This window comes from Lytechinus pictus, chromosome 2 (assembly GCF_037042905.1).
Source record: "Lytechinus pictus isolate F3 Inbred chromosome 2, Lp3.0, whole genome shotgun sequence".
Classification (NCBI taxonomy): domain Eukaryota; kingdom Metazoa; phylum Echinodermata; class Echinoidea; order Temnopleuroida; family Toxopneustidae; genus Lytechinus; species Lytechinus pictus.
Window position 1 is genome coordinate 51,116,121 of NC_087246.1, and position 72,089 is coordinate 51,188,209.

Below are 72,089 nucleotides of genomic sequence, written 5' to 3' on the forward strand. Positions count from 1 at the left end.
TTGTTTTTTATTGTTTGAATTATACATATTTATTTAATTTTTTACAAATTTTACAATATGGACCAACTTGACTGAACCATATAGTATTAAACAATGCTAATTCCATTATGTTAAGGGAGGAATTATTGTTGTTTCACTTGACCTATGAGGAGAAAATAAGAATATTTCATATTTCATATAATAAAATACAAAAGAAATAGTGAGTGGATGATGTCATCAGTCTCCTCATTTGCATACCGACCAGGATGTGCATATAACTGTTTTGTGAAATTAAGCGAAAATAATACAAATAATTACATGATAAATTAATTCAATTTAAATAAAAGCATGAACAAAATTCAACATTGAATAAATAATATACATATTCAATAAGTGATTCAAATATAAATTAATATGCATGTCAAATTTAAATCAATATAATCAATATAATTAAATATAATTAAATCAATATAATCATATATGAGAAGAATGGAGGGGTCCACTGAAAAGCAAAGCTTGTAAAATGTGTACCCCTCAAAAAGTTAGGATAGAAAGAATATTGAAATATACATAAAGGAGTACATGAAGATAACGAAAGGGGCAAAAAAAATCTTGTATAACGGGATTGTGAAATTCAGAGACAAAAGACAATTCAATTCAATTCAATTCAATTCAATTTATTTTCATTCTTCAACATAATACAAATAATTACATGATAAATCAATTCAATTCAAATAAAAGCATGAACAAAATTCAACATTGAATAAATAATATACATATTCAATGATTCAAATATATTTAAATCAATATAATCAATATAATTAAATATAATTAAATCAATATAATACAATAACACGACACAACACAACACAGGTAATGAGGGTGGACAATAGTACGATGACAACTGCCTAGAATATAGAAAGAAAAATAGAGATAGGGAGAGGGATGCATGCTATTTTTATTTTACATCCGATTTTGATGAAATTTTCAGCGTTATGTTTGTTGGATTTTTCTCTTTATATTCAAATAAACTTTTTGTTGGGGTGGACTTGTCCTTTAATTACCTACATGCATGCACAAGTGTAAAACTGCAATATGCCCCAAACTTGCTACTGAATCAATAAAGGTAAAAGGTATATCACCTAGAGGCAGCGATCCTGGGGAGGGCGGGGGCACACTGCCCCCCCCCCCCTTGAAGCACTGAAAACATGTTCATGCAAGAAACTATGCCCCTCACGGACGTGTACTGTGCCCCCTTTCACCTGAGGAGGACCCGTTTAGGTGTTACTAAGTCTAAGTGCCCTTTCTCGTATATAGGCCTAATAGTGCCAATATTTACACACAAAAAAATGCCCTCTCGAATGTTTTCTGTGCCCCTTTCTCCCCACTTTCAACTTCGCTCCGCCGCCCCTGATATTATACCTCTTTAATTCCTCATATTACGTATGCTATTTTGTTATTTATAGACTCTTGAGTTATTGTTGTAGCTACTGTAGATGGTATAAGTTTAGTTTACTATATTTCATTGTAAAGCGCATTGTAATTATTGCAATTATTATGCGCTTAATAAATCTAACATTATCATCATTATTATATTTACATATTGTTTCGTTTCTAAAAGAGGGCACTGAGCCCGAGGTGACTACCACAAATAAATCTTGAAATAGTGATATACCTCATGATGTTTTCTCTCTGTAATGGTGTGAGGCCAAATGGAGGAGAGATGTATTTCACATATGTCCGAGTATTATACCCCTATACATGACGTCATCGTTAGGATAAGTTAGTTTTTACTTTCATAACATTAACCCCGCCTGGTGGATCGAGACTAGGCGGCTACCCTCTGATCGAGGTCAAAGGTCATTCACGTGTATATTATAGCGCTATATTATAGATAACGGAAATGTAATTTTACCATCCGGCTTTACCGGCACCAGCTGAGATGAGCGCCTACTTGGCCACATTTATCTGTTTATAAGGCAATTTCTGTTTGAAAACATCGATCGATATACACTATCAGTATCATGGCATCTACAAGGATACTTTTCTTCATGCTCATCTGGTTTGCCTTGCTGTACTTTGGAGGAATGTATCTTTTCACGAAAGGTTTTCTTTTAACTCGAATAGAGATTGCTGAAAAGAGCGAGAGCGTGTGTGGTAACTCCGCCAGAGCTCCAGGCGCGGGACATGGCAGTGGTCCGGGTGAAGCCGCTGCGGATTCGTGCACCCATGTTCGATTCAAAAGAGCTGTAGTATTGCTTATTGATGCTTTGAGATACGACTTTACACTGTTTAACACGAGCCTCCCATCATCAGAAGCTGCTCCTTTTCAAAATAAAATGCCAGTAATTCATGAAACGGTTACAAACTTTCCCGAACAGTCCATCTTGTTCAAGTCGCTAGCTGATCCTCCTACCACAACTTTACAGAGACTGAAAGGTATCACAACTGGTAGTCTTCCAACATTTGTAGATGCCGGACAAAATTTTGCTAGCTTTGAAATATCAGAGGACAACATCGTTGACCAACTTGTGCAAGCAGGAAAGAGAGTCACATTCATGGGTGACGATACATGGATGACGCTCTTCAACAAGAAATTTAATAAAGCATTTCCCTTTCCTTCTTTCAATGTTAAGGATTTGCACTCTGTGGATGAAGGAATTCTGACTAAACTGCTACCTGAAATTAGGAAGAAAGACTGGGATGTGGTGATCGCTCACTTCCTCGGCGTGGATCACTGTGGTCATTCTCTTGGTCCGTACCACCCTTCGATGGGGAAGAAATTGACCCAGATGAACTCTGTGATTAAGTAAGATTATTGTTTAAGGCACTTGGACTGGATCCATATTATCTAAAGTTTGACTCATTGCATTTTGATTCTTAGACTAAATAATGGTATTTTCACAGTAATCTTTACTTCTTTAGGTCTACTGAAATTTCTCAAAATTGTAAGTCTTTTAAATAATGTCAGGGTTGATAAAGATTTTCCAAATAGTTATTTCTGTATACATGTAGTCATTCCATAACAGCTTATTAAAGGGATGGTCCGGGCTGAAAGTATTTTTAGCTTAATAAATACAGTAGAATTCACTGAGCAAAATGCCGAAAATTTCATCAAAATCGGATTTTAACAAATTATAACAAAGTTATTGAATTTTAAAGTTTAGCAATAATTTGTGAAAACAGTCATCATGAATATTCATTAGGTGGGCTGATGATGTCACATCCCCACTTGTTGTTTTGTATTTTATTATATAAAATTAGGTTTACCGGTATTCAAATTTTTTCCTCCAAGAACTAGAAAAATTGGATTGACACATGATTTAGTGCATTAGATATTCATTGCTGCAACTTATTTTATTATAAGGGAGACATATTATTCACACAAGTATGAAATAATGAAAAAAATATGATATTATGTAATAACATAAGAAAACGGAAAGTGGAGATGTGACATCATCAGCCCACCTAATGAATATTCATGACGACTGTTTTCACAAAATATTGCTAAACTTTAAACTTCAATAACTTTATTATTTGTTATCCGATTTCGATGAAATTTTTGGCACTTTGCTCAGTGAATTCTACTCTATGTATTAAGATATAAATATTTTCAGCCCGGACCATCCCTTTAAATCAATCACACATGTTATGATGTTTCAATTACACAAAAATTACTCCAAATGTAACTGAAGATATATACATACATGTACTTTTGTTCTGGGGGAAAAACCCCAAAGAATTGGATGATTCTCCCATTTCCAACAATTGGTATATATTGTTGGATTGATTCAAATCCCTTATAAAAGAGAAATTTTTAGTGTAATTGTCAATACTTGTAGCCCTTAACTTACAATGTAAATTAAGACAATTGGTACTTTTGTCATAATACTCCACTCAGATGAGGTACAATTCTTGCAGACTGATCAATGAATTGAAGTGCCTGCCCCTTATTTAACACCCATGCTAAATTGCAGAGTATCAGAATCGTTTCTTATGTACAGAAAATGAAAGCCAATTATCAGGCCTTAAATTTCAATACTTTTGAGGCAAGGCCTTGTACCTTATATTATAGTCATATTACATATATAATCATTATCCCTAAAGACCTCGACCACAAGTTCCCTTTCCGTAAGTCCTCCACCAGCATTGGATGTTACCGTATTCAGTGCTGACAAGAGTGGTGATATTATTCTTTTAAGTTTAAGGTTTTGGAAGTAATGGTTACCGTTGTGAGGCCCTTTTTCTATCTGGCAAATTTCTGTGAATACAGTACATATATGAAAAAATGAAAACAAAAAAAAACCCTGACATAACCAAGGCCAATGGGAGGGATTGCAAGGTCAGTCAATGAGGCGCCCACTGCCATGGTCTCCAATGGCCAGGGATTGATGAAAGCCCTGCTTTATTATTACTGATAATCAAAAGTATTTTTGTCATTGTATTTGATAACAGATCTGTAATGCAGAGCTTGGAAGATGACACCATCTTGTTTGTTCTTGGTGATCACGGAATGACAAAATCAGGAGATCATGGGGGAGACACTCCAGAGGAACGCTCTTCTGCAATTTTCATGTACAGTCCAAGGAAGATCTTTGCTAAGAGGGATATCATGGCCAAGGTAGGTTGTCTTTCTGTGACTGCTTTTTGTATTCGTAATCGTAAGAAAAAAAAAAACCAGGTAGCTGTTTGAAAATGCAGTTAATGTAATCTTTAAGCTGAGTGCAACACAGTCTAACATTCATTTTCCTGATCTTTGTATTGAAACCATTTCCCTGAAAGCATTCTCCTGATTATCAACTTAAGGAAGAGTGGATCATCAGCCCCTTCTTCAGACATGAAATAAATAAATAAATACATACTGTACATGAATAACGTATATCAGGGAGTAGTTTTAGAATGCAATGCAAGGTGATTGTTCACTTTTAGGATGAGACATCAGATGTATAATGAGAAACTGTACCCAATTTCATTTCATTGTCAATTACTCAACGATACTGTAGCTCTACTAAAATTCAACCTTCACTGTCATGTGGTCTGTTTAACAGGTGGTCACTAATGTAGATTAAACTCTATTGGTTAAATTTATTTCTGTTTACAGAGGATACCTGATGTTGTCTCTCAGATTGACTTTGTACCAACCCTCTCCCTTCTGCTGGGTGTCTCGATCCCATTCTCAAATCTTGGAGCAATCATTTCTCCTCTTTTCTCAATTGGTCCACCATCAGTACAAACTACTAAAGCACCCAGCTCTCCAGACAATCAACAGTATATAAAACATAGATTATTTGCATCTAGAATCAATGCCAAACAGGTAGGTTGATCAAAAGATTCATATTGGAAGATTATCAGTTATGCATGCAGGCACCTTTAAGACCTCAACTAATACTCCTTTTGCTTGGAATAGCTCAAGGAGAACAGTAAAATTCATGGGGTATTGCAGATGCAAACATGTTCTCCAGGTGATGCTCTGAATAGATGACTTGTCAGTCTTGAAATATAATTATCTGTAAAACTTGAATGGAATCATATATTTAACTCTTGACATAGTAAAGGTGAATGCCACTTGTAACGATTTAAAAATGAGTTCGTACAGAATCCAGTAAAATGACCACCCAAGTGTATGTATGTATGAATTGAAAATATGCATTATATGTCAAAGGATTCTGGAAGAATCTTTCTCATGAATCAAGTGTTTACTGCAACTGATTTTACTTATCTTAAAACAGGACAAAATTATCAAAGAGACCTTTGAAAGTCATTTTCTTGCAACTCTGAAGTGGATGCTTTTTCTCTTCAAAATCCTAATTGCTGCAAAGAGATATTAGGAATGTCTTTGCTTAATATTCTTGCTTTTTTTCTAGATTCATCATTACATTACAACCTACAACAAAGTAGCTGGGGATTTCCCTGCGGAAGTTTATTCCCAGCTAGAAACTCTTTATCAGAAAACAGAAGATCAGATGGACCTCTTGGAAGCTCTCATGGCTGCAGAATCTATGTCGGCAGTCACAGAGGAGTCTCTACTTGACTTGGAAGAACACTTCCTGGAGTACATCCTCGGTGTCAGGGAGATGTGTCGTAGTGTATGGGCCAAGTTTGAGATGGTCTTTGTCTATCAAGGACTTGGTCTTATGATACTGACCATCATGATGGGTGTGTCGATCGTCACCTTGCAACATTATACTGAACCAGAAAAGATGGATGATCTTCTGCAGAGTCTGATCAAGCAGCTAGTCACCTGGACAGTGTGTGTTAGTGTTTCTGGCTTTCTGCTCTCACAGAGTACCATCTTGTCAACAGCCACTTGTCTGATCTTCATCCCAGGTTTCACATCGATTCTCATCATGATGCTTCAACTGTTTTTAGAAGTGTCCAATATCAGTGTGTCCAGGTTATTGGGGTCTTTAACATTTACATCTGTATTTAAAGCCTTATTAGTAATATCACCAATAGTTTTGCACAGTGCTTTCCTTACATCTAATAGTCATGTTATCAATGAGGGACGAGCAATAGTGTTCTTTGTACAATCAATATTAACATTTTACGTGTTAGTGTTTTCACTTCAAAACTACAAGTCATTTTATTCAGAAAAAGAACATGGATATATGAAGAGTAACTTCAGATTAAAAAAGTTTATATCAAGTCCAGCTATGCGTATGATCATGCTTGGACTGGCAGCGTTAGTGTGTGTAAGATGTAGTAGTTTGTTTGTCTCCTGCCGGGAAGAGCAGTATTGGTGCTCTCCCTCAGATTTCCTTCCACCATTATCTCTCATACCATCGGAACAGTCCAGTTTACGGAGCTACCGATTCTTACTTTCTATTGGCTCTGTTGCGGCTATTCCATCTGCCCTCATCTACCACCTGTCGCAGCAAGGTAACTTGAGTAACCTGTCAGGACAGGTGTACTCCATCCGCTATGCAATCCCTCTAGCCAGTGTCTGCATCTGTATGTTCTGGGGACAACAGGCACTTCCTGAGAAGCTGCGAGAACAGTCTCCAGAATGGCAACAGGTAGTATTTCCTCAGGTCGCATACGTTATGATCGCAGTAGCTGTCATCCTGCAGTGGGGATTTCCTCTAAACCTTCTCCTTGTGAGGAGACCATCCAAATCTACACAAGGAATCCTTTCCCAGAGTGATGTCTCAGTGCACTCAGATGAAGATACAGTTTCTGAATTCGGTGATACTGCTAATAAAGGAGTCTCAGAACGTTCTAAATCTTCAAGGACTGCTGAAGACTCTGACACTGAGGAGCAACCCCCATTGGTGTATGGACTTGGAACAGTCTTCAGTGCCACGTATTTGCATATTCTTGTCTCAATGGTTCTCCTTTTATCTCTCCTGAATGCGGATGGCATAGCCAGCTCTATACTCCTTATGGTGGTTGAGATGGTTCTTTTCTTGGAGATTTATGCTGCTACAAGGAGAAAGCAATTGACTGCACTAAGAGCAATGCCAGAATTGTATAAAATGGGTGAGTAAATCTCATGCACATTTAAATGATAGAGTTTTGTTCAGTCCTTCATATTGAAACAAATATAAAACAAGGAACTCTGGTGCCTTTATCATTAGTTTGCCCCGAATAGAGAAACAAACAATGAATTATATTATGTACTGTTATACAAATGCAGATAAATTTACATATAGAGAACAAACAGTTTAGTTTTGTTTTGGGGCTCAGATAAGATTGACATTTGCTTTTTGACTTGGTGTAGCTGATCCACTTTGGTTTATTTTAACTACAAATGTGTCTCAGGTAAAGTTCAAAATGTGGTTTGCTGTGTTATAGATGAAGTGTGAACACCAAACAGACATTTTAATATGCACATAATTCAGAAAGTAATTAATGAAAAAAATACATACTAACATGTGGATAAATATTTCTTGCAAATCAACACAAAGTTGAGTTAATTTATAATGAAAACTACTATTTGAAGTATAGTTGATTCCAGTTTTCATTTTCAATCTTCCTATATTTTCCCAATTTGACTAGGATTCTATGTAGTCCCATGGTATGTTATAGGTGTCTGGTCCCTCATTGCATCACAATACTTCTTTGCTACTGGACACCAAGCTACATTCACCGCTATCAAGTTTGAATCAGCTTACGTCGGATTTAACAGTGACTTTCCTCGCTACCTCTACTTCATTCCAGCTACATTAGTCAGTCTCAATACATTTGGCTCACAGGTATGATTAATGTTCTACTCCTTTAAACAAATCCCCTAGAATATAAATTACACTGAATGTTGAATTGTAGGAAGGCAGAAAGAACTATTATTTAATCCAAACTTCATTTGGTCCTTACTTGGGCCTCTTTCCAGTGTTGTTGATTGAATTCATTCTTTGTTCCAGTTGAATAAATATCTAAGATTGATTTAAATAAAATCTTATGATTTGCATAAGAGTACCTTTAATATCCCAGAAATGCCTAAATGTGTGTCAGATCCCCCCCCCCCCCCCCCCCCCCCCCCCGCTCCTGGAAAAAAAATCCACAATGATGAGGAAAAATTGTGTAAATGCATAAAGCCAACTGCAGTTTACCAATAATTTTATTGGAAATTGTAGAGGAAAAGAAAGAAACAAAGAATCTTAAGTTAACTAGAACCGTGCTCAAGATCAAGCCCATAACCTTTCCATGCCAAGTTGGATTGGTTTAAATTTATTGTGGCATGTGTTCAAATGATCTGATCTGAAAATTCTATATATGTATGTTTCTTGTGAAAGATTTTCTTTGCTGCCATGCTTCCTCTGATTCTCATATGGCCGTTCACACGTGGTCTCTGGGTGACAGGGAATAAAGTCGTCACTGAGGATGAACAACAGGGAGAGCTCAATCTTCATACTAACTCAGATCAAGCTATGAGGGCGCTGTTTCAGATATCTACCATGTTCCTGATCTTCCAGGCTTGTGATGTGAGTATTCCCCCTTCCCCAGTAAGACATAATTGTACCTAACTTGATTGAACTCACTGAAGAATTATTTGACAGATCAACTTTAAATTTGGTCCTAGTACTCATATAGAAATGTAAATGATCTGAGTAGTTAGGGAGGCATCAAAGGTCACAGGTCATTATTTATGTAACAGAAATATCTCATTCTCACATAAATTTAAAGAACTATTTGAGTGTTCAACTTCAAACTTGGTTCATGTATTTATGGGAGTGCCAATGATCTTAGCTTTTTTTTTTTGGGGGGGGGGGATCATGAGGTCAGTGTACGCATTACTTAGAATATATTATTCTCGCAATTACTGAAGTACTGTTTAATCGATCAACTCAAGTTTGAATAATAGAGGCCATTGTATACATTAAAAATATCCCTTTCTAACTTTGATTGATTGAGGTATCAATTTCAAACTACTCAAAACAGCAGTGTCGTCCTGGAGTCTGGACAAACAACATATTTGCAATTTTTCTTTTTAGGACGATATGCTGTCCCGGTTGCGTGTTTTTTTTTTCCGTACCGCTAACGCGTCATATTCTCTAATTTAATGCCAAAGTGCGACTTGAGCAGAGGCCGTTATCTGTCTACAAATGCCTCAGCTATCTCCATCTCGCGTGTGTGCTATACAAAAGTACCTTAGCTAGCTACATGTAGGCCTATCTTCGAGTTCAACTACGTCATAGATACATTCCTCTCTATTCCTGAGTTGATATTGAAATTAGTATAACACTGCCCTTAAAGGGGAAGTTCAGTATATGGGGTAGAGGGTGCTTCAGGTTGATAACTACTTCGGGAGGGAGGATGAAAACTACCATGGGTATTGAAGCAGAACTATCATCTATTAAGAAATATGCCTTTGGTTTGAAGAAAATCTGTTCAGAAATGGCTGGAATATGAAGAAAAAACTACTGTAATTAACAGTTGGGTATACCCGACAATAATTACAATATGAAAATAACCATTATTTACATGCTATGCGCTGATTGGCCTATTTTGGGGTAATGCATATGTTTGAATTATGTTAATTTGTCATTAGCGATCAAGAACTTATGGACTAGCTATCATCCTTATTTTGGGAGAATTTTTTTTAACCGATTATAATTATAATCGATTGTTAATTAATTTAATCAAATTCATCTCTAATAGCGTAAAGAAGCAATCTATTTTTTTATGGTTTCTGAAATTGCTAAATAATATTCCACTCCATAAAAATGCAATGTTAGCATGATGGTTGAAAAATCAAAACCACTATGATCTACCCCTTTAAATTATGAGATCTGAGACAATACATAGAGCAGATTATTTACTATGGGTAGTTTAGTTTTTGTTTCTAAGTATATATATAGAATAAATCTGCACGAATTTGGAGATTGGGAAGGGCTTTTTGCAAACTACCACTACAATACACCCCAATTTATCCTCATTATCAGGTCCTTCGGAGAGGACCTTAAGCCGTCGGTCCCCTGGTTGCTTGCCACAGACATTCGTGCTTTCTTAGCAGTCAGGTAAAAACCTCGATATAAATATAATTATTATACATGTGTACTCGTGTCAATATAATGACTGCAATCACTAACAAGTGGAATGCCTCTGGCGGTCTCACCTGCATCACGCGATTCAATATAGCAGCAGTGCTGACTTTGAAAACTACTATAAAATAATTATTCACAAAAAACACCATTCATATAATGATACAATACTACGTTCATTGACATTTGACATTGATCATGTGACCTAAAACTTGTCAGTGATAAGATGGTAATTCAACAAATACCCCCAACATGGCCAAAGTTCATTGACCTTTGACGTTGGTCATGTGACCTGAAATTCGCACAGGATTTTCAGTGATACTTGATTACTCTTATGTCCAAGTTTTATGAACTAGACCAATAAATTTTCAAAGTTATGATGGTAATTCAACAAATACCCCAAACTTGGCCAAAGTTCATTGACCTTTGACCTTGATCATGTGACCTGAAACTCGCACAGGATGTTCAGTGATACTTGATTACTCTTATGTCCAAGTTTCATGAATCAGATCCATAAACTTTCGAAGTTATGATGGTAATTCAACGCCTACCCCCAATTTGGCCAAAGTTCGTTGACCTTACATGACCTTTGACCTTGGTCATGTGACGTGAAACTCAAGCAGGATGTTCAGTAATACTTGATTAACCTTATGATTGATCAAGTTTCATAAACTAGGTCCATATATTTTCTAAGTTATGATGACATTTCAAAAACTTAACCTTAGGTTAAGATTTTTTTGATTGAGGCAAAGTCCACGCGCATGCGTATTGCACAATTCTACTTCCGTGGTATTGCACTTTTTTGCGTACCGAAAGCAATAATGGCCTCTGCTCAAGACGCTCTGCTGCATGAAATTAGAGAATCTGACGCGTTAGCGGTACGGTAAAAAAACACGCGTCCCGGTTCACCAGTTTTCAATAAAGACCTCTAATCTGACACAATTGCAATTTTTTGTCAGCTGAGAATCTTAGGATGATCTGCTATCCTGTTTCACCATATTGGACAATGACCTCTTATCTTTTCATTGTGATTTGATGGGCATTTTCAATAAATTCTCAATGTTCCAGAAAGAGTTTGTGTAGTAGTTGCAATAAACTCGCTATTGAATGGACAGAAAACTTTAACCATATTGAGTATTTCCTGTACAACCTAATGGATTACAGAATTCGATAGTCAACAGGTTGATCTGTAATAAAGCCCACCCACAATTTTTTGTTCTATATACACAGGTTTCCAGACATACATAATTATACTCACAATACTTACACTCTTGGCATTTCATTTCTCATTTCTCATTTTTGTTGCACCTAGCTTGTAGGTACAATGGTGGCAGCAGCCGTCCTTCGTCGTCATCTGATGGCTTGGAATGTCTTTGCTCCAAGGTTTATCTTCCAGGGCGTGGCCTTTGGTGTAACCGTTCCATCCGTTCTCATCACATTCCTCTTCTTCGCCTACATGCAGCGGTGTCTGGCCACATGGATCAGCAGAATCCAGTCTTGAATGATGCCAAAGCCCCCTTTTCTAAATTTGTTCTCAAGCATTTCACTAGCTCTTAATTGCAGCGCAGTAGAATATATGCACATAGTTTCTGCGCTATATAAATCAGTATAGATTAAAGAGACAGAGTTATCTACCTTTGTTCTGTTGTGCATGAACTACATCTATCTTTTAAAATAACTAGATCCAATATATTGCTATACACACGCGTGGCCAAATTATTTCCAAACACCCCTAAACAAGTTTTTCTCTGTGTGCAAAATAACCCCCTAAACAAGTGTTTCGCAGGCTTTATTGACACATTTTGGCCCCTAAACAAGTTGTCGCCAGAATATGACCCCGGGAAAAAAGCTTAGGGAAAAAAAACATACCCTAAACACGTTTGGCTAGTCTTAAAAAAAGCTTTGGAAAAAAACATACCCTAAATACGTTTGATCCTGCGATTGACCATTGACCAGTCTTTCAAAACTACCCCCTTTTTTTTTAAATTGGAGTTTTTGATACCCTTAATGAGTAAACGCGCGGCCCTCGTCCAAAACTGAAAAAACACCCCTTTCAACACGTTTTTGTTGGTCACGCGCAATATATATTTGACTGCCCCCCCCCCCCCCCCGGGACCATGCTGTGATCATGATTATTGTATTGATGAACATGAATTGAATGATCGTCATGTTCATAATGATATTGCTCTTGGTGCTATTGGTGATGTTGATCATCGTTATACTACAACATAGGGTCATTCCATCTGGATTCACCCAGTGGTTGCACCCGACCGTCTCAGAATTTGTTGTAATTTGGTACATATAAAATTCACCATGGCCCAGGTACAAAACAAAAAAATAAGTCCAATTGGTCCGTCGGTTCTCGCACTACGGCCCGCCCTTTTCTCCTTGTTTTGACAAAAATGGGCGTGACCTTCAACTTTCAATGGCCACTGCGTCGTAATGTGTCGACCAATTTTCATGAAACAGGTACCATTTATTAGGAAATTCAGAGAGGAATCCAAAACATGCATCAAATAATGTATTGGAGCGATTTATAAGGTCATGACCTTTGACCTTTACTTTGACCTTGAGTTTGACCCCCGGACAAATAATTTTTTAACTTGATTTTCGTGTATGTTAATAATTTGTATGATATTGACAAAATATGTTAAAACCAATGATGATATTTTATGTCTTCACCTTTTAAAACTCTTCCAAAGATACCATGAAATTTCACTCTAGTCCCACATACTAATATTCATGTTAGTAAAAGTGTTTACCAGTTACATGATTTCTTCCAATCTTAACTTACAGTATGCATGCACATGAAAAGAAATTAAGCTCATCAGTTCACAAATGAAACATTAAACATTTATGCTCATGAATAGGTATCTGTTTAGGCATTTTGATGTTCAGCAATATATATCATATATATATATATATTCTTGTTAGTAAAGTGTTTACTTTTATCATCAAATTGTTGAGTATATGCCTATTTACTAACAAGAATATATATATATATATGTACATATATGACATATATTGCTGAACATCAAATTGCCTAAACAGATACCTATTCATGAGCATAAATGTTTAATGTTTCATTTGTGAACTGATGAGCTTAATTTCTTTTCATGTGCATGCATACTGTAACTTAAGATTGGAAGAAATCATGTAAATGGTTAACACTTTACTAACATGAATATCAGTATGTAGGACTAGAGTGAAATTTTATGGTATCTTTGGAAGAGTTTTAAAAGGTGAAGAAATAAAATATCATCATTGATTTTAACATATTTTGTCAATATCATACTAATAATTAACATACATGAAAATCAAGTTAAAAAATTATTTGTCCGGGGGTCAAACTCAAGGTCAAAGTAAAGGTCAAAGGTCACGACCTTATAAATTGCTCCAAAACATTATTTGATGCATGTTTTGGATTCCCCTCTGAATTTCCTAATAAATGGTACCTGTTTCATGAAAATTGGTCAACACGTTACGACGCAGTGGCCATTGAAAGTTGAGCGTCACGCCCATTTTTGTCAAAACAAGGAGAAAAGGGCGGGCCGTAGCGCGAGAACCGACGGACCAATTGGACTAATTTTTTTTGTTTTGTGCGTGGGCCATGGTGAATTTTATGTGTACCAATTTACAACGAATTCCGAGAGGGTCGGGTGCAAAATTGCACATTCATTGGGTGAATTGGCATGGAATGACCCCATAATAGATGTTAGAGATCAGAATCATTTTGATCATTGATATCATGATTATGATCACTTTCAATTCACCCATTTCTTAATATTTTGTTTCATATTCAGATCATTATGTATTACATTATTGCATTGGAGATGATCATGATGATATGAATTGATCACCTAATTGTTCAGGACAAATTAATCTTGCAGTGTTCACAATTATATTTTTCCAAGTAACATGATTTGATGGAAGTATGAGACAGATTACTTAAGACAAAATATCGCTACCATGAAAAGGGGATATCACTTTTCTCTAGTAAAAGAGTGATATTGGACAGTAATCAGAAATTTATCTTTTAAAACTTGCCATTAGAACTGATGATTTCAATCATAAAGAGGATATGTACCTGCCTACTTGGTATGTATTACATTGTCGTAATGCATGTTCAGTTTTAAACATTAAAAAGAAATGATTTATTCTTTTATTAGCCATGATGATTGGATAACAAAATATATTTTTGTTTGTAATATTTGTGGTTGTTTTTGTCATTGAAATAGAAAGAGGTGTGTGACAGAAAATTGTAGTTATTGTGGTTGTAGTTGTAGAAAAATAGCCTTATGACCTCCCAGAAAAAAAAAGTTGTTTGGAATCAACAATTTGAAAATCAAACAAGAATGAAAAAAAGAGGAAAATTTCATCAAAATTCAAATGAGAGAGTTATTTTAAAGTTTCACTTATTTTTCACAAAACATTTCCACGAAATGATAATAAATAATAGTTGAGATTTATATAGTGCATACTTATTTTTCACAAATAATGATAAATAATAATTAAGAATTGAATAGGGCTTTACAACAACACTGATATGCAAATGAGAGACTCTATATCACTACATCTATTTCTTTTGTTTTTTATTGTTTAAATTGAACAATGTTTCAATTTTTCAGATTTGACAGTTAGAACCATCTTGATTTACCCATGAAATTTTGTAACAATGTATTCCACATTTTCAGGGAGGATTAACACTTTGTTTCACATGGCAATGAGGAGGATATTAAAATAACTTGTTTTTCATCTATGTATAAAGTGATTTTTTTTAACTTCTTATTTTCTTATTTTACTCTTGATTGTGATGAAATTTTCAATGTTATGTTTGCTTAATTTTTCTTTTTATTCAAATCAACTTTTTGTTGGGTGGACTTGCACTTCAACAGGTAAAAAAAGGTCTCATGGCGTGGTTTATACCTTTCTCTCGAAGCAAAAGTGTTAAGATCTAACAAGATAACAAATTAGATCTTTCAATTTAGATGAATATACATTGTCTAAGAGCAGCGAACAGCATAAGATGTCACCTTGATTTTAAAAGTCTGAAGGTGAAAAAACCCATATAGGAAACTGGAACTAAATTTTTACTAAAAATAAAACAAAACCAATAACTCTGAATCTCGAGAAGAGCGTCTTCCCAATTCATCTAATGCCAATTCGTCCAATAGCCAACTCGTCTACTATCATTTGGTCTACCATCAGTTCGTCCACTTACCATATGGTCTACTTTCATTTAGTCTGATGCCATGTCGTCTAATAACCAGTTGGTCCAATAGCCATTTAGTACATATACCATTTGGTCTAATTGGACTAAGTGTTAAATTTTGCAAAATGAATGAAAATGAAATGGATATTAGACCAACTGGTTATGAGACGAAATGGTCATAGATGAAATGGCGATTAGACAAAGTGATGATTGGACCAAACGGTTGTTGGACGAAATGTTGATGGACGGAATGGCATTAGACTAAATGAAAGTAGACCATGTGGTGAGTGGACGAGTTGGCAGTAGACGAATTGACAATTTACCCTCTCAACTACATGACAGCACTGAAATTATGTAAGGAATGAAACTTACAGATAAATAACTAGAGTTTACTCTAAAATGCCATCATACTTGAAATGTATTGAAGGGGAAGAAAGTCGAATCGGGCATAGGAAGAGCCAATAGTCTGGATTCCAATGTGATAGAACAGAGGCAGGGGAGCGTAGGGGCAACTGCCCAGTATGTTTTTGTTTTAAGTAAAGGAGAAAAAGGGGAAGGAAGAAGAGTATTAAAAGGAGAGATATAGGCCATATTACTTTATAATACCTCCATACTTAAGTGTTTAAAAATAACATCAACTTTTAGTCACCTTGCCTCCCCCCAAAAAAAATAAAATAAAATAATGATAATAAAGATGATAATTTTTTTATGTCTTGGTATTGACCTCTGATAAAGGAATAATAATGAGTGAGAGAAATAGAGATAGGAGATTGGAAAGAGTTGAATATACAATTGGAAGAAAGGAGACGTATGAAATAGAGATGGCTTACTATATACCACTCCTCTTCATCCCTCTATCCGATGACCGGGGTAATGATATATCTGTAAACCTCTTAACAGAAACGCTTTTCTGTTGTCATCTTGGTCGCGATCGTCTACTCATTGTTTGGAATTTGTGATCGCAAATAATTATAAGTCACTCTATTTTCAGACAGCGTCGCTTTTAAATAAAATAAAAAATGATTCCAGCTTCTTTGGGAGAGTGAATGAATAATTGGCATGTAGACCTGGCGATTCTATTTCTGTACATTTCTCAAAAGGATCCTATGATATTATGCACCACTGAATAAAGGTTTGATGGCCCTGGCCCCCACCAATCATGATCACCAAGGAAAAAAAAGAGAAAACGAAAGAAATAGGAAGAGGTGATATATAACTTTCTGAATATGCCAAAATCTATCACAAAATTTGATATTGTACTAAAAAAAAAGGCCAGAATTTTTGCTCCCTCGTCGCTTATAATTTTTTCTTGCCCCAGGCATACGTCGTGTTTGGACCCCTCCAAAATTGTTTGCGCATTTTTATACGCCACTCTGGTTTGTGATATCGAGAGAAGAAGTTGATAAAAGATTCCTCCCATCTGAAAAGATCAATCTCTTAGCGCAATAACAATTTGGTATCATCCTGGACCCTAGGTATCAGGATCCAGTCGCTTATTCAAATGAAATGAAATCTTCAATTCCTTATAAAACAAAAACACTTTTCGGTTTCCCCCCGAAAAAAAATTAATGGCTCCGTTTTGGACATCGGTATATTCTGTTGTACCGGGACTTCGTTAGAAATGGACACCTACTTGAATGAACATATCGCCCTTTTGATCGAACCAAGAAGGTTAAAAAAAACCTTCTTGATCAAATTGACTACTCGCGCCTTAAATAAAGTGATTTGGTTAAAATTTGCCTGCTTGTTTATCTTTGTAAGTAATTGAATTGAATTTATTTCCGTAAAAAAAAAACAAATAACAATACGTATAAAATGATACAAGTGAAATTAATAAATGAAAACGGGAGGATGGCCCTACTCAGCAGCATCAATCATGGTGCTGCTGGTCTACCGAGGGGTCCTCATTATATTTTTTGGGGGCGGTCCTTCCAATTTTATTTGTTGGAATAAATTAATTGATGAATTGAATTGAAAATCGTTTGAAAATGAGATTATATCAGAAGTTATTTCAATATTTACAACTTGTTTAGGGGCCAAAATATGTAAATGGAGCCCACGAAAAACTTGTTTAGGGGGTGTTTGGAAATAATTTGGTCACGCATGTGTACAGCAATACATTGAGTTGGTTTCACCGAGAAAGTGAAAACTTGGAAATGATTTAACTTCGTTCTCCTTTTTTAAAGTGATTTCCCCTTTATCTATTTAACGGTTGAACTTGGACTACTGTTTTAAATTGAAAGCTTCCTCGTCTAATATCATAAAGAAAATATTCAAACAGAAATATGTTTTACTTTGTTCCCTGTTCTTTCTCCTCCTCTTCCTTAATTCTTTACCTTTCTCTTCTTTTCTGTATCTCCTATTCAGTCGGAAAGTATATAGTATATAGTTGCCATGTTTTTTTTAATTGTCCCCCTTTGTTTTTTCCTCTTAATTGTTTTGTAATGTACTCTGTTCAGATAAGATTTTTTTATGTATTATGCATTTATTGTCTATGTCACGGTGCACTTATCACAAGCTGTGATTTATATACCTCCAAAGTTGTTTTGTTCAAGTTCTTAAAAATATATTAATGGTTGTATCGTTGGAAATAAATGTACTTTCATGCATTCATAGGCCGCATCTTCCCCTCAGTAACACAGCCCTCAGTGGCGCAAGGGGCACAACATGGCACAAGTCCCCTTTATGGGAATCTTAAAAAAATGCGAGTGAACGCACAGTTTTGCCTATATTGAAAATGAGAATCTATAATATTGCGACAGATTTTGACATAATATTCAGCAAATCATATTTCATCCCTTTTCTTTCTTAATTCCCCCTTCTAATTCTTTCATTTCTAGACTCTGTTTCGGAACTTTGCACGCCAGTCCCAGTATAATTACAAATTAGAATAAGAGTAGGCCTATACTCAGGGGCGGATCCAGCTCCCGCCAATAGGGGGGGGGGGCGAAAAAATTGTTCACCCATATCTTCCCCGATCGGCCGCTTAAAGTTGATGCTTTTTTGTTTCTTTGAAGAGATTGTCTCAGTAGCGTGAGCCAAAAATTTTGAGGGGGTTTGATATGGCATATATCGCGTAAAATTAATAAGTTGTGAGCGAGAGAGGAAAAATTGTGACATTTTAATTGCAAAAATCATATGCCTATATATACCGTACTAGTATTTCACACTTATCCCTTTCCTTTTTTCCCCATTTTCTTGGTCGTGAAAAATTGGGGGGGGGGATGCCGATGTCCTAACATTCATTTCTTAGCTTTATTCTTACAAAAAACATTTTTAAAAAATGTAGAGCCCTATTTGAATAGTGCGAAGCACAAGCTGAATTTTTTTGAAATTTTATGTATTTTGTCCTGAAAATTGAATATTCTGGAAAATGTTTGTTTTTTCAATATGGGATCTGGCTTGATCGAAAAGGAACCTGTTAAGGACGATTTGCAGTTAGCTATTAAGACGACATGTTTCAACTTTTAGATAATGCGAGCGCAAAGCACGTGCTGAATTTTTTTTCCATTCCGACCTAAAAAATTGATATTCTAAGCACTTTTTAAAATAAACGGTCTAGTTATAAAACTAAACTATAAATTGATGCAAGCGCGAGCGGAAATAAATTGAGATTTCAGACCTAAAAAACGGGACACTCTATTCATTTTTCGTAAAAGGAGTTCCTACATTAATAATGCGAGCGCAAACTGGATAATTTTAGCACGTTTTCAATAAAGATCAAGCTGCATATCTCAATAAACTGTGTGCGCGTGTTTTCGAGTTAGAAAGAATATGAGCATTCTGATTACATTTAATATCATGAAATCAATAATGCGAGCGCGAGCGGAAAATATTTGATAGTCCGGTATGAAAAGGGTGAATTTAAGCACAATTTTAAAGTACTGTGTAGGGAAATTGTGAAGTGTATGTGGATAGCACTTAATAAATGATGCGAGTGCGAAGCGCGAGCCATATTTTTATTTTTATTTTGACCTATATAGGACCTGGACATTCTAGGCCTAGTTAAAATTAGGAATTCATGATAATTTTATTACCATATTTATTTCACTCACTCATTATAGGGTTATTACATGTAATAACCCTAATGAGTGAGTGAAATTTGTTGACATTTGAGGCCTGACAATTGGATATTTTAATTACATTTGTAATCATGAATAGGATTTATGAGTTAATATATTTTAACTATTAATGCGAGCGAAAATCGCGAGACGAAATTTTTGATAAACTGTCATAAAAGGGGGATTTTAAGTAGTTTGTTTTAGAATTAGTATATAAAAAATTTGTATGGAATAAACAAAGATAATATGTAGGCCTACTTGGCAAATCAAATAATGCGAGCGTACAGCGCAACAAGCTGCAAATGATATTCACACCATAAAACGGACATTTTACAATTTGTAAATCAAACAAAATATTGAAAGCTCGATGTCGAGCTGAAATATATTTTGTATATTGACTTCAAACTTGATATTTCAAGCTACATATCAGCCTATTGAGCAAAATATGTATTTCATCGAACAGGCTATGCGAGCGCGAAGCGCCGGAGCGAAAATTCAATAAAGTAACATGAAATATATATTTTTAAATCATTTTCCAAGTCTTCCCTGACCTTATTTTATTCACTCGTCTCCCTCCTCTTATTTTGCTCTTCTTTTTCCTCCTTTCTTTCCCCTTCTTTTTCTTTTTTTTTTTCTTTCTTTCGTTCCCCCTCATTTTTTTGCTCCGCCAATAGGGGGGGGGGTCCGGGCCCCTCGCCCCCCCCCCTGGATCCGCCTATGTACACTGAATATAATACTGAGTGAGTGAACCCCGAACCCCGGAGTGATCCGAACTGGTGATCGCGAGAGCGACCCAACTCTCCATTCAAGGTACTCCTTCACCTGTCAGAAACCTGGCAGTTGCATGGCAACTGTACGCCTCCCCGTGTGATACATTTTGCCAATCAACACTATTTAAAGATTTTATTTGTATATCTATTTTAGATGTTTATTTACATCAAACTATCAACAAAAATATTTTACATTATGAATCATAAATATAATTGGACTATACATACAACATTTTAAAGTCACAATAGGTTGATTAAATTTTTCATCAAATCAAGATTATTGATATTGTTTATCAATACTAGTACCGGTAATTGATTGCCTAGCTAGCTATACAGCTATAGGTATAGTCTACTATACTCAGCGCGCGCTACAGCGATATATAGCCGGTACGTGTTTTCAAGGAGGTCGATGGCGGCTTGCCGGGGGAGAATTGGAAGCACTCATCCTCGAAGTCTTAAAATTGATTGGGTGAGTATGGTCATTGATACAAATACATTCTTGGATACGAAACCATTGTCTGTCCCTTAACAATCGATTTTGTTTGTAGAATTTAGTTTAATATCGAATGAAACACAAAGGGGGTAACGGGTCTCTCTCATCTGGTTTCATTCAAAGTGCTGGTAACTCGAGTCCTTGCACTAATTCATTGGAATATATTTGGTCTGTCTACCAGTGCGCGGCCCACACGCACACAACAGTCAACATGTTAAAGTCAAAGAGTTATTTTTTAAGTCGTAACATTGAACTTGCTGGGAGGATATGTTGATTTGGATGTGGAATTGAATTGTGGCACCTATTTCAGATATTGTTGAAGACCAAGTTATAAAATGATGAGCCACCACCATGGATCAAATTATCGGTAGAAGCATCCGACTTTATCAATTGATGTGTTCATTTTTATTCAAAGCAGCACTCTTACAAGTTGATGCAGAGCCTGGCACATTTGATAATACACCGGTTGAAATTTTGGATGTGGAATGTTAGGGCAATTACCGTAACTCAACTGATGGATGCCTAGACAATTTAATTTCAATGCCCTGGGACTGCTTGGAAATATTTTATTCCTAAAATCTTGCCTTTCGTCTTGGTTCCGGGTTTAATCTTTGTTTTTGTTTTTTGTCATGCACGGTGGTGGTTGTTGTCCTTGAGGATCTTTGGTTCACTGTATTTGTAAAAAAAAAGTATCGAGATGTTCTCGTAAGTATTTTTTCACCAAACCTTGTTCTTTTCAGGAATATGAAAACATTTTATTATTAGATTTGGGTTCAAGATTCTAACAGTGAATTTGAAGGAAAACAGTAGTGTTTGCATTTTATTTTTGTTAAGATAATTGACATGATGCAGACTATCTTCTTGTTTATCCCTTATTGATGAGGATGTAATCACTGAGATGCATCACTTATATTTAAGTTGTTATAGTATAGATGTGATGTGTAGTAGCATAAGAAATTATTACCCTATTTGTTGGCTGTTGCATGAGGAACACTTTTTCCCTTAATATGTAATATTATAACAATATTTCATGTTAGCATTGTTTCAGGACTTTTCATTTTAATGAAAATTTTTTCAGTTATGTTGTAAAAAATTATTACAGGGTCAGGATGTTGAATTTTAAAATTTATCTGCACCTGATGCTATTTTTTTCTGTGAATTCTGATTTATGTTCTCTTTAATTACACTCTTAGACTATTTTTTTTTCCTGTTTGAAAGTTCAGAGGTCGTTCGTTTATACTGTGAAATAATTTGAAAGCACTCACATTCATTAATTTAGGAAAATTATTATGTCATTGAGATTTATAACAAAACTTAACCCCCACTTTTGTGGACTTCTCTCATGTCTTGTGTGGAAATTAAGAGTGATATAATTACTTGTTTTGAAAACTTGTTTCCATTTGACAATGCAACATTACAATCAAAATGTTCTTTCAATATCGACCTACAAATAAGTAATAGAGCTCTAATAATCATTTAAAGAATGGAAGTTCTTGCATTCCTAAATTTTTTTTGCGATATTATGTGCTAAAAGGGGAAGTTCACCCCGATGAATTTTTTTTTTAAATACCAGAAAAATAATGCAAAATATTAGTGAAGGTTTGAGGAAAATTTGTAAAAGTTATTAGAATTTTTTTTGTTTGCGACGTCAAATACGAGCAGGTGCCCCATAAGTTATGTAATATGCATAGGGCTACAATTTAATTTTTGAATGGTTCATGATGCCAAAAAAAAATTATTCTTTCAGGAGAGATGTGAAATATTTTGTCTGTTGATATAATGAAGGTACAACAAAACCCATTTTCAATTTGTTGAGAAAATTACATTTTATTGCTTTTTAATTCATGATACTGTACATGGGGAGCTGCTAGCATATGACGTCACAAATAAAAAAAAATAAAACTAATAAAACTTTGAACTATTTGATGGAGTGTCCTCAAACCTTCACTAATATTTTTTATTTTTTTTAGAACTGCTATTTTTACAAGAAACTTTTTATCAGGGTGATCTTCCCATTAAGGGTGGATTTCACATTTGTAAGTTATCTAGCTCATGTATATGAATGCTTTCAGTTATGATTGTTGTCCATGTACATGTATGTTTGGCAGTTTTCTGCTAAATAAATAAGTTCAAGTAGTGAATCTCAATTACAGAGTACACATCCAGAAAACTTAGTCATTACATTTTAATCATTCTTGCATAACTTTTAATGAATTTAATTGGTAACGAGTTATCAACATTTTGTGGTCTCAATGAATGTTTGGTACTTATTGTTTTATGGAACACTGACTATGTATTTCCATATTTGTAATGATTAGTAACTTCATTTTATCTCTTATCAGATCCACGAGGCAAGAGGTTGAGAAGGACGAGTTTGCCAAAGAGCGGGCCATCATGAATGATCTAGATGACAATGGATGGAGTCACATCCATCATGCTGCTTTTCATGGCTATATCAAGTCTATAGAGAAGTTTGTTGGAGCCAGCGAAGACCAGCTGGAGTTCCCTACCAACGATGATAAGCTGATGACCCCAATCCTCCTGGCTGTTGATAGCGGGAAGCTGGACACCGTGGAGTGCCTTGTGAAGCTTGGATCTGATCTGCGTTACCAAAACACCCAAAACCAGGGTCCAGTTGAGATAGCGGCTCTGAAGCAGTACATCGATATCCTGGAATACTTCATCAAGTTTGACCACAAGGACCTGCCAGTGTGGCCCAAGTTGATGAAGTTCATGGGTTCAGACATGGATGATGAGGCGGAAGCAGCGGGGAAGATGCTGGTGATCTTGACGAAGCCTTCAGAAAAGGGATTGAATCCATACTGGGAGCCTATTGTGCAGAATAATGGGGTTCCGGTCATAATGAAGGTCATCAAGTCCATGATTTGTGACAAAGCAAAACTGTATGCCTTCACAATCCTCTTGAATATAATTGAAGAAAAAGTGGTTAAGGAACAGATAGTGAAAGCTGCGGGCATCCCAACAGCATTGAAGATGATTACTTCTACTGACAGAGAGATGGTGTATGCCTCTTCATGCATATTGTGTCATTTATCCATGGTGAAGGACTACATTGACAGCATGGTACAGAATGGTGCAATCCCAATATTGGTTAAACTATGGCAGACGTGCACTGACACAGAGATACTAGTGCAAGTAACAGAAACTGTCTCCCAGATTGCAAGTTCTAATGCAGATTATCAGAAAACGATAGGTAACTCATCAGGTGCATTGACAGCTGTGGTTGGACTGTTTGAAAACAAAAAGTCAAAGTCACTTCTGCTAGCACTCACACGGGCTGTACGCAATATAGTATGTAAGAACGTGGATAATCAGAATATGTTTGTCGATGAGGGAGGAGCGTCGGCTCTGATATCCCTTGCCAATGAAAAGTACAATGACCTTCAGCTGAGTGCCATCAGTGCCATACACATGTTAGCACAGGACAATCCTCACACTCAGAAGATCATCTTAGAAGAAGGTGGTGTTATACCTCTAATGCAGCTCCTCAAGAGGAGTGGCTCACCCAACGTCCATGTCTGCACAGCCAGTGCTTTGTGGGCACTGGCAGGAGAAGACATCGATGAGAGGCGGTCCATGGCCAGCATGATTGGTGTTAATCTACTCATAGACTTTCTTAATGCGCAGGCTGAAAATGACATTCTCCACTACATAGGAGCGGAAGGATTGGCCGTCCTTGCCCAGGGGGCCCTCAACAAGCAGGACACTATCGCCAATGCAAATGGAGTTCAACCCTTAGTCAGACTGTTGCGTTCACCAAAGGAACACATTGTCCTCAGCACGATAAGAGCTCTGAGACATCTATGCATAGGAATAGGTTTCATACCGCATGCGAAGAACCAGGCAACCATCCTTGGAGCTAGGGGAATACGATATCTAGTTGCTCTCATGGTACATTCTAGGAACGAGCTGGTCAGAGTAGAGTCAGCATTGAGTCTTGGTTACTGCAGCATTGGTAAGTTAGCACATGTGACATGTAAAATGTGACTCTGCTTTCATACTTGGTAGAGACAAAGATATCCTTTTATCATGGATCATACTCGAGTCAAGAAAAGAAATGAGATATACATAAGGAATTTTAATTTTTGGTATTTAAGAAGTATTGTTGCACATAATCACGAGAAGATTTACCAAATTGGTTTTACAACATTTTCACTAGGCTTATTCTTTGATGTTGGATTCAAATTCAAGGTCATATAACTTTTGTTAATGAACAAATTTGATAAAGGAAGTTAAGGAACCAAGAAAACTTGTCCTGAAAACCTGAAAACCTGAATAATCTCATTTTCTTAGAATGTTTTACTTGAGAAAACATTGAAGTTTCCCTTTATTTTCTCATCCTTCCTTTACAGGCAATTCTGAAGTGATGAACGATATCAGTGAGAATGTAGACTTTGATTACATCCATATCCTGCGTAGGCTTCATTCGAGTGACAACCTTGTGCGTTTACTCGCTGGGAGCGCATTAGCTGCCTTTGCATACAACAACGTCACACAACAGAAAGAGATTGCCGAGTCAGGAGGGATTCGTTACCATTCCTTTGTCCCATTTCTGGAGTCTAATGACGAGTTCTTTCGCTGCAATGCTGCTTTTCAGGTTTGACTGTTAAAAATTATTTTTGTTTTTGAATAAACGTTTATTTCTTGATTGCTCCTTTTTCAAACAAATAATGATTTCAGTCTGATATTTTGATATATATAAGTTTCAGGGTCAACATTATATAAATGATCTCATTTAAAACCTTTTTTCCAGGACTTTGAGACTTTTTATAAAAGTTATACCAATATTGATATGGTTATCATTGTCATCATTATCACAATGACCATTACCATTAAAGTATATCCCCTGATTTTGACTAATCTACCTTAATTCTTTTATACTAATTGTTGATCTCTCCTTTGCTCCTCCATACAGGTTGTTGTATTGGCTCGCATCATCCCCGATGAGGACCAAGCTACAACATCAGCGATTGGTATCAAGCTCCTCGTAGACCTTCTTCAACAATCCAAGAATCCTCTCATTCTAGCCCTTACAGCGGAATGCATAGCGAGGCTTGCTCATACAAGGGCAGGTATGAACACATCTGGGCCTGATTCATAACGAGTTACAACATTGGTATTTTTGGGCATTATGGCAACTACCATGGTAACAGGACTCCACAGCCAATCACAATCAAGGTTTTCATGGTAGTTGCAATAATGGCAGAGTTACAATAGGTGTATGCCTTTATGAAATGACTTCATTTCAAGTTGAACAGGAAGGCTAGTATTGGGAGAGATGGCACTTTGGTTTTTGCAACTGGAATGAAATCGAGTTCATGATACAATCTTCAATTACTAAATTAGAATATATTTATTTGATAAAATTTAATCCAGAAATGGCTTACATTGTAAGTATATAAACAACAAAGTTTGTCTCTCTTGACGACGGTGTATAGTAGCAGCATAAACATAAACACAAGAGGATTTCCATTTGCTCGCATAAATAATGGAAGCCATGTGTTGTGTAATTAGTGCTGCAAGTCAGGCGCCATGTTCGGGTTCGGTTCGGTTCGGCAAGGTTCGGCAGAAATTTGCCGAACATTGGTTCGGTTCGGGGTTCGGTAATGATAGACTGATAAAGCTATAGTTCATTCAGGTATACGTAGCGCGCGTACCGGTAGACAATTTGTACTTGATTGACTGCATGTGCTCGCGTGTACCTCTGTACTGTCACATCAAACCATTTTATCTCTATCTTGTTGACATGAAACTACGAAAGTTATAGCGCTCAACGAATCAACTGTTATCTCGAATTTGATTATCTGATGACAGATTAATTGGGTAACTCACAGTTCTAAAATGGCGACTCTTCCTAGTCGTCCATACCTGGACCACACTTTGGATACTTGCCAAATTAACTACGCTCGCACTCGTACCAGTACCAGCTAGGCCAGCGCATGCAGTCCCTATAGCTTGTAGCGGGACTCTGAGCTCATGAATATTTATATATGCAGTCCGGCCAAACGTGATTGGCAAGAGGCGGCCAGCGCCAGTGCACTGAACTGTAGGCATAGTAGGGCCAGGGGCGTGTCGAAGAAAGCGTGCTTATGTAATGCGCCTTTCGCTAATTGGCTCGATGGGTGAACTAAAACACCAATCGCATGTCGCTGATTGTCGCATCGGCACATACAGCCACGTGCTTTGTCTGCTCGCGAAACTCAGCTCACTGATTGAAGAGCAATTCCCGAGATTTCTATGATTTCATTGGTCAGATTTCATTCGACCATGAACATACAGACCAAGTGGGATGCAAAGTTTTATGACTGTAATGGGACAGGGGGAGTAGTGTGATCATCGAATTGTTTATGGTTAATTTGAGAAGTTGATAAGAAAGGAAAACAAAAGTAAAGATTGGGGGTCATTTTCCCCCAAGAGATGAATGTTTCCGCATGGCTTTATCTTCATTCAACTTGTCAACGAGGGGAAGGGGATCTTGCTATATGCTATACCGTAATCATTCATGAGTATTTGATTTTTATTTTCATCTGATTGTTAATAATAAAAAAGATAACTTCACCTCATCTCATTTCTATATTATTTGTTTTGCGTCTCTCCTTTCCATCTCTAACAGTCACTCACTTTATTTCCCACTTTCACTTGATCTCTCGTTTTCAAAACTCTTTACTTCTCTCTAAAATCATGAAAACTAGACAGTAGCGAGCCAACACCTCAATAATAATGTCAATCACCTCGATCAGATCTTTATTCTCCGCCGCAACAATACACGAGTTACGATCTTAATCACATCGTATCGTAATTCGTAATATTAATGGTACTTCATCTTTCACTTTCAGTTTATTGAGCTCGTTCATTCAAAATACTTTGAAGATTTTCAAACAAGAATCTTGTTCGCCACCTAAAAACAACAATATTTTAGATAATTAGATTTAACCAATGAACACTCATACAGTTTTGGTTTTCTTTACCATGCTTCGGCGATTCGGCCACAGAGCGAGAGATGATGAAAGCCAGTAAAATGATTATAGCGCAAGCTCGCGCAACATCATTCATCGGATCTCCTTTCTTAATCAGGGCCGTAAAAACCACAATGTCAACATGAAAATGAAAACAAAATCTAGTAACCGCAAAATATGCGCATACTTCCAACATAAAATTGCAAAGAAGATTCAATAGAGAATGCGCAAATATAATGATTAGAAAGGGTGTAAACTTATAAATTTATTAGCTGAAAGCCGTTTTTTTTTTTTTTTGCCGAACTTCCGAACCAAGTCTTAGTGTTCGGTTCGGTTCTGTTCGGTTCGGAAGTGCCATGTTCGGCGAACTACCGTTCGGTTCGGCTGTTCGGCTACAGCACTATGTGTAATGCCCAGCTTATAGGTGTAGAGGTATCTGGACCTATTGCTGAGTTTGACTGTTATACTCCATCGAGATCTCAGACAGAAACACTTATTAAATTTGCCAGAATTTGCAAAAAATCTCATGCACATCTTTTGATGCTTGCAGAGTAATATGATACTTCTTTCAATAGGATCTGTTCACCATTACCATTAGTGATTACTTACTCACATAATATCATCACTTGCTGCAGTTGTATCCATCACAAGAATTGTTTAGGAATGAATATGTTTGCGTACCTGGTTTCGATGATGATAAAGATTTGATTTTAATAACTGCTAATTTGTGGTCTTGACTCTTGATGCACTTTGTGTAATTTTGATCTAATTCTCTTCTAACAAATGTTTCTATGTGAAAAATTTTCCCCTATATATTTTGTTTTTAAATACTTTGTCCATAGATTTATTTGAAATCATCTCAATTAGTTATAAAGGTGAACCTTTTATTTTCTTTTGCTATAAATCACATAGGGACATTCTATTGTAATGTGGCATGTACTATAGTGTTTTATAGACCTCTAAAATGAACAAATAAGTTAATGGTTTTATTTGTAGGAGTTCCTGCTGCAGTTGTATCCATCAAATCTGTAGATGTTTTATGTCAGTTGATGCTTGCCGAGAATGAGCAAGTGAGAGGATCTGCTGCCATAGCACTAGGATATCTGAGTTTCAACCACAAAGCAGAAAGAGAGATGCTCAACAGGTTAGTTTGGTCTTCTTCCATTCTCTCCCTTATCTATCTTATATCCCTTTCTCTTTCGATTATTTCCTCATATTAGTTCAACTATTTCAGTGTTTTTTAAAGCAAAAAGAGGCTTCATGATGATTAAAATGTAGATAAGATGTTAATCATTGTTTATCTCTCTTATTCCCATCCTCTTTTTCTTTGATTATTTGATCTTTCTCTTCTGTATACATAATCAGTCTTCTCAACTCCTTATATCTTTGTGACAGGCAAGTTAATATGTTCGACATGAGTGCAATGATAAAAGATTTTGCAAGAGGTGAAAGGAAAACTCTATTCAACAAGACTGAGCCGTGTTGAATTGAATGTCTCTCTTTTACTGAATCTTTGCAATTTGTTTTTTACAATGCTTTTAGAAGTTAGCAAAACTGTGAATATTGTGAAGAATAACCAATATTTTTCCCATGGTAATCCTTGAAAAAGAAGAAATCATTGTAAAAGAGTATAATCCCAGAGTAGCATTGCGCGTTTGGCCAGTGTATGCATTATTGCACCTGCGTGGCTATGCAATGGTCTATGTACATTTTGAATAGTATGTATGGGATGTTGCACTTCAGCCTACCATTTGCTTAAATGTTCAACAAGCCTGCAAGGCATTTTGCATGAATTTACAACTGCCTATAAATGAGACAATCAAATGTTGAATGTGAAGAGACTATCAATAGGAGGCGCGATAGCTCAGTCGGTAGAGCAGGGGTTTCGGATTCCGGTGACCCAGGTTCGATTCCCAAGTGGTGCGCTAGTGCCCTTTGGTAAGGCATTTATCCTCATTACCAGGTCCCTCGGAGAGGACCTTAAGCTGTCGATCCCCTGGTTGCTTGCTCACAGGCATTCTTGCTTTCTTAGCAGTCAGGTAAAAAAAAACCTTGGTAAAATCTTTTTTGTTCCTCCTTACATCCAGATGTAGACAGGATCCTTACCTGTTCAAGGTGTTGAAGTACTACACTCAGAACTACAGACTCTCTCAAGCATTCCTAGAGGCTTGGAAGCATTATCAACACATCGGTCTTCCTCCCATAGAGTAAGTAGCAAACTTTATATATGTATATTTGATATTAATAATAATAATAATAACAGTATATTTACCCAGGGTAGCCACTTCAGTTCCGAAAACTGTTCTCCCAGCGGGCCCTGCTATTATTACCCTACCTATTACCTATTCGGTGCACACAGCTTTTTGAGGAATTACTTCCTGCCGGTACCCATTTACCTCACCTGGGTCGAATGCAGCACACTGTGGATGAATTCCTTGCTGAAGGAAATTACGCCATGGCTGGAATTTGAACCCACAACCCTCTGTTTCAAAGTCCGGAGACTAATCCACTGGGCCACGACGCTCCATTGGATACTACAGTGCGTATCAAAAAAAAGTTTACACATTGAAAAAACCCTGGGAATTAAAAATATACAACATGTGGGTAATTTTTTCACATATAATCTTAGGTTTGGGTCTCATCTATCCAATGAAAGTAAAAGTTTTGACAGAATGTTACACTTGAGTGAGCACTGTCCATTTTTGTAAAGCTCGCAGAAATCTGTTTGCGCAGAAATGCTCGTTTTCACGCTGTGTCAAGGAGAAAGGGCAAAATCAAACTTACCCTCAGAAACATTTATCATACATTTCCCTTGCACTTTTAGTCAATTGAAATAAAACGGATACATTCAAGCATTTCGTAACAATTTTGTCACCCAAATTGAAATTTTAACACTTAGTAAGCTCAACCTTTACCCTTTTTGTGCCAGCTGGATCTGAGGACATAACTGAATCTGAACAAAAGTTTATATCAGACATCTCCAGCATGGTGCTCACTCAAGCGGAAATATTTTTCGACTGTTATATCGCCATTTGCTTAAATGGATCTGTACCAATGTTATAATGTGGAAAAATCTTCAGGATATTACAAATGTATAATTTTACAGGATTTTTTCTAAGTGTAAACTTTTTTTTGATACGCACTGTAGTAGTTCAAAATGGGATACCAGAAATATTCCACGTGTAGCACGGGACCGTTTTGGGTGGGGGAGGATCTTTTACTTTACAATAACAACAGTGCAGCGGAAGGATTTTTTTATACGAAGAATCCCCACCCTGTCCGTCTACAGAGGTAGAAATTAAATAAAATACTATTAGGTTGTAATTATTTTACAAGGTAATAATCACACATTACAGAATCAAACACCATCAATCAACAACATTCACACTATGTTATTAACTAATGTAAATAATAATACTCAATAAAATAAACTAGCATACTCATTATATAAAGGATATATGTTCCTTTAATTCTAAACTAACAAATGAACATTATATACATGATATTTACAAAGATAAAAGATGATGTAACTCTTGGCTACATAATTATTTGAATGAGTATGAACATATAGTTCAGATGATACTTAAAAACTTAACTGGACATAACTTTAAAACAGTTGTTGAACAACTACTGTTATCAAGACTAACATAATGACATTGAAACTAACATAGCATTGAGGGTCTCACTGCAGAAAGAAATAAAATGTGGATGCCGTTCATGATCAGAAGACCAGTGACCTGAGAATCAGGAAAAAGAGAAGTTACATGATAGTAACTTCATGGAGGATGTTTCCTCTTCATCTCGAAAGTTGTGTATTCAGTTTAATCAAAATATGATTTTACTATTTCTAATATTAAATTCAAATATCAAACTTCATGTTAAATACTTTATAACAACTAGGATTAGTAAATCATTTTACAATAGTATATCAAATCAATACTGAAATGGTTTAGCACAATGAAATTCAGGAAAGTCTTTAATCAGATACATTAGAGTCCGCACAGTATTAACGCGGCAAGATAGGGAACTCAGCCTATCTGCTTGACCAGAATAATACCGTTTAGTTGTTTTGGATTCGCGACTTTCTTAAAATTTGTAATTCGCAAAGTTCAAAAGGCTCAACTATAAAACTCGCACCATGCTCGTGCTGCTAGACAATCATGAATAACAAGTGCTTTACCATGAACAATAATCGGAACTGGTTAGTAACAATTATAAGAAATTCAAACAATCAATAAGATGTAGATTATAGAATAGTATCTATCATCAGATATGTAAAACTAAACTTTAAATATTATTAAATCGAAGATTGATAATACACCAAATGTGTAAAAGCAATTGTGGACAAATAACTTTAAATCGAATATTAAATTTATAAGATCAATTATCCAATAATCTTATAAACTTTGTATAACAAGCAATCAATTTAATATCAAATACAGTACTGAAATATAGGATGACTTTAGGATCTTACCTGAGAATCAGGAAAAAAAGAGAAGTTACATGATAGTAACTTTATGGAGGATGTTTCCTCTCCATCTCGAAAGTTGTGAAGAAGATGCCTCCAGAACTTCTATATAAAGGTATTTTCGACAGTACCATTATTTTTTAAAAGGGGTGTGTATATTTATAACTAGTAATACTTGTTGATCCTTAGTCATCTCTTTTAATAAACAAAAACCAGAAAACAATAACTGCTTACCCCTTTAGGGTAGCAAAGATGGAAGAGTCCATCAACTTTTCCCCAAAATACTACTACGTCATTCATGTCATTCACGTCATTATTTCTGAGAATAATGACCACCAGACCCTGACTCATACTACCCAGAACTGACCATTGGCTCTCTCTTTCGCTCTCTCTCTCTCAGTCTGTACAGAGGTCATAAAAACTCTCTGCTCTGACCATCCAGTTATAGATGTTCAATATCCATACATGGGGGGGGGGTATTACAAGGTCTTTATCCTTTTCACTACATATAATATGTTATGTAGCACCAAAAGGGTGCTACACACAGGTTAAAGGATATTGCACGAATGCAATATCCGACCTAATCAGTGACATATTTCTAGTATCCCATGAAGAAAGACCAATTAATGTAATTTTTATCTTGATCATTATGCATTAGACATTGTGGTAGTGTCCATGATTAGACCAAAGTCGTTCACACGATGATAAAAGGTGTACATCCAATGGAAGGGTGAGGTACATAGAGATGTGCTACTATAAGAGACCTCCAAACTATCCCTGCATAAACTTAATTAGAGTGAACTTTCTGTAATTCTCATCAAATCTTGACAAATAGATAATGAACAAACATACTATTTAAAGTCCTGCTAAACTTACAAACAGCTTAGTAAAATGGCCCTATGCTGACTCATGCACTAGATGTGTACATATAATGTCATAGAATAGATTTACACATGTACATGTACTTACCTGTATAATTGGTTGGAATTCTGTAAATTGACTTGCGTTTCATTTGTTCATCCGCAGTACTGCACAGAAGCCTTGTCTGGTTGGCAAGAAGAATATTCCATTCCTGAGCAATATCAAGAATCCAAATGGTATGTTTTTCACTCATCTTAAATTAAAATATGCTAAATATCTTAAGTTCATGAAATCATGGCAATGTCTCATGTTTCTTTCTTCAGATATTAATATTTTAATGTATTCAAATATTTAAATCACCAAGAATACATTTTATTTTCATCAGCCTGGGTGATCATCATAATCTTCCAACATTGTAATAATCTCTTTTCAGACCCCCCCCCAAAAAAAAAGAATTTATCTTATTTTATATTAAGTCCATTTAAATTGATATACTTTGATGATGTTTAAGTGGTGGTGCATAGGTGAATAGTGAATTTCATATAATGAGAGGAATCTGCGAGATAGCCTGTGGCCACCCATAATATCAGATGCTATTGTTAATATTGAAGGAATAGTAGAATCTAGACAACTTATTACTAGATTTATAGGACCAATCCCTTATCTTGGGAGCAGATTTTACATCATATCTCTAGATGTAAAAAAAAAAATGATTTATATAATGAAATTTTAATTTTAAAAATTTTTTTTTTTTAAATCATGGCTTTGCATGAAACTATATTACATACTACGCATTTATATTTTTTGATATAATGAATGCAGAGGAGTTTATATAACCATGTCTGATCCTAAAAGCCTTCAATTTTATGAAACATTTGTATATGTCCTGTGCTTTCCCAACTCTCATTAATGCTTGTGCAGCTCTTGATGGGTAAGTTTTTCAGCTATAGTAATTTCACATACGTTTATGAAATCACCTCACTAATCACACCATACGGGCTCGCTGTGTTCCATCACAGCTTTATCTGGTTTGCGTAAATGAATAATTAAACATGTTTTATTCACAAATTAAGGGTGTGCCATATTTGTTAGCGACACTCCATTAATTAGCAGGTTGATGGTATTATAACAAAAGATTGAGGACAGAAAACTATTAGCAATTACATGTATTTGATGAAATCACAATTTTTCTTTGATATCCCAAGTCCATCCAGCTTACAAAACATCTTAGCTACCTGAATTTATTACAAATTTTTAAAACAAAATTCACTCCTGAAAAAAGAAACCTTACAGAAACTTTAAAAAATAAAAGAGATGTGTAATTTTGAATAAATCTTAATAGATATTTGTTTTTTTAATTCATGATAATAACGCAAGTTTTGAAAAAAAAAGTGCATTTTCCTTTGATATTCTTTAAAGGTCTGTCATTGATATTTATATGTATTTTGGGGAATATGCATGTTGCAATCCAGCAACAAAACAAAGATCAGATGGAACTAAGTGAGCTCATTATGAGTGTTTGCTAGTGTTTATATGTAGTGTGTATTTATTTATTCCACTTTTAACTATTTGGCTCGTATTCATTAAAGCATACTAATGTCTGTTGAAAACCTTATAACTGAGAGAACATCATCCACCGATATACATTTTCTTTTTCATTTTGTTATCATGTGACGATATTGGAACTCTCAAGGTTTTGAGGGATGTTATTGTCAGAATTGTGACAGTGAAATTAATTTGTCATGTAAATTTCATTATTGGATTCATTTGATTGGTCTGCTCTTTTGGATATGAGCCATTGTGATTACACCCAGTATTTAATCAGTTTTTTGACACCATTGTGATATTGTAGCTTTATTAATAAATGCCTCATGTAATTTACAAGGGTTATCAAGTCATTGTAAGTATGCAAATGAAAACATTCATTGACCAAGAAAGCTAGATAGGCATACCCCAAGAAGATGTATCCTATATTTAGAACCCTTTTAGTGCGTGAACTTCCAGAGTTCTCTGAGAAAGGTGGGTTAAGTGGTCAATTTATGCAAGCATTAATTGTAAATCTTGAAACACTTCAGATAATAAATTCAATTCAGTTAACATTTAAATTCATTTTTTCAAACTAATAATATTGTAGGATTTTACTTTTTTCTTCTTCATAATATAAAGAAGAGAATTTTGTGCTTATTGTGCCAAACATTGGCAGCGATGGGGGGGGGGTGGCAAAATATGCCCACTTCTGAATTATTCTATGAATGTTTAAAAATCATGCAATAATACAGTGTATAGTTGTATAGATTGGCTTTGCAAGCTCATAGTTTTTGTGCCTATTTTATGCTAGCTTTGTGGCTGTTATTTTGCTGAGATCAGAAGTCGGTAGTTGATAAGATTTGTTGAGTATGAAGTAAATGTATTACATGTAGAAGTTCTACAGAATTAGGACATGTGTCTGCTACATGTACTATTCTGTCGTAGAAATTTGTTGTGCATTGAATATTGGGTCCAATCTATTGAAAAAGATTAATGTAACTTGGTTGTAACCACAGTTACATCAGTTCTGACATACTTGTCCAGTTAAAATGTGAAAATGAGTGTTGATTTAATGGCTTTAGATATTTTGAGTTGTGCAGTGTATGCTGTATATTTGAGTGTTTAAACAATAATATAATTTTAGATTCTACACCTTTAATGTACATATCAATGTATTGCAGGTATCTGTTTAAAGGTGGAATATAACATTTATTGGAGAGGAAGAGGGATGGGATGGAAAGTGTGAAGAGAGGGAGGGAGAAAGGAAAGGATAGACCAGACAGAAAAAAAAACTTTAAAGCAAGTCAACATCCCAAACATCAATTTCATAATCAATAATTACGGTTTTATGATTGCATTTCAGAATGAGATATTACTACCATCAATTTAAGTCAATATTCATGCGTGAACAATGCATATATTGTTCAAATAATGAGGTGTAGATATATTTCGGGCTTATATTGTTAAATGTGTTAATGAACTATAAAATCATTTTTATAGCATACTACATTCATTACTTTTACAAAGTACATTGTCAGTAGGATTCCTCTTAATGTGGGAAACTTTACAAAAGAAACAAAAAGCTGATTTTTTAGATATTTCCAATAATAAAGATTATCATGTAGAATAGATAGTATTCTTAGGTTTACTGATAATATTTCACTTCACTTTAATATATAGTGATTAATACATATATGATACATCTAAGCGCTTTACAGATAGTATTACCCATTAACAAAGATATGATCAACAATCAATCCATTATATATAACAGTTTATAATTCAACGGACTTTAACATCATGAAACAACAAAATCAGTACCAACTAAAATCACACATTAACATTTCCTTTACCACTTTCATCATCTGAGAATTGTAATCATGATTTATAGTTGCAGTGACAACATGGCCTATAGAATAGTATCCCAATTCATGCAGGGGGAGGGGTTTGATTTCATCTGAGCTTTTTTTTTTTAATAGTCAAGGCATTAAGAAATAATGTGCCTTGTTTTCCACAAGCTATGACTATAAAGTCACATGGGTAATGCTATTTTTAAACACAGAAGTTTACATGATTTCGAATTTATGAGAAACAAGGCATTTACATTCCCCCAAGAGCTTTGCTGGATATCAAGCTCATGAATAAAGTATCTGTCCTACTTCTTTTATATTGTCTATAATTCAATTTAAAAGTCTGTGATATACAATATATACATAGAAATGTTTACTCCACTGGATTATATACATGTACAAGTACTTAATATTAAAGAGGTACTTTGGCTGAAAATAAGTATATTTTAATAAATGAGTAAAATTCCCTCGAGCAAATTGCTAAAAATTTCATCAAAATCAGACAAAAGAAATTAAGTTATTGAACTTAAAAGTTTTAGCAATGTTTTGTGAAAACAGTTTAATGCCTGTCATCATAAAGACTTGGTAGGAAGGATTTCACATCCCCCTTTTTCCTTATTCTTATTTCATGAGATCATAATTATTATATGTGTGTAAAATATATCTCCTTTGTAAATAACATAAGTTGCAGCAATAAACATCTATGCATTAGATAAGTTCTAAATCCATTTTATTTATTTTTTTAGGAAAAAATTTGAATAAACATAATTTCATGTAATAAAATCCAAAAGAACAAGTGGGCAGGGGAAATCATACATGGGGGCAAAATGGGTCAAAATCTCAAACTAGCCCATTCATTGCAATGTAAGACTTATCCAATGTTGCAGATTTCAGCAGTAAAAAAAATATATTTGTGAAAAGTAGCCCCTGAAAATAAAAAAGTAATTTTTTGCCTCCAAGTGGGGATATGACATCATCGGTTTGCTCATTGAATATTCAAGTAACTGTTTCACCAAAATACTACAAATCTTTCAGATGTCAAAACTTTATTATTCCTTGTCCGATTTTGATCAAATTTTCAGTTTTCCATTTGTCTGACTTTCCTTTTATCTGGTTTTTTTTCAGCCTTCAGTACCCTTTTCATGATGAGTTAATAAATTAACCACAATGAAATGCAATTGTGTATGACATTAAATACGGTATCACCAGGAACCACCTGTACACCACACTATAACAACATTACGAAAGAAGATAGACCATGCCGGAAACCAAATTCCCAACTTTGCCATCACTAAGACATTAAATTGTGCATGTTCATTATTTGTTTTAACAAAATTATGACTCATCAGGTATTGATATGATTGTATCTGTTGTTGCTTTTCAGGACGTCGGTTCACGATACTGAGCTCTGGGGAGGAGAGTGGACTGAGTCACCATCTAAGTTCGCCCATGAACCCGTCGAGTACCAGCTATCCTGATGACGCTACCGTCATAACCGACAATCCCACCAACAGAGGGGGTAGTGTCACTTTCGCCAGTGGGACGGAGTCCCGTAACCATCGCAGTGTAAGTAATTATTCCCATAGAGCGCCCTCTTCTGCCAGTAATCATCACAAGCAGTGGAGTCACCCATCGACTGCAAAGAGTCTCATCTCGGAGATCTCTGCAGGAGGAATGTCTATGACGTGACAGGTGATATTTAATTCTGATGTATTTGTTAAAATATATATTTTATTTTTTTCTGTGCTGTTATGATAACTGCTGCCCTTACCAGTCCTCTACATTCCATATATCACCTGTTTCACACAGCTTAAAGGGGATGTCCAAAAAATGTCAAGGTAATTTGATAAAAGCTGAAAAGGAGAGAAGCATATTAGAGGTTTAGAGAAAATCAATCAAAGAATTATAGAATTTTATAGAACTGTGGATTTTTAAAATTTTAATATGGTGATATGCAAGCAGGTCTCCCGTTTGTCATATATTTTTTAAACATGATTTTCTCTGAGCATTTTCACTTGAGAATTCAAGATATCATCAGACACAATGTTCGTTGTTTCATACATGCTTCAATATATGATAATAATGTTTTCAAATCAAAATGTTTTAATTCATCTTGAACCATAACAGCGTTAAATTTATGAAATTCTCATTCCCCAACATACGGGAGAGGAAGTTGCTTCAGAGCCTTGACAATTCATAAATGTTAGTATTCGATGGATTTTTTTCATCAAATGTCCATGAATATTTTTCTTTATTTTTTTCCTGTTTTTATTAGCACCAACTTGGTGTCAAGGTGGAAGTCCCCTTTAAAGCTATCAACTTTCCCATTTTTTCCCAGGTGAATCACTGAATCATGTAGGGTGAATTCAGTAATGTTTTAGTCATGCACATAAAAAATTCATTGTATTACCCTAAAAGTAACTATAATGACCAGTGCTTTGTTAAATAAAGCTGAGCGACTGATCATTAAAGACAACATTTAGTTCTTGTGAATTTGAATAATTGAAGAATATGCTATAAAGCGGTTGTGCAAAATTGTCTGTAGTGCACCAGTGATTTAGTGATATGCATGCGACTTCTGTATGGTAGTAGTGAATTGTATTACTGAACACTTTTCATACATTGTCATATCATACTCAATATTTTCTTTAAATTCATCAAACTCCACCAAAAATACACAAATATCTACAAATAATAAAGATGTAAAATTTTTGCCAAGATCAGTTCCCCTTTTTACGATATCAGCTTCCGATCACACCCCTCTTTACATGTGAAAGATTTTGGTCACATGAAAATGGTATTGTATTACCGAGTATGTGTTTTCTATGGGAAAGGTTGGGACATTTACAAAATCACTGACACAGGACTGATTAGCTATTTTGTTTTGAGAAAATAAAGACTTTGGAAATGTGTTTTGATCCTTTTTCATCACTTTTCTATTCAAATTCTCTTTGGAAGGCTGTTGCAAACCTTTAGCAAATTGAAATTATTTTCTGATGTGTAAATGCGCACATTCGGTAAAACAATCAATAACTATACTATTTGACCATCAATCTTTTGCAGTAGACCATGATTATGTTTCCAAATTTAAAGGGGAAAAATGCTCACTCATTGTGATTTTCGACACATTATTTTCATTTATTTTTAATTGCACAAGGTGATCATTATAATCAATTGTAAAATTTGGTCTTAAAATCAATTGTAAAGCTTTGTCCCAGTTCCCAAGTGTCAGTATAATGATCAGTAATGGAATGAATAAGATGCATATGAGCAGTCACTGCATTACTCTGCATTATGCTACTATTTATGCTTTTAAAAACATTAAGATTCAGTTGACCATTGGGTGATAAATAGCAATACATTTTTTTTTCATGGAAGAAGAAATTAGGATCTCAGATCTTTGCTTGCTAGGGGTTGAATCATTGATGATGTGCATTGTGAATTTCAATTCTGTAAATGGGATTTTAAATCTCATTCATTTGTTGAAAGAGTATGTATATAGTTGTAAATGATATTTTGTTAAATATGTATATTTAAATGAAATTTAATTTTCATGATATTTTTTTTTTTTAATGTGACCTTCGTCATCTCTGCCTTGAGGCTGTCATAATTGTGTTGTGACATGAGAGATAATATTTTGTGTGTGTGTGTTTAGCACAAATAAAAGACCCCCTTCAAACTAATAGATAAATTAAAGAAAGTAGACAATAGTAACAATGATAATGAATAAGTAATAATGAGTATATAAGGTTATAATAATGGTAATAATAGAGATAGCGCATAGAGAAGGTTTTTCTATCATGGGCTCAATAAATCAATCTTTATTAATTGAAATAGTTTTGAAATAAATAATAATAATGATAGTTAGTACTACACAGACATGTGGAATATGTAGTATGAGCTTTAATCCAAAACAGATCAGACATTTTAGGTATTGAATCTTGAGAGATTTGAAGAGCTTGTGTTTTTTAAGGTTGCAATTTTTACAGTGATACCAATGCTGACATTAGAACAGCATGAACACTAATTTTAAGTTACATGTACACATTCAACTTTCATAAAAAATTCATAATTTTTCTTGAATTTAATGTTAAAAACTGTGTAGTGCCTTTTAAGTGTGGGTGCTTGTTAGTGTCAAATGTATAAATTGAGTATTCCATGAATAGCAATAAATATTTGATAATGCTTTACTAAAGTCTCATCTGTCAGGAAAAGTTCAGCAATATTAAATGAAAACTTCCTATCAATAACTCTGAGTAGATCTGCAATAATTATGAAATGTTTGATATTCGTATTTGATCCGTCCACATATTCATTCAAAATCTGCTTTTCATGATTATTTTGTATCAGTCACCATGTATGAAGGTATTGTCTCTAATATAAGCATTTAAAATAAAATCGTACACTGTATCAGTGTATGTTAAAGATGGTATTAGAGACAGAATTTCAGAATTGTCAAAAGTTTTATCATGTAAATTATATATTGTCACTGACATTTCTGTCAGTTATTCTTCCATGCATATATTTGCACCTCATTCCAATGTCACTGGATTTAAAATGTAGTAAAATTGAACTTGTCATCTTTCATCCAAACTGATGTACCCGGATGTACCACATTCTGACAGTGCAAAACATTTTTCAAGAAAATTGAGTTTGAATTATATACATTGCAACTGTTTTCCCAAGCCATCTAAGATTTTCATTGTAAGGTAGAAAAAATACATAGCAGGGATACCTCAAACAATTTAACTTTATATTTCCCCCCCCCATCTCAAGAATATGAGATGTTGCAAGAGAGTTACCTGCTTGTAATATTATTGAGCAGTACGAATGACTGCGTGTTTTTAAAGCAAATAGTTTAATTATTCTTTTACATACAGAGTCAATGCATCTAGATACATTAAACAAATTTAGAATGCATACTATACATTTTCTGAATACAAATGATTCCATCCACCAAAATTATTAAGATTTAGAGTTGTTACATATGCCAACTGCAACAGCTTGTTCATTCCATCTATATGCAGTGCAAGTTTTGACTCTTGAATTTATGCTTTGAAGTACAGAGGAGACCTAACATTCACTGAAAAAAAAGGACTTTTGGTATCCATTATCCAGGCAAGTTACATGTATATGAATTGACTTTCATAGCATTAAAAAAAAGTATTTGTTCATGCAATACTAGAAATGAGAGTAATTTGGTTCTCTGATTTTGCCTTTGATGAAAAGTTTAGAGTTAGAGCTTCTAGTTTGGTAGGGTTTACTTTTGATAAAACTATCTTTAAAAATCTGTGATAAGTTGGAGCTTTTATTTGTTGATTTTAGAGAGTTGCTTCACAGACCTTTTTTTTTAATTTGAATTTTGGAGTGTTTTTAATAGCAGAAATGTTTTTATTCAGTTTGATCACGCCATTAATATTATTATGTGAATCAGTAGTGTATTATTTTGGAGTGACAAGAATGTGTAAAGTTAATGTAATTTTAAGAAAAGTTATCAAATTAGGTAACTCATAATGCAAAGTACAATGAGTACATATTCCTATGAAAGAATATAGTTTCAATTTCCATAGAAAGAATAAACCAAAATTGATTACTTATATAAGTACATAATTCGAAGTGTGCATGACTTAGATTTGCATGTTGTGTTTTAGTTTTAACTGACTACACTAGCCATATAATAATTTTAGATCATGTAAAAGTCATATTAATTTTCACTTCTTTAATTTTTGAAGATTGGTTTCCTAGATGCAATGTTTGATATTTCTCATGTTAAGATGTCCTTATCTAGATTTCACATTCAGTAGATGTAGACCTGAACAAGAGAGAAAAATATTAGGGTATTTCCATGAAAGCCAACACCACCAACTAACTTTGAGTTCTGACAATTTCAATGAAATCTTTGATTTGATGTCTGTGAAGCAATAATCTCTGCATGTTTCTGTGGAAACTGTCAGAGAAAAAAATATGTTGGTGCCAACAAGATAGTTCATGATAAACTTCATGAAAATTGGTTCATATTTTCATTTTCTTCAGAGTGCTGACCTGAATATCATGCTGTATTTATTATCATTTTTTTGTTGAATGAGATTCATAGAAAATATATTTATTAAAAGTTTTATGTAGGCATTCTTTTAGCACTGACTGAAGTGTACATAGTAAATGTGTTACTATCATCATGAAGTAGAAAATAAACTTTGATTTGTCCATATATAACTTGTCATTTGAGGCGTGATTGCATGTTGTTGACCTAAGCTCCTTCCTCATGCTTCTGTTGCTCAGTCTCTGTACTTATCTTTACTCCCTTTCTATCCTACCCCCCTTTCTTTCCTTGTTACATTGATTATCATTATCTCTTTTTATCACATGGGGAATGTCAACACATACTTCTAGTAATGACTAGGAAGGCTAATGAGGAAGGTTTTACCTTCAAAGCGGCAAGAATGATAGAGACGCAATGTTTTTTCTCATGTCAAACTAATATTTATCATCCATAATTGTGTTTAGTTGATTGATACGTGCATAATTATAGTGAAAATTGTCTGCCAGCATTCCAAAGAGGTTATCAAAACTTTGGGAATATTGGGCTGAATGCAAAGCGTTAATATTGCTCTTGCTTTTCTAGCCTTTTGCAAGGATTACACTCGAAGTATGCACTAAAATAAGCAATTGCTTACAAGTTATGAGAAAAGCTTCTCGGGGTTAGCTGTGACTGAATTTACTTCAACCAAAAGCAAATGCAAGTTCAAGGCAAGAAGTGGTAAACCTGACCGAGCAAGTGCTTTATTGCGAGCGTAAACATTTGCTATTGCTTGATTTGAAGTAGCATTTGATTTTGGTTTTTGATTGAAGGCAGTCACATTAGCTACTGTAAACAAAATCAAAGGTAACTTTCATTTTCCATCAACACAAGTTGCAAGCCTTCCTATTTTCTCCTTTGGAGTCAAATTCCCCTTTTGTAGTTTACGATCATGTAAAAAAATGTGGGCTAGAAACTCTTTTCATCCTTATTATACAAAATCTAGAAACTTCTGTTACATCAAACGATCTCAAATTATTCAGTGGTGATCTTCTGATAGAAGCAACATTCGTATGATCCTAGCTTTAAAAAACAAACAAACACACAAGCATATTAAAGTTTATGCATATCTTTTCAAACAAACACTTGATCCTCCAGCAATTACACTGGGACGTGCATACAATATTTGTTTTGCAGCAGCATTTGCTTGTACTTCTGCTTAAAGCAAAATGTTGCAAGCAGCTGCTATTTTTATGCCATTGGCACATTAAATTATAAATTCTTATCTACTTTCGCAATATGAAAACAGCTCCACCAAATTAGATTTCAGCTATTTCACAGATCTTTAAACCATTAAATACATAAGTCTGTCAACATGATCCATATTATTTGCATTTGGCTCATGAAAAGGTCATTTACAGTGCATTGATATCCCATTATCTGACTATAAATGGGGTCATAGGCTATATAGTTCTTTTCATGGTATTGAAAAGCATTGCTTTCATATTAAGAATCTGCATTCTGGCAGGAAAATACAATGGTAGCTCTGGGACAATAAATGCATACTCTGTGGGGCCGCTAATGTGACACAGGTAATATTATTAGTGCTTGAATAGACAAAGACTTGCAGTTTTTGTGACTTCTGTTCGGCTCTTATTTGGCCAAGATTACTGTCAGGTAACACTGTTACACATAATCTGAATGAAGATTCAGAGATGGAAAGCTGCACCAAATAAGTGGGAAATAAATTCAGTTCAAAAGTTTATCCAGGTTTAAAGTATATAACAAAATTTACCCATCAATGAAATAATATGACAAAAGCAAAACAAAAAATCAATTTTATCTGTGAACAAACCTATGAAATCACAATGCATCTAACATATTTGGGTCCAGTAAACATGTTCCAAAGCCTGCTAATTTTAGTTATTCTCAAACAAAATTCTCATCTGGCAAGTGGTGAAAATACAAAAACCTTGCATTGCTAATCTTTGTAGCTTTAATAGAATATAGAAGTTTTTGTTATACATATTTCATTTGCAATTTTGCATATAATTTGTCAATTTGCAGGTACTGTAGTCTTTTATACCAAATTATCAGGGTTACTTGGTAATCTCTCCATAATTGGATGCATATTATTTGCAGATATTTACCCTTTTTGTAGGGATATGCCTTAAATGCCTTCATGTTCTTTAGGGCTATATTAGCCACAATGCTGAGCATTAAATGGTTAAACGTGACTACCAAAGACAAGGAAACACTTTAATGATACAATATTTTGTAAATGTTTTGATTGCTTGTGATTGTTTGTGATTTGTTTTGATTTGTTCAATAAAAACAAAGAAACACTGAGGATAATTTTTTTTTATCTGAATTCTAAATCAAGGGCAAGGAGATATTTCCCCATTTCATCTTCATTTTCATCTATGCTAATAACAAATAATTTCTAATGATTTGTATAATATAAGGTTTTTTTAAATAGATGAATACAAACTGAATTGAACTGTTGAAAATTTTTCAGATATCAGAATGTCAATTTTAGACTTAAAGATTTTAACCAATTACTTTATGTGTTTTATCACCCCACAAACTGCAAGATCCACGCCATTCCTACTATGATGGGTTCTTTGGCTCCATGACAGTTGCTCTGGCGACAATTGCTCCGCTCTAAATTCCACACACTAATTGAATGACCAACTTCAACCCTGGGTGTAACTTGCCAACCTATTTCCAGGGGGGAGTCAAATATATTGCTGTACACATGTGTAATAAAAAAACACGTTTAAAGGGGTTTTTCAGTTTGGACGCGGGCCGCGCGTGCACTCGTATAGGCACTGGCGTAAATCCGTGTTGATGGGTGGGGGGGATGACTGAAATATTTTGGCATTTTTTTGCGATCATCATGTCAGGAATTGTCATTGATATGTCCACAGTGGCGACCGTGGGTCACGGCATTGGGGGGGGGGGGGCACCAGCAAAATTTTTGAAGGACTGAGTGAGTGACCTAATAGAGACATTTTAAGGACAATGTCATTAAATGGATATGTATCTCACTGATCAAATAATGCGAGCGCAAAGCGCGAGCTGAAATTTTTTTATTTTCACACCTAAAAAGGGACATTATAATCAAATTTGTGTAATCATGATAGGTTCCTGTCTCGCTTAACAATGCGAGCGCGAGCTGAAAACTTAGATAATTCAGACCTGAAGTGGGGCATTCTAAGGTTTCTTTGTAGGAATTAACTAGGACCATACGTATTTCATTAACCAAATGGTGCGAGCGCGAGCTGAAAATTTTTGATATTCAGATCAGAAGAAGGGACATTTTAAGGACTGATTTTAGGAATTCATGAAGAGCAGACATATCTCACCAATCCACCAATGCGAACGTAATCACGGACAGGAAATGTTTCATATATACGAAGACCTTAACATGGGGCAATCACTTTTGAGTCATGAAAAAGAAGCATATGTCACTACATAAAACAATGATAACTCAAGTGCTAGGAAATATATTTGGTTTATATTGACTTGAAAACGGGATGTTTTAGTACAACAGGATTATATATCTTGTTAAACAGACAATGCGAGCACCAGGAACAATGAAGACGTAGGCCCTGGGCAAATTATGTTTCATAAAGTTATGATAAAAATGTTTCTTATGTAATGTAACTTAACATAGTTATAATATAATATAACATTCTAATGAATAATATTTTCTTCTTTCCCACTACGTTTCTCTTCCTTTCTCCCTCTTTTCTCCTTTTCCCCCTTTCCCCGTTTTTTTTTTGTCAGCCGATGGGGGGGGATGTGCCCCCCATGTCCCCCGTAGTTACGCCACTGTATGTCCATATGGCAAATACCCCTCCAATATTATTATCTTTTTTACCACATGATGGTTTAATGGTTTTATTAGAGATTACATTCAACAAATTTTTGACATTCCATCTTAATCCCTTCCCAAAGACCCCAACATTGATGAATTGGAAGAAACGGGGGTTTCTCTTCAATGTTATAATAAGGACATAAGTATTTCGTTTGGAAATGGTGAACTGACTCTTTATTTGCATTTTATGATTCAATAATATTATTTTATTTGTTAAGCGGTATTTTTGGAAGAATTTTCACCAATAAAACAATTATCTCTTGTGATTTTTTTTCATTTCTTTCGTAAAAAGTGGGGGGGATGTTTGTACAGGCCATCCCCCCCTCCTCGAATAGTGGGGGGGGTATATCCCCCCCATCCCCCCCGGGATTTACGCCAGTGCGTATAGGGTACCAAAAACCCTGATTTAAAAAAAAAGATGGTTTTGAAAGACTGGTCAATGGTCAATCGCGGGGTCAAACGTATTTAGGGTATGTTTTTTTTTAAGACTAGCCAAATGTGTTTCGGGTATGTTTTTCCCCCAAGCTTTTTTCCCTGGGCTTTTCAAATTATATTACCTGATGAATTTTGGATGACACTTATTTAGTGTTCCTTTGTGGTATTTTAACCCTCAAACTGCACTGGGGGGCATGTATTACCCATGAATATACATGTAGTTTTGTCTATTTAAGCTTTAGGGGTCATATTCTGGCTACAACTTGTTTAGGGGCCAAAATGTTTAAATGAAGCCCGCGAAAAACTTGTTTAGGGGGTTATTCTGCACAGAGAAAAACTTGTTTAGGGGGTGTTTGGAAATTATTTGGTCATGCATGTGTACGGCAATACACAATGCTGCCCCCCCCCCCCCACCTATTTGAGGTCCCCAAAGCAAACAATTTCATGCAATCAATTGATTGCTGGGTCTCATCTTACAAAGAGTTACAATTGATCCGATCAACCTCAAGTATATGGAAATCCATCAATGTCATATTTTCTTTAGGAAAATTGAAAGCTGTCATTTGAAAACAAGAAAAGCATACTGAAATGTCAAGAAAATGGCGAATGTATGAATATACATCATATCTAGAAAATATTTTGAACAAACATGTATTTCAGAAGTTGACGTTGCTGGCTTTCCATAGTTGTGGTTGATCAGATCAATCGAAACTCTTTGTAAGACGAGGCCCATAGCTGCAAGGAGTGTAACTGATAACTGTTAGGTTGGAGTGCACTCTGTTGCTCATGAAACTAAATATTTGCATCTAGATTTAAACATGATACCAATCTCTAGAGTCGAATAACAAACACATATAGGCCTACTGATTAGTCTAGAGAACACTGGTCGGTTTCAACTGTGTGATTCCAGATGTGAGGATCAAGGTGCAAAATGTCACTGACATTGACATTGCAAATGACCATTTACAGTCCTTAAACTTGCATTTCACAAGCAAAATCTTTTTGAAACCTATACAAATAAAAGAAAAGGTCCACATCTATTTTCCATGGAAATTTGATACACGAGTATCAGGTGTACATGTGCGATGTCGTAAGTAAAATATCTTGTCAGTTTCCAGTATGGAAAGGAAAAAAAAAGAGGAAAACAAAAAATAGTAATCTAAAATTTGCTATCTTGGCATCCAATTTTTCCCTTGCAAATTTAAACCATACATGTGTGTCACCCTCTCAAGTCTCAACCATAGCGAATAAACAACCACACATTTCAAACGACCCGTCAACAATGAAGAAGTACACTATACAAAAAATATTTAAATTAAAAAATTATGCTTTTAATAGAATAACAATCCATTTTCCCTCAAAGAAACACATTCCAAATACAGACAAACATATTTTAATTCCAGGCATATTTCATGAAGAAAGAAGATTTTCAATCCAGTTGAGAAAGGATAGTGAGAACTCGGTATAAAAAGAGATTGAATACTAAAAATCACACCCCCAATCCTATATCTAATTGTTTGAGAAAAAAGCACGATCAACTAGCAAGACCCATGTCTACAAAGAAGTTTTTCTGAAGATTTCAATGACTGCATGACAACTGAGCTTCCACTGTTCTGATGTACTGGTACATTATACAATTTATACTCATTTCATGGCAAAAAAGGGCATATAAAATGTGACCATTACAAAATATTTTCACTATATAGGTAACGTAAACTGATTAAAGAAGTTTAATTATAAATGTACATGTAAATGACATTATACACAGGGTGCCATATTGTATATCTACCAATAGGGGGGGGGGGGGGTAGCAAGGAAATATTTGCATTTAATTGCATATTACAGTTGTAAAAAAACAAGTAATCAATCAATTCCAACTAAATCAAATAGACTTATACATGTACGTTGATACAAAAAGCAAAGCACTGATCAATTGCAAATCAGCAATTAATTGCATGTCTTACGATTGATTTTGGGACCTACAACTGACTCGCAATTGATTGCAAGGTTCATGCAACTACACTCCATTCATCTCTTACCCTGTGTGTGTTTAGTATACCAACACTGCAATTTATTATAGTAATGCACATCGGTAAGCACTTTAAAAAATACAAAAAACCTCATGTTCATACAGGGAATAGTTGAGAACTCCTGGATCAAATTCAAATAAGCCTTAGAAAGAGAATACTGCAATATTATTAGTGGTATTTTGACTGAGTTCAAGAAATGACAGGAGTCAGTTACATGTAATGCATAACAAATCTTTAAGTAGCAAGCATTCATCTATGTCAATGACTGGAAATGACCGCATACAGTGCTAAAATGATCTCTCATGTAAAGTGTAAATCCAAAAAAATAAATAACTATAAGTCTGCTTTAACACAATATGTCAATATTACAGTATTTTGTCTTGGGTCCTAAAATTATTTTTCAGTTAGGACTCCTAGCTGAAAAATAATTTAAACAAATAGGGGTTAAAAAGAAATAAGGTGAATTCATTATCCACCATTCATTAACATGTACATATTCAGAAGGATTGCATCCAGAAAAAAAAGTAACAATATAGGTGACTTTTTCTCCATAAAACTGGTAGATAAACCAGGAAGTTCTTACTTGCTGGATAATTGACAAAATTAAATATGACATTTTGAAGTATTTTTCAGATATGAAATCATTTACTTTGTAACTTATACATCATAAATTTCATTTACAGACTTTGTTAGCAGAGTGATACAGGTTTAGAAATTTCAGTCACTGTTAATTTAATTCAAAGTGTTAAATCAAAGGGTTACATTCAACTCATCTTTATACAGGTATACCTTCTAAAAAATATCAACATCATCAATTCATCCAATACTCCATGCAAAATCACTGATTAGTTACAGTCAAAGTTTTTTGTTTTTTTATTAAATCACACGTTTGTTGAGTATGATTTAAATGTTCACCATTTCTTCATAATATCCTAGTGAAAAGGGTGTATGAGTTTTACATCATACAGGGCCCTCATGAAAACATTGAACTATGACAAATTTTCCCTAGACTGCCTCTCAAAAGTTTTCTTGCAGCATATTAGGTTTGTTGAAGAATCCAAAATATATACAAATTTTATAAAATAAGTTAAGTACATTTAATACCGCTAGAAATTCACAAAATGTTAAACAACCCAAATGCCATCTCAGACCCCACTCTTTAAAATTTCATGAGCGACTTTTGAATGAATATAAATATGATGACTTGGTGAAGTATCTCAAGCTTTATAGCGCAACAGATTGAACAATAATGCACACTCCGCTTGTCCTGTATTGCAACATGTATGTACAGTATGTAGCCCCAAAGCCTAACTAATGACCAATGGAATAAGGAATAATTAAATACATGTAGTTCTGGGTTCATATAAAAAAAACATGAATGATCAATTCAATGAATGCCATGGTCTATTGTGTGCACTGTGCATAACCTAAATTATGTTCCTTCTTTTCTGATTGGGAGGCTATTAATCTCCAGTCATAAACAAAGTACACTGTACATACATGTAGTAATGGAGACATGACAGTATGCAGTGGGGGGGGGCGCAGAAAATTTTGAAAACTTAAATGCAAAAGAGCCCCCATGATGCTCCCTCACTTTCGAGTTTCTTCAATATTTTTTAAACATCTGGCACCCTCGTCCCTAAAAAAATTTAAAAAATCTGCAAACTGTATGGCCATGAATGGGGAGAATAAAGGAGACTTTGAAGAGAAAGATCTAGCACCAGTAACAAATTTATATACGGTACACAGTCTTAAGGTTTGGTCCCACTGCACTTACGGATGCAGAGAGGATGTAAAACGGAAAAGAATCATTCTTGCCATCCATTGGAAAACGTTATACTGTATGTATCCATTGTGTACTCTTTGCATACGTGTTTCGTACCCTCTATATCCATTGAGCATCTGTCCACTGTGATTTCATTATTCGCCCATTTTGTCTGAAGCGGATGAAAACGGATGGAGCCACCCCAAAATTTTGCTTGTCTGCTGTATCTGTTATGAATTCGTTTTGTGTCCGTCGGCAAGTGGGACCAGGCCTTTACATGTGCATTCAAAGGTCTCTCAGGATTAAATTTTCAAACATTACTGTCCTTTAATACCATTCTTCTCATTGTCATGAGGTAGATATAAATGAAAGCTTTGTGAATACATGTCTCAGAGCTCAAGGAAACCTCAAATATCACTGAATTATAACTTTTCTTATACTATCAAAATATCAATAAATAAGGGCCGTGAAATACACAGGTTTGCAATCTACTGCAAAAAATGGCGATGACTTTTTCATCAATGTAGAATTCTTGAGCACTTTACTCAAAGAGTGAGAAGTAACTAATAATATTTATAAAAATTTGAATGCCTCTGGCAGTCTCGCCTACTTATGTGGTTCAGTATAGCAGCAGCGCTGTTTTTGAAAACAACTAATTACAAATAATTATTCACAAAAAAACACTAGTTAACATACTAAGTTAATTGATAAATTGAACATGAATGACCTTTAACCTCGATCATGTGACCTGAAAATTTGGCAAAATGATCAGTGATACTTCATCACCCTAAAATGCAATAGATCTATTTACTTTCAAAGTTATACAGTACTTATCGAAAAGTGACGTCAGTTGCCATGGTGTCATGGCAGGCTGGTTCTAAACAGTCACAGCTGAAGATCATCAGTACACATTTGTATGACTTTGGCTTGTCTGAAAAATTGGTTGCAAGCAATCAATTTCCCATTATCCCATAGCAGCCATTTTACCTATGAGAAACAAACGCTTTCATTCGGTTCATTTGTTTAGAACCAGGCTGCCATGACACCATGGCAACTGACATCGCTTCAGTACTGTATAGTAACATTGATAAAACTTGACCTTGGTTACGGTTTCAATGTTGATAAGTCCATTTACCCTACATGACCTTCGACCTCAATCAGGTGACCTGACACTTGTACAAGTGACACTTAATTACCTCTATATCCAGGTTTTATGAACTAGAGCCAAATACACTTTCAAAGTTATGACATTAAAAAGTACAACATAGTCAAAGTTAACTGACCCTAAATGACCTTTTACCTCGGTCATGTGACCTGAAACTCGTGCAAGACGTTGGAAAAGCGGCACCTACATGTACATGTATAGTCTCTCTCTGCTATGCAAGAGAGATAATAACAGTTTCTTTCAACTTTGCAGTTGTAGTTACATGTACAGGATTCTGAGGACATGCTAACCTGCATGTTTTGTTGTGGTAATATTTTCTAATAAATTTTACTTCTTTCATAACTGTAATTTAATTAGTGATTATCCAGATTGCATATTATTATTACCTTTGGGCACTGAACATTACCACGAGATGTCTCGTTAAAAACATTCACTTACATGCAAGGATCCCATTCCTTAATAAATTCTGGATTTGAAAAAAAATGCAAACTTGATAAAACTAGTTCCACTATATGCATCAGCTGTCTCTGAAAATTACAGATTGCAATTCAGGTGCAGTACAAATAAAATGCAATAAGATTCATGAATTGAAATACACTAGAACTTCATCAGACCTTTAAAATTTAAGTCTCTTCTGGGCTCCATAAAATATGCTATTGAAAAAGCGACCACAACAATCTAATTATGCTACTAAAAAGAATTTATACTTCATAGAAGCTGTAATTTGTCAAAAGGGTTCTGAACTTCTGACCAGCATGTTAAAGTATTTGATAGAGTTTAGACTGAGTCAGAGAGAAGAGAGATTGTAAGATAAGCTTTAACTCACACACCTACACCTACACCATCACCACAAAAATATTGGTTTTCAGGAGTCAAAATAAATGACAGTGACAGTCATGTCATCTCTGTGCTGCCTTGCAATAGCATCTGGAAGACTCAGAATCTCGGCCAGTTTGTTCAGATCAAAGTCATTTGCAACTCCGCAGAGTGCATAGCGAATCAGATGTGTAGCAGAGTTGGTGTCTAATGACTTGAGGATGTCCATTCTTTCTTTGAGATCTGCCATGATGTTTTTCAACGTAGAACCTTCCTCTACAGAATAGCTGCTTGAAGCTTTCATGGATTTCATGTGCTCTCCAACGAGCTGAACAGCCTTATCATTGGTCAGCATATCCCAGAGACCATCTGAAGCAAGAATAAGGAACTTGTCATTGGGAGTTAACCTGCGATAGGTCACCTCTGGTGTTGTTATAAGATACGGAGGAGTGTGGTAACTCTTGGGTGGGACATAACCAATGAATGTTCGCATCAGTTTCTGTTGCATCTCGGCAGTCCATTTGAAACGAATGTTACCAAAAGCTCTGAGAGGCATCAGCTCACCAAGAAGTCGTCCGTTCTTGATCACAGTTGTAGATTCATGAGAGGGGTGCCCTCCCTTTATTCGCTCCACTTCACCTAGATTCTGCACATTGTGGTCTACTGTTAAAGGGACTGCTTCCCATGTACCATACTCAGATTTACGTCCCAACACTGCTCGACAATCACCTACATTGGCAACATACAGATCCTGATCATCCACATATGCCACACAAGCACATGAACCAGTGACAGCTGTTAAAACAGGTTCAATACCAAGAGATTCCGTTGTGGCTCTCATTGCTTCTGTTGAAAAATCATTATCCAATCGATCAAATGCAGTTTTCAGGACATCTGCAGTAGAATCATCATCCAAAACATCTACAGAGAGATTCGCTTGGACATATTTGATCAAGCTTTCCTTGTAGAGGTCGACAGTAGCTTGTAATTTATAATCATTTGGATGCCTGTGCCACTTTACTAATTCATTCGCCTCTCCACTCTGAAGTTGGGCTAGAATCTTTGGCAAGGTGTGGAAAGGAAGTGTCTCTGCCGCTATGTAATTAAACAGACGTTCTGATACTGCTTGAGCACAAGCTGTTCCTCCATGTCCATCAAAAATGCCAAAAAGAATCCCATTGCTCAGCAAACACTCTGCAATGGCTCTTCTATCCTCTCCTGGCTTGTTGGAAAACAGCTGATTACTGTCGTATCTCTGCACATCTTTTTGTGACGATTCCTCATCAAAATGGACACTGACTTCATTTTGTTGCAGGACCTCACTTGTCTGTTCAGGGGTAAGCACTGGGTTCACACGCCATGGGTATTGAGATTGAGAGCTGGTTCCTAAACTCCGTGTAAATGTCAGCCATTTCCCATTAAATGAACTGAATCTCTCATTCCTATCCTTTTGTACAAAGGATATCAGTTGTGCGCTACTTCTATGGACTTTTCGGCAGTTGCTAACAAAGTTGGTTTTAGTACATTTCAAACGAATCAAAGTCAGACTCAATCTCATCTGACATGCCATTGCAAAACAACCCAACCACAAAAAGTGTGATTTATTACTCTATGATTCTTCCAATTTGTCTCCAAGCTCAGCTAATCATGTCATCTAATATTCATTTCAAACCGACCAAGGCCAGGTCAAGTTTTCGTGAAAGTAATACTAGTAGTTACAATGTCAATGAGTTAGGTCTGCGCGCCGCAGCTATTCCCGGCCCTGGCTACAGCTCACCGAAGTCAGTCTTCCCATACCGGGAAAGGTCAGGCGTAGTCACCGTTGACACAACCGATCAAATGGCAAATGTCAGCCGGATCGAATACGGGTGCTTTTAATCGCTATGAACAACATGTTTTAGTGAAATATCCTCCAAATGATTCAGATCCTGCTGCACAAACTAATATCCCTTTGCAGTGTGAATAACGGTTCCTTAATTTAGATCGAGGATATAAAGACAATTCCAGCTCCAGGCCAGGGCCAGGTCCGACAAACAAGATTCTTCGACTTTGTCGCATACCGGTATGCCCTCAACGTCATGAATTTTCAAGTTTTAGGCATATCGATATCAGATCAAAGACACTATGTACAAGAGTATCTCAAAATTTCGATTGGGAAAAGGTACACTACACAAATTTTTTTTGTACCATTGAAACTAAATTAAGATCATTCTATTTTAAGATTTTTCATAAAGCCGTTTTTTCTCGTTTTTTGCCTTTTTGTGTGATTGTTCATGTGTTACTGTGTGTCCTGTTTTGTCTTGTTTTTTGTGTAACTGTTCTTCACATTCTATTCCACTTTTATTTCCTTAACTATGGCTGCTAACACCAATGCTCCATTTCACTACTTGGATAATGATGAATTATACGACGCTTTTCAGTCTGATCTAGATACCAATTTCAATGAAAATTCAAATAAAGCTTTTCACAATTTAGTTGCCCAGTCCATGAACTCCCAAAACAATAATCTTGAATCTGTGTCCGATCCAAATGTTAAGTCAAGTTGCAAGTAAACATTTAAACAACAGTAAAGATGATTTTTTAATGTTACATTGCAATATTCGCAGTGCCAATAAAAAATTTGATGCTTTGCATTCCCTTCTACTTAATTCGAAACTCAACTGTTCAGTTATAGGTTTGTCAGAAACCTGGTTTACTTCTGAAACTGATTTAACATTTTTTTTCACTTCCTGGTTATAATTTGATTACGAATAATAGGACAGAAAAAACAGGTGGCGGTATATGTTTGTATATTTCTGAACGGTACGAGTATAGGCTGAGGCCAGAATTGAACCGCATGAATAACTCTATAGAAAGTTTATTTATTGAAGTAGTTATTCCAAATGATAAAAACATTGTTATTGGGGTTATTTCAGTAGCGTACCGTGAACCGCAGGAGACAAAGCATTGGGGGGGCAGTGCATTGTCTGTGAACAATGCTTTGCCCCCCCCCCCCCCAATGCTTTGTCTCCTCCGAGTCACGGTACGCTACTGGGTTATTTACAGACCTCCAAACTATCTTCGTGATGACTTTTTGAACAATTTCAATGAATTACTAAATCACCCCATCATGCTTCATAAAAACTGCTTTTTACTAGGGGTTTTAATGCAGACCTCTTAAAATATGATTCAGATGCATTCATACAAAAATTCATGGATTCATTTCTTACTGCGGGTTTTTTACCAGCAATTACTAAACCTACCAGAATTTCTACCAACTCGGCCAGTCTTATTGATAATGTCTTTACAAATGTACGACTTGCGCTGTCATCTGGCATAATTCTTTCCGATCTATCTGACCATTTTCCAATATTCCTCCATTTCCAACTCAATAATGGTTTCTCGGCAAACTCGGCTTCTTTTCACATACAACGTGATTTTTCTGAAAACAATATAGAACATTTTATGCAAGAGCTAGAAAACACAGACTGGTCTGGAATCTACACTATAGAAAATGCAAATGATGCCTTTGAATCATTCATGAGCATAACATCTTCTAAGATGGATCACTGTTTTCCTTTAATCCGAAAAAAAAAATCTAACTACAAAAAGATTCCAAGGTCCCCATGGGTCTCCAAGGGTATTTTACGATCCATTAATAGAAAGAATAATCTTTATTTGAAATCAATTGTTAAACCATGTGATAAGAACAAGAAAAAGTACAAAGATTACAAAAACATTCTTACTGGTATACTTAGGAAAAGTAAAAAAAAAGTATTTTTGTAATCAGTTTCAATTATTCAAAAATGATATACAAAATACCTGGAAAATAATTAAGAATGTTTTGCATGGTAATTTAAAAAAAATCTATTGTTTCAAAAATAAATGTTGATGGCGAAATTACAGAAAATCCACTTACTTTGGCCAACACTTTCAATGATTATTTTTCCAGTATAGGCCCAAATCTTGCCAGACTCATTCCAGACTCTCCTAACCACTTTACTGATTTTCTTCATGACCCCAACCCAAATTCAATATATTTTTCTCCTACAGATGAGGCAGAAATTGCGGATATAATTCATGGCTTAAAAAATAAGCAAAGCTCGGGGCATGATGGCATCAATAACATTTTGTTAAAAAAGAATTGTAATACCATTGCTAAACCCTTGGCATATATCTATAATTTATGTATGTCTACTGGGATTGTTCCTTCATCGCTGAAACTAGCTCGAGTTATACCTGTATTAAAAAAAGGTGACAGTACTGCGTTAGGTAATTATCGACCCATATCACTGCTGACCTGTTTGTCTAAAGTACTTGAAAAATTGATATTTGTTCGTACGACGAAATTCTTTAATTTGCATGATTCATTTTATCCCTTGCAATTTGGTTTTCGTGAAAATCATAATACTACACATGCATTATTAACAATAGTTGATAAGATTGCCAGCGGAATCGACAAGTTCCAACATACTGTTGGGGTGTTCCTGGACTTCTCCAAGGCTTTTGATACCATTAATCATGACATTTTATTACACAAACTTAATTACTATGGAGTCAGGGGAATAGCCTTGGAGTGGTTCAGGAACTACCTAGACAATAGAAAACAATTTGTCTCTTTCGAAAACTTTAACTCCGAAACAAAACTTGTTACTTGTGGGGTTCCGCAAGGCTCTATTTTGGGTCCCCTACTTTTTCTTATATACATAAATGATTTTTGTAAGTCCTCCAATAATTTATCATTTATTCTGTTTGCTGACGATTCTAATATTTTTTTCTCCCATAAGGATCCACGCCATTTGCTTGCCACCATTAATCACGAACTAGTACATGTATCTGAATGGATCAAAGCTAATAAACTATCCCTTAATCTCCAAAAAACAAATTATATGCTCTTTAGTAATATCATAGATGAACTTCCAGGTAATATAATTTTCGAAAATACTAATTTACAAAGAGTTGGCAGTACTAAATTTCTTGGGGTAACCATTGATAATAATCTTTCCTGGAAAGAGCACGTTGATCACATTTGTAAAATTATTTCGAGAAATATTGGTATCATAAACAAAATAAAATTTTTCTTTCCCACTCATATACTATTTAATTTGTATTCAACTTTGATCCTGCCTCATTTAAACTACGGTATAACAGCATGGGGGAATTGTGCTGACTGCCTCCTGAACAGAATTTTACTTTTACAGAAAAAGGCTATTCGTATTATTTGTCATGCAGATTTTCGTTCACACACTGACGAACTTTTCTATAAATATAATATTTTGAAGATTGGTGACTTGTATCGATACAATCTCGGAAAACTCATGTATAGTTTAGATAAAAATGAACTTCCAAATATTTTTTATTCCATGTTTACAAAAAATGTCGATATTCATCATTATCCTAATAGGTCCGCCGGGCTCTTTCATCCACCAAGAGCTAGAACCATCCTTTTAAATAAAACATTTATTTTTACAGGTATCAAACTTTGGAACTCCCTTATAGAATCATTACGTAACAAGCCAACACATTTAAGTTTCAGTCGAGGGTTAAAGAAAATTCTTATCCTTGGGTATAAACCCCAGAACTTAAACATTTCTGTATAAGCAGCTACCACCTCTTGTTCTTCTTCCCTTCTTATTTTCTTCCTTCTTCTCTTTCCCCCTCCCTCTCACATTTTTTTTCTCTCTCTCTCTCTTCCTATCACCTTAATGTCTAGTTCTATTGCTTTTCTTATTTTCCTGTTTGTCTATGTTTTGTAGTTTGTTTTGTTTTGTTTCTTTTCCTTTTTTTTCTGTCTTGTCCTGTTTTGTTTTTGTTTGTGTGCCTTTTTTGTTTTTGTCTTTGTTTTGCTTTTAGTATCTGTCCTGTCTTGTCCAAGTGATTGTCTGTTCACACACTCCTGAACTCATGTATTTTTTTTTATACAGCAGGGGTATATATGATATAATATTTTTTGTTAATTGTAACATAGTAGGCTTAAAAAGCTTGACCCCACTAGTATTATTTTTCATTGTACAAACCTTTTTAATTTACGATTTGAATTTCATTGATCAAAGATATACTTTAATTAACTATTTATTGCAGGGAACCCATACTAACAAGCTTTGCTTTCCAGTGGGTTCCCTTTTTTCATTTCTGTATATTATACTTTTGTGTTTTGCTATACATTGTAACTTTTGTTAAATTTTGGAATGAAAAAGAATAAATGCAATCAATCAAAAGCCATAGCATTAAATGATTTTTTATATAAGATTAAATCTAAGGATTCACCCAATTGTGTTTTCTGTGATAAAAGTGAGGAAACAATAGTCCACCTGTTTTGCGAATGTGAAAGGGTAATCCCTATTTGGCAATCCCTTTTAACGATAATTTCCCAAAATAATGTTCAAATAAATGGTTCTAATTTTGAAAAAATGTTCGGACTCCCAGCTGATAAGTTCATTTCATACTTTTTCTTACTTTTGAAGTATTATATTCATACATGTAAATTTAAGAATAATCCTCAAAGTTTTAGGATTAAAAAATTTGATAAAAAACAACAGGACTTGGAATATTTGATAGCTAAGAAAAAAAAAAGTTGCCCGCTCACTTTAAGAAGTGGCGATTCACCTTATAATTTGGTTTTCAAAAATGTCAACAGGTTACATGATAACTAACAATGTATATTTTGTATAACAGGCTTAGTGCCCCATTTTTAAAATAATACTGCGCTGTATTGGTTATATGGTTGTAGACATCAGTTCCCATTTTTTCATGCAACTTGTATCTCAGTTTCCTTGATATACTTGTTCGTTTAAAATCCTCCATAATTTATTATGTCGTCTTGGATAACCAGTTGTGTTTTTTAATCCTACCAGTAGTTGTTCGGAAACCATTTTATAATCATAGCTGGTATATTTTGTTTTGTTTACTTTATTTATACCAAATCACCTATCTTTGTTTAGATAACATTGATATTAAGTCATCACTCTGCCACATTCCTTTTTTGGGGGGTGGGGGGATAAGTGGATAGGTTCTTTTTTTTATTATTATGGTTGTTATTTTTTCTTTTTTGTGTAACTAACTTGTGTTTATGTGATTTGCAATCACCTAATAATCATTTGTAAATTTTGTGATTTTATTTTAATTTATTATGATAAAAACAGAAATATAAATAAAGAATAAAAAAAAAGTATCTCAAAATTTAAATATTTTGATGACAGTTCTGAATAAAGTTATAAAATGGGTAGCAACCTTCTTTTGCCTCGAAAGAGTTCATCAAAGGTATCAAGGGCCTTTTTCAGACAATATGAGACTGCCAACATTGCTATATTTTTTAAATACAGCCCTTTAATACGTTCTAGTTATCAGCCGAGCCACGGTAAGTCAGTAAATTAAAAAACAATAATGAAATATGGGGGATAGGGATAAAAGGGATAAATATAAGAATTTAGAGGATGCAACTGGAGCCTGGTTCATAAAGAGTAAACACTGTGCTAACTAACTACCCAGGCACTTCAATTGGGCCTCGGAACCGGATGGGGGCCTGGTGGGGCTTCAGCCACCCCCCCCTTCCAAAAACGTGTACAACCACGTATAAATTACCATCTGATTGCGATTACTTCCAAAGGCTCATGAATTTTGGCAAGAAGAATCTGAAATTTCAATGTCAGAACCAAATTGTACAGAAAAAATGGGTCAAGATTTAAAAGCGATACGACGACCTGGCGTGATAAAGTGGTCATCAGATATTTCTTTTGTAATTCTTAGTTGATAGATTTTCTTAAATAATCTATAAATGAAAGTTGATTCAGATTCACACGCAAGTTTTTGAGATGCATAATTGTTTGCAATCAGCCGTGTGTAAATGAGTTACTATGTATTTGGTATCAAATCAATTAAAGATTACAATCAAAGGATTATAGTGTCAAATTTGTTTTATTAAAAAATTGTTAATGATTGTGATGATGTTTATCTCTGGTTTCCCTTTTTTTCTGAGATGCAACGAACTTGTCACTAAAACAGTTCAAAGTTTTCACACTTTCTTTGATCCATACTTCATATCGCGGGATGTTATCTAACTTCGCTCTTCTGAATCCAATTGAAATATGGGTCCCGTTTCACAGAGACCTTTTCTATACAACAAATGCACAATTTCCACAACAAGTCTATCAGCCAATCAGATAGAAGGATTTCAATGTCTTTAAATTGTTATTGCGAATTCGTTACTATAATAAGTTTTATGAAACGGGCCCAGCACAATCTGAATCTGATATGCATGGTAATGGATCTCGTTTTATAGTGACTTATTGTAATAACAAAATTAATTATATAACAAGTTTACTATATCAGTCAATCAAGTTGAATGATTTCAATGACTTTAAACTTTAATACTGCATTTTATTTATTTGGCCTGTAACTGAAAAAAAAATTATGAAACGGGCCCCAACGGTATGAACAAAAATGGGTTCAGTGACCCCAGTGTACAAATAACTTTATGTAATCTATTACGTTTGCACAAAGAGAACCTCAGTGAAGAACGCACAAAAAATGGATTCACTATCATCTGTTTATATAGGAGAATTGACCCATGCATATATAAGGATTGCCCCCGGCCTTTCTTAAATTTTAACAAGAGTTAGTGCCTTAACACAACAGTGCATTCGTGGTCTTGATCATATATTCAACATTTCATTTTTTTAAATCGCAGTTACTTCCATTGGGGTCGATCGAGGGGGGGGGGGGGAGGGGTGAGGATATGAAGTTCAGGTGGGGAGATTTGAATTGAATTGAATTGAATGGTCTGTATTATCATCCTCCAAGGAATCACGGTAGAATATTATAATGATAATGTTTATTGTTATTGAATGGAAAAAATGGAGAAAATAAAAAAATCATGATGCAATAGAATAAGATCTTCATGTTTTATTTTTTTATAAATATCATACACTTTTCAAAATTTACCCCTCTCGCAACCATGCATGCAATGCAACTATGCAAGCGCATGCATGGAATGTGCCCCGTTTAATGCACCCTCTTGATCACTTCATTTTCGCATTCTTTATTCAGGTTTATGAAGTAAAAAAATGAAAATTTACATTTTAAAGAGGGTATGAAATAAAAGTTAACGAAGTACCAGTCTTAAAAAAAAGAAAAAAAAGCTAACATGTATTTAAAATTTGATTCCTAACGCCTTCCCCCCACTGACATTACAAATGGGGGGCACGGACCCCCAAAGTTTCATGACCAAGAAAGAAAAAAAGTAAAGAAAAGAAAAAGGGGTGAAATATGATATTATTAGTGTTGATATCATGTTGAATCTATCACAAAGTTAGATTTTAAAAATATTACTTAAAAGGTCAAAATATTTGCTCACTTGCTTCGCTCATAATTATTCGAAACCTTTAAAAAAAATAGAATTTGCCCCAAATGCGATTTCTGGCCCCCTAAAAAAGTGTGGCTCATTATACGCCACTGACCAACTCCCTCTATAAACTAAAATAAAATCTCTCACAGAGAACAATCAATCATCCCCAAGGCATCCCCCCCCCCCCCACATTATGATATATACCGATCGACACCTATACTTCAAGTCTCCAGTAGAATCAAGTTCAGACTGTGCCAAGAGGGAATAAAGTGCCATTATACTCTATTGCACTTTTATCAATTAATGAACCGCGCCATCTTGAGAGCAAAGGCACGAATCTCGTATAGCAGGTGCATCTGTCTTCTCTAGCTCGCTAGCTCGCTGCAGTGCAATCTACGACCGAAAAAGAGATGTTGCGTCCATGGCCAACATCTGACGCTTTAATTTCTGGGCCGATTGTACGCAGATCTACAAACTTCCGAATGATTTTGGAACTTTCTAGGAATTAGCTCAGGATATATTCTCACAGAAACATTACAATCATCAGGAAAATTGATGCATTGACTGATGTGGGAGACCCATATCGAAGTGAAAAATATAATATTTGATGTTTCAAAGTGTAGTTGTTGATACCGGTACTTTGAAAATTTTGAGGAGCGAGGAGTGACATTTATTATCGCACGGATAATGTGCCAGGAGTAACCCGAAGCTTGGCGGGTCAGAGAAAGCCAAGTTGTGGAGGAACTCGCCGTGACTTTTGGAAACGAACTTAAAAAGCTGCTGATTTGGGAAGTTTATGTGGGTAGGTTGAAAATGAAATATTTTTAATATTTTCATATAATATTATGTACTGTTCAGCTGTTTGCAAACTGCACATTTTATTTCATAAAGTATCAAAATTGTATCTATATTGTAGTAATTAAATTAGGCCGAGATCAGATCAGGTCTTCCGACTCGACCTTCTATTCAACTCCAGTTTTTCACTTGGGCTGGGCATCGTGGTGTCCATTGACTGGGGGAACTCGGCAAGTGCAAATATATGTATTTTTTATGGATAGCAATTCATCTACATCATACATGATCTAGTATCTAAGTGATAACCAATGTTTATTATTGACTTCACTCTCACTCAGGACTGTCACTCGGCATGCTCAGGGAGCTCATCAGTTGCTATGGTGATCAATGTGTTCAATTTACTGTTCATGATTATTTTTTATTAATTCATATTATAGTTTTCATTATTTGATGATACTAGAATTAGTTACTAAAATGATAATGATGATAGTAACAATAATAATGACAATAATGATAATGAATTATTGTCATTGTTATCATTACTAATAGTATTAATCTCATTACTACATATATCATGTATAAATATAGGATGGTGGGGGGGGGTAATATTATTTCCTCCCCTCCTTGGGATCAAACAATCCCTTATACTGATTGAAAACTTGAAATTTTGCTGCTTGTTATATGAGGATCTGCATGCACAAGCTTTTAACAAAATAACGATATACATGTAAATGATGTAATACACCACCAGGGGCGGCGGTGCGAATTTGAAAGTGGGGGGGGGGGCACAGGGAAAAAGGGCATATTTTTTTTAAAGGGGCACTATCTTAATTCTAAGAAAACAAATGACTTATTTACAGTGGCGTAATGAGCCAAAAATTTTGAGGCAGCTAGATATGTTTTATCACGATTTATAAGAAGTAAATATTATGACCTTTTTTACGAAAGTTTTATGATAGATTTTTAAATAATATTCAGAAAATATCATATTTCACCCATCTCTCTTTCTTTCTCTTTTTTTTTCTTGGTCGTGAAAAATTGGGGGGGGGGGGCAAGAGCCCCCAAGGCCCCCCATCTGTACGCCACTGCTTATCTACCAACTCACATGACTCGTGAAACTTAAGACACGTATGATTATTGCAGGTTTTTTCCTTCTTAAGTAGTAACATTAGATTGTTTTTCTTCTTCTGAAGGGGAACTCGTAACTAACATATAAAACGGGTCCTTCTCAGGTGAAAGGGTTACAGAACACATTGTGAGAGGCACTTTTCTTGGGTAATTTTCTTACTTATGATTTTTTTAAATAAAGATTTGATATTTTGTAAAACAATTTTTAACAGAGATTTATGGATTATATTAGAATGAAAAATAAATGTGGGTTAATGATAATGACATGCCTACATGTAGTATGTACCTGGGTGGCTTGCCATGTATAGCCAGCATACATGTACTGTGCAGTACATTATTGAAGTATTCAGTAGTGCAAAGGTTTTGACATGTGTTAGTTTTAGGATTATATTCATGACTGGAATTATCAACTTTTTGATACCATACTTGTATGGTTCTTTAATTAAAACAATATCAACCTGTTTTAACTAACAAACAGAACTAAGCATTTTAATTTTCAATTTTGGGCTTTGCCTTTTTAACTGTTTTTAAGCCTCAAGCTTTAGCGGCTCCTTCTTCAAGAAACAGACTGCCTTAATAATGACTTGTGTTTGCACCCCTTCTACACTTTTATAAGTTATAACTTTTTCTTGATATTTTTAACTTATTTTTTAATGTATTTATTTGATAATGTATTTACAATATGATATAATTACAAAGATCTTCATGAAAAGGTACAATAGATGTATGTAACTTAAATATAAAAACACACCACAGGGATACATCACCACACATCACATGACAACTAAATACAGCACAGTACTACACAGGACCAGTCAGTACTTGACAATAACACCAGACTTGTCTCTCTAAGAGTTACACACCAGTGTTCCGATGTAACCAGAACTAAACTAATGGGTGCTGATAGATATAGGCTTAATTCTTAGAGGAAGAAAAGCAGTAAATTATTGGATTAAAAGGCACTTTTTCTTGAAATTTGAGACATCATACTTGTACATGCTGCTATGTATTCATAATGACTGGTTAATTGATTGTTTTCCATTAATTAAATGTTCGTTGCATTGGTGAGGAAACCGCAGTGTACCAGGGCATGTGAGATAAAAGTCTCTCCATTACAACAAGGTGTGCAGGGTTTAATTAGATTTATTTCAACGAATCACAAAGCACAGAGGAAATCAGCTGGCTCTTAGTGGTCAATTAAAATGGCAGGGTCAAATTTTTTACTCATTATCTATTTAATGGGCTATGGAAATACATACTCCATCTTTAGAAATGAGAAATTTAAAGCTAAATTACAGTAGTTGCAGTAAAACACTAATTTCGTGAGAAAGTCTGTAAAACCAAGGTTAAGTATGACTATATCATCGTGGATCTAGTTACATAAACTGAACTTTGTGAAATCATCAAATCTAAGCTGAAATACGATCACACTTAAGATCGCCAACACAGATAGGCACACGTGGGACAGTGTATTATTATTGCTGGAATAAAGACCCGACGGAAGTGACCGAATCCGTGATTATTTTGCTTATTTCTCAGCAATTACACAATTTCTTCCAGAATCCTTTGGCACATATTTTTTATTCATACAAACAGACACTTGGGTGGTCATTATATTAGATTCTGTAAAAAGTCATTTTGAAATCGTTACCAGAACTGGAATTTACCTTTAATGAAGACCCAAGTTGGAAGAACAGAATCCATGAATGGTATTTCTACCCCAGCCAGTAGGACTGGAACTGATAAGTAAATAACCTGCTAGTTCGGTGATCTCACGTTTTTCAACGAAGTCGGCGGCGTACAGCAAGCCTACATATTCCGACTTAAACCAAGACAAGACGAGAAAAGACAACTATGTGTACATAGGTATACTTTAGGATAGGAATATACTTCCTCTGTTCATATACCTGTCATGTTCATATGGATCATACCTTTTTTAACAATAAGTTACTGACAGGGTAAAACAGAAATTGGATTACATTTTTATGGGCACAAATTTTCTAACTGAACCTGTTCAGCAGTACTGTACTTATATAAAGAGCAGTCATTGAGATACAATGTACATGATTTGTTTAGCTTTTCTTTATTGTGTAAATCACAGCAGGTACATAAACATGAAATTACACACGTAATGTCTCATCTGGTAATTCATGCAGATTTAAACAATTAGGAATTTTCAATACTATATGTGCATCATTTTTTGATTTTCTTCAACCGTGCATTATTACTTAACCCATTAACGATGCCCTCCATGCCTAAACTTGACAAGCAGGTTGTATTGTGTCTGCAGAATTTGGTTGTTGACCGAGTTTGATGGGAATGGGCCACCCATTTCCTCCTCAGGGAAACTCAGTAGGGTGTCCGGGGGACAAGTTCCTCACATGGATTCAATCATATTGTGTCATCCATAATGTCTGCACTGTCTTGTTTCTCATGTGTTCTACAGTACTGCTATCATGGACCTACTGGTAACTTCTATGTAAAGCCATTAATGTAGAATGAAACCTTGGAACAAGTTAGCCTGTATGAAAACTGAAAAATCAAAGAATAAGATCAATGAAAGTTCCAGAGCAATGACATAAACAATCCTGAACGCTTAATGTTGAAATCAACAATGCTATGGAGATTCTCCTTTCGGCAATTCGACTAATATTTGTGATGTGAGTGTCACACAAGTACAACTCTCCCATTTGAAGACCGACAATTTTATAGGCCTACTTTTGTTTTGCTTTGTATAAGGATGAATTGTATGGCATGTAAATCTTATACCATTCAAATGTGCATTAAACATTGATTTAGCATTCTTGGTTCCTGTCACCATGGAGATAAATATAAAATATCCATGCTTTCACAATCTCTTCACCAATATCAGTGGATAAAAAATACAATTTCCTGTTGTATCATGGGTTTCCATGATCTTATTATTCACATTTCAGTTTTCTTGCTTGCACTAAATGTTTTCAGTTTCCAGCTCAGAAAAATCCTCTCTGAAGGTTAGAAGATGGATGCCGAAAATCGTAATGTGCCATGTATGTTTCTTTGATGGTTTTGAAAGAATTCCAAAAGACATTACTAATTGCTTTTCTTTGGGGCAATCACTGAGTGAGCATACAGATTTCGATGGGAATCCCTTTAGAACGAGGTCCTCTTGTAATGCCATAATTGTCGTCTATTCATGAGGAGAACAGGATGGAACCCATTGTGACATGGTATTAGTCTGTTTTATTACATCACAACCTTGTTCCTATACATTCCAATAGGGATTAGGGTAAAGGATTTCCCTTTCTTGTCACCCTTTTAATCATCTTTTTAAACCAGGGTTATCATGTACTTATCTCCATACTGGGATGTCTCCCAAGAAAGTGGAATTCACAGCCATCTTCTTGTGCCGAAACATTGCAAGGTTTCAGTACAGCCTTCCTGTATGCTTAAAGTTAAAGCTCTTTGAAGCTGTATTACTGTAGTTCAATTTCTTTAAACAATTATACACATTTTGGAGGTAACATTTGCATATATTGTAGGCAAAGGTCCATAGATACATCAATATTTTGTATGCTTTTGTGTTCAATATAATCTATTTACAGAGTTGATTGTGTCTGTTTTTACACCAGGAAACTTAGATTCAGGATTATGTGCTTTCCCTTTTGATTTTATATATACATGTAGGCCCTATAGATTTTCAATTTGCAGAAAAAGTGCATTTGTTTACTTATTTGTTAACTCATTTGGCAGCTTACTTATATATATGCCTACTTACATATTTTTATATATTACTTTCTGCTCACCGGCTTATTGACAGTAAGAAATTGAAAGTTATTTTTAGTGCTTGATTTCCTATTTACCTAGCTCTACCTTTTTAAGGAATAAGTCTGAATTTTGAACTAATCAAATAATGAAAGGATAATACTTTTGTATTAATTATGAAATAGTTTTCTTTCACCTGATGCCTTTTTCTATATCATTTGACCAACCATGGACCTACAAGCTATACTAGACCAACTGACCAACCCATGTTTTGTTCGACAGGCTTGGGTTTCTGGCAAGGGGAGAAAAAGAAATATACAACTTCAATCCATGATGGAGGCATTACAGAGTAGAGGAATGCCTTCAGAAAGAAATGAAAACAAGCGTACATTAGGGCCGTCTGCACCATCCCGAGTTTTCAAATTAGCGCGCTATTACTGATCCGGCAAATTATCCCGATCTGAAAAATCTCGAGATAGTTGGCGGTGCAGACGCAATTATCGCGCTAGTTCGTAGGATTAATCTCGAGATTGCAATCCCAAGTCAACTCGGGTTTATTTGCAAAATAGCGCGCTATTTTACGAATTATCCCGCTAATTCGTCGGTGCAGACGCACTCGAGATTGGACTCGGGGTAATTTATTCATGACGTCAGTCCATAATGCAATTCGCGTTCCACTTCCGCCTTGGTCAAAACATAAACACGTATATTTCTGTGGCGGAAGTCAACTTTATACATGCGAATAGCGTTCATAAGCAACGATGATGTCCCACCAGTGAATGGATTTTGGGAGAGACCAGACCGAAGGCCAAGGGGGAGGCGCTCATCGACGATGGTCATATTCAATAACAACACTGACAGCAGTGTTGTCTTCCTTCGCAAAATGTGAGCAAATAGCATTTCTTTCCTCCTTCTCTCCCCCTCTCTCTCTCTGTCGTTGCCTCCTACTCCGCCATCATATTTAACGAAGAATACATCACTTCTTCGCTCGCTGAGCTGAGAGGATTGTTGCATAACACCGGTTGAATTCGGCGAAAGTGCTAGTGAAAGGAGTACATTGCTTGCATATCGCGGGAAGTTATTCAAAAGCGCGGGCCGTTGAAACTCCAAGATCCGAAAGTGCGCATGCTCGTAATATCGGGCTTGTTGCCTCGCTCGAGCAGGAATCGCTCTTCGTGGGATGGTGCAGACGGGGTTTCTTGAATCTCGAGATTAATCGCGAAGAGGGCTGATCGGGCTAAAATCTCGAGATTGAGCAAACTCGGGATGGTGCAGCACCGCCTATTGTAAGCAATCTGTCCCCGTGGGTTCATTCTCACACCTGCATCGGATTTAGGTTATAGGCTGAACTCAAGTGCAAAGAGGACATTCACTTTGCTGTACCCTGGCTGTACCTTCTTGTAAGTGTACAATCCTTTCCTTGTAATAGAATAAGGATTGCAAAAAGCTCTTTGGTATTTGTGACATTCTTTAAAAATCCACTGTCAAAAGGGGTTTTGTACTGTACTTGAAGAAAGCAGAAAAAAATAGAATCATGAATAGCATGATGTGGACAGGTTAAAAATCTGAAGTAGAATGTGATTGAAAATGGAAAAAATTAAGAGTTGTCTGTCTATTGGTAAGTTTAAATTGTGATGGGTATTCATTTTTTTTGGTATGAATGCAAAAATCTCCAACACATATTTTCAATGACACAGTGGACAATAAAAAATAAATCTCTAGATGAAAGTAGAGTAGGCCTATACGAAATTAATTTGTTTTAAAATCATGTCCAGGTCCTGTCAGTGTGGTGAAAAGTGGAAATATTGAAATGACTTTCTGAAAAGTTTTGATAGTCTTTCATCACTTTTATGTAGGCCCTACTTATATATTTACCTGTAAGCCCTATGTGATATAGACGAATGTAGACTTATGAGGTGATGAAATAAGATTTTTTTTTAGTCTACTGCCAAGTTTAAGTCCTGCAGTGAATTCATGTATTTCTCGTTGTGATGGTCACATGAAATACCTGAAAGGACAGGAATATCACGTCCATGGACATATCGGCCCTGAAACAAAAGGATTTAAGAAATCTAAGATTTTCACAATTCTTTGAGCTTGAATCCTCACTCGTACAGAACTCCTGTATGTATTGGTTTCAACCCCCTGGATTGCCCAATCAAAAAAAGCTAGCATGATGTGATTACATCTGCTTTCATACCTACTTGATAAAAAATACCAGTATATTGCGAGAATGTGTCAAGACATATATTGAGTGATAATTTATTTTGTTCATTCGCAACCATTTGGACTGGTTAACAAAGTTTTGATAATTTCCATAGGATCTATATTTCTTCAAATTTGCTTTATAAGCTTCAAAAATCTGTGTTACCTTGGAGAATTCCCAGCGAAAGTTTTAGAAGTACATGTATGTAGTGTACGTGCTCACACTGTTTTTCTGATCTTGGTGGAATTCCTGATCAGAGAATAGTCTAGGGACCGTCCTTGTTGCTGATACTATAAGTTACAACATGTGTTATATAGTATCTTGCCATCCAGTGGTACATGTACATGTATTTTCATTGAAATCCTTGATTTTGATTGGCTGTTGATCATCGTTACAATGGTAGTTACCATTGGATGGCAACGTAACAAGGCCCCTCGTATATCATTTTGTGATAGAGTGGGTATGAAAGCAGCTTGTATTCTACCTGTGCATCTATCTCATTCTCAAGACAGGTGACAAATCCATCAAAACCACTGAAATCTAGAAAAATATTAATGTGAGTGAGCTCCACCAATATTACCCACCATGAGGTGTTTTTTGGCACTTTTGTTTTTCATTGAGCCGTGATAATACAGGATGGGAATCGCATCCAACAATGAAGAAAGTAAGAAATATTAGGACTCAGGGATTTTTTTTCTGGCATAGGAACTAATTCCATTAGCTACCAATAAGGTTCAGGATAGACAAAGCTTTCAATTTTCCCTTCTTTGAGGCATATTTTAATATGAACATGATAAATAGGCATGCAGAGGCAGAAAGAAGAAAAGAAATTGATGTTTTGATTGCGATATTTTATACTATTATTATTATTATTATTTGTTTTGGCGTCACCTGTGCCTGGGAAGAGAAAAGCGAACTTAATCACTATGACCCGCAGGTCTCTCCTCCCGATATAACTGATTGGGGGAATGCAGGTGGACCACTACACCGGGGTTTCCCCCTACTCTTATACGAATAGTGCAGTGGGTTCTTAACGTGCAAAGGTGGTTACTCTCCTCTACACGGGGCCTCCATTTAACGTCCTATCCGAGGGACGGAGTGTTTTCCATTGTAACATAGCCTGCATCTATGAAACATGGGAGAGACGTTTACACACAACGCACTGGCTTCAGTCATCCGCCCGGGGTGGACTCGAACCCACGATCTTTGGTTCGACGGGCAGACGCGTTCCCGACTGAGCCAACACCGCTCCATTGAAAGACTGCTGATACTATCTTTTAAGCCACTGAATTACAGTATATAGCCTTTAAAAGTCCTAACTAAAATACCAATAAAGCCTCGTTTATTATGAATTCAGTTAGAAAGTTAATTCTGATCTTGATTATTAAAAAAAAATCAATATTATGAATATGAAGACATGAACAAAACATAGAAAGCCCTTTATGTAAGTAACTTGTGTAGGTTTTTCTTTGCACATGACTGTTATCAGCCAACGAGGTTCACGCAGTCTTTAGCTTGAAAATTCCTACTGAGTTTGGACCGCAGCACAGTGTGATTTTCATTTTCCCAGAATATCATCTTCCCACTTCTTGTCTACAGGATCTTTGCAAGTTCAAATACTCCTACCCCTGTCCTTGGAATAGAAAGTAGTGATTGATTTTTTATGAACGATTCCATTGCATGATGAGTTTCTGTCCTTTGATCAGCCAATAAAGAGTTTTTTTAACATGGCCCAGGATTACATGTACATAATTTCAGTCACAGGTAAAATAGTTACTGATGACAAAAAAAGTTATCTTTTCCATTAAACAATAGGGAATCATTTTGGATCTTTGAGATATTAAAAAAAAGAGTGAATCTGATATTGGTTCTACATGTATTTTTTCACTTTCTGATAGGCCTACTGATACCCCTTTCATAAACCCATCCTCCAATTAGCCGCCTAAGAGTAATGCGGATAATTCAATAAAAATTGTGTTCACAAACTCCGAAAATAATCCGCACTATTTTTACGAGCGCCCGTCCTGAAAAAGGCGGATAATCATGACAACTGCACACGCCCCCTCCGATGCGGTTGTGTTGGAAAAGGGTGACCTTGTGATCGC

General features: G+C 35.4%; 3 protein-coding genes across 6 annotated transcripts; 2 read left to right on the plus strand and 1 right to left on the minus strand.

Moving 5' to 3' along the window:
- The first annotated feature begins 1,878 nt into the window (after window positions 1–1,878).
- LOC129254044 (GPI ethanolamine phosphate transferase 3-like) lies at window positions 1,879–13,153 on the plus strand. The gene is made up of 7 exons (XM_054892496.2): window positions 1,879–2,788; window positions 4,435–4,600; window positions 5,081–5,293; window positions 5,844–7,458; window positions 7,978–8,174; window positions 8,712–8,900; window positions 11,773–13,153. Exons 1-7 carry the CDS (start codon window positions 2,004–2,006, stop codon window positions 11,959–11,961), a joined length of 3,354 nt encoding a protein of 1,117 aa, XP_054748471.2. The 5' UTR covers window positions 1,879–2,003; the 3' UTR covers window positions 11,962–13,153.
- Window positions 13,154–20,852: 7,699 nt separating this feature from the next.
- Window positions 20,853–42,888, plus strand: LOC129254043 (ankyrin and armadillo repeat-containing protein-like). Of its 4 annotated transcripts, none has more exons than XM_054892495.2 (8): window positions 20,853–20,972; window positions 23,339–24,972; window positions 25,370–25,614; window positions 25,933–26,089; window positions 28,970–29,117; window positions 30,061–30,180; window positions 33,468–33,538; window positions 38,064–42,888. In XM_054892495.2, the coding sequence occupies exons 2-8, from the start codon at window positions 23,391–23,393 to the stop codon at window positions 38,366–38,368; spliced, it is 2,628 nt and encodes an 875-aa protein (XP_054748470.2). In that variant the 5' UTR covers window positions 20,853–20,972; window positions 23,339–23,390; the 3' UTR covers window positions 38,369–42,888. The 4 variants fall into 4 exon arrangements, with proteins under 4 accessions (XP_054748470.2, XP_063951159.1, XP_063951157.1 ...); XM_064095089.1 differs by lacking the exon at window positions 20,853–20,972 and adding an exon at window positions 21,048–21,701 and having other exon boundaries at window positions 38,064–42,882; XM_064095087.1 differs by lacking the exon at window positions 20,853–20,972 and adding an exon at window positions 21,112–21,363 and having other exon boundaries at window positions 38,064–42,882.
- A 5,434-nt stretch (window positions 42,889–48,322) lies between these two features.
- On the minus strand, window positions 48,323–54,855 carry LOC129254042 (pyruvate dehydrogenase [acetyl-transferring]-phosphatase 1, mitochondrial-like). The gene has a single exon (XM_054892494.2). The coding sequence runs from the start codon at window positions 54,357–54,359 to the stop codon at window positions 52,839–52,841; it is 1,521 nt and encodes a 506-aa protein (XP_054748469.2). The 5' UTR covers window positions 54,360–54,855; the 3' UTR covers window positions 48,323–52,838.
- Between the last annotated feature and the right edge of the window lie 17,234 nt (window positions 54,856–72,089).

Bases quoted from the DNA above. Each gene is read 5' to 3' on its own strand.
- LOC129254043 (XM_064095087.1), top strand. From the start codon at position 21,332: ATGATGAGCCACCACCATGGATCAAATTATCG. The intron at 24,973-25,369 runs GTAAGTTAGCAC...CTTCCTTTACAG, and splicing joins TCTTGGTTACTGCAGCATTG to GCAATTCTGAAGTGATGAAC. The intron at 26,090-28,969 runs GTATGAACACAT...TTTTATTTGTAG, and splicing joins GCTTGCTCATACAAGGGCAG to GAGTTCCTGCTGCAGTTGTA.
- LOC129254042 (XM_054892494.2), bottom strand. From the start codon at position 54,359: ATGGCATGTCAGATGAGATTGAGTCTGACTTTGATTCGTTTGAAATGT.
- LOC129254044 (XM_054892496.2), top strand. From the start codon at position 2,004: ATGGCATCTACAAGGATACTTTTCTTCATGCTCATCTGGTTTGCCTTG. The intron at 2,789-4,434 runs GTAAGATTATTG...ATTTGATAACAG, and splicing joins CAGATGAACTCTGTGATTAA to ATCTGTAATGCAGAGCTTGG. The intron at 8,175-8,711 runs GTATGATTAATG...TTCTTGTGAAAG, and splicing joins TCAATACATTTGGCTCACAG to ATTTTCTTTGCTGCCATGCT.